At 43.1% G+C, this 60,657-nt stretch overlaps 3 protein-coding genes and 1 long non-coding RNA gene across 7 annotated transcripts; 3 read left to right on the forward strand and 1 right to left on the reverse strand.

Moving 5' to 3' along the window:
- Window positions 1-2,005: 2,005 nt before the first annotated feature.
- Window positions 2,006-8,724, forward strand: LOC118299257 (circadian-associated transcriptional repressor-like). The gene is given in 7 exon segments (XM_047336136.1): window positions 2,006-2,212; window positions 3,979-4,313; window positions 4,445-4,520; window positions 4,913-4,991; window positions 5,348-5,531; window positions 5,635-6,087; window positions 6,089-8,724. Coding segments are annotated over 6 exon segments (1,287 nt in total). The 5' UTR covers window positions 2,006-2,212; window positions 3,979-3,980; the 3' UTR covers window positions 6,251-8,724.
- Window positions 8,725-10,431: 1,707 nt separating this feature from the next.
- LOC118299844 lies at window positions 10,432-14,971 on the reverse strand. Its single transcript, XR_004789972.2, has 4 exons — window positions 14,838-14,971; window positions 13,099-13,208; window positions 12,894-12,954; window positions 10,432-11,785 (listed from the first exon to the last, which is right to left on the reverse strand). It is a non-coding gene; the product is annotated as an uncharacterized LOC118299844 (long non-coding RNA).
- Window positions 14,961-21,793, forward strand: prpf3 (PRP3 pre-mRNA processing factor 3 homolog (yeast)). The gene is made up of 17 exons (XM_035622366.2): window positions 14,961-15,118; window positions 15,477-15,630; window positions 16,255-16,385; window positions 17,076-17,240; window positions 17,349-17,435; window positions 17,524-17,807; window positions 17,926-18,044; window positions 18,125-18,312; window positions 18,423-18,589; window positions 18,782-18,864; window positions 19,003-19,146; window positions 19,235-19,334; window positions 19,457-19,570; window positions 19,680-19,798; window positions 20,703-20,780; window positions 20,864-20,919; window positions 21,009-21,793. Exons 2-17 carry the CDS (start codon window positions 15,486-15,488, stop codon window positions 21,156-21,158), a joined length of 2,130 nt encoding a protein of 709 aa, XP_035478259.1. The 5' UTR covers window positions 14,961-15,118; window positions 15,477-15,485; the 3' UTR covers window positions 21,159-21,793.
- A 214-nt stretch (window positions 21,794-22,007) lies between these two features.
- Window positions 22,008-50,633, forward strand: LOC118299062 (threonine--tRNA ligase 1, cytoplasmic). Of its 4 annotated transcripts, none has more exons than XM_047330636.1 (18): window positions 35,051-35,246; window positions 41,517-41,698; window positions 41,801-41,915; window positions 42,201-42,322; window positions 42,988-43,096; window positions 43,492-43,556; window positions 43,671-43,749; window positions 44,239-44,385; window positions 44,516-44,614; window positions 46,200-46,369; window positions 46,464-46,626; window positions 47,144-47,281; window positions 47,898-47,975; window positions 48,989-49,089; window positions 49,666-49,767; window positions 49,868-49,940; window positions 50,083-50,197; window positions 50,355-50,633. In XM_047330636.1, exons 1-18 carry the CDS (start codon window positions 35,190-35,192, stop codon window positions 50,495-50,497), a joined length of 2,058 nt encoding a protein of 685 aa, XP_047186592.1. In that variant the 5' UTR covers window positions 35,051-35,189; the 3' UTR covers window positions 50,498-50,633. The 4 variants fall into 4 exon arrangements, 3 of the variants coding, with proteins under 3 accessions (XP_047186591.1, XP_047186592.1, XP_035478382.2); XM_035622489.2 differs by lacking the exon at window positions 35,051-35,246 and adding an exon at window positions 39,891-40,084; XR_007030427.1 differs by lacking the exons at window positions 41,801-41,915; window positions 42,201-42,322; window positions 42,988-43,096; ... (11 more) ...; window positions 50,083-50,197; window positions 50,355-50,633 and adding exons at window positions 22,008-22,243; window positions 28,992-29,121; window positions 29,258-29,493; ... (4 more) ...; window positions 31,448-31,702; window positions 32,863-33,030 and having other exon boundaries at window positions 33,164-35,246; window positions 41,517-41,654.
- Window positions 50,634-60,657: the final 10,024 nt, after the last annotated feature.

Here is a 60,657-nt window from a genome sequence, read left to right on the forward strand (position 1 = left end):
ACTCACCCATTGGCTTAAGCTCAACATGGCCATTCCTATTGAATTCTCAAGCATGTCAATACAAGGGATGGTGTCGAGAGGAGGATGGACAGAAAACAACACAGAGACCAGGTGGGGGATGGTGCTCAGAGGGGAAGGGAGATGGAAATGATGGGGGTGGTCTTCAGCTCTCATGAACTCAGAGGAGGTTCACTGGGTTCATGTGGTGCAATGGAATGCTGTTGGGGCTGAAGAGCTTTTCTTTTTTTCCCCTGTTGACCTGGTCCCTGTTACACATATATATACACACACCAACATGAACCTTGGTTTATTATTACCAAAGTTAACCTTTATACTGTTTGGACAATGAGAGGGGAGGGTTCGCTCACCTGGTGTTGAGGTTACCAGGTGATTGTACACAATACAATGCTAAAAGGCCAGTATTTTGTGTGTGTGTGTGTGTGTGTGTGTGTGTGTGTGTGTGTGTGTGTGTGTGTGTGTGTGTGTGTGTGTGTGTGTGTGTGTGTGTGTGTGTGTGTGTGTGTGTGTGTGTGTGTGTGTGTGTGTGTGTGTGTGTGTGTGTTGAGGAGAAGGGTTCAGTGGGTTCATGTATATGTTGTATGTATAGAGGGGGATGGGCAGCCCCTTCCTCCGTGACATGCAAGGCGCTTACGGGCATCCCCCCACTCTCCTCATGCTTAAACCTGACATTTCACATCTAAAAATACCAGTAAAGCAAGCATTATGACCGACCTGCAATTAAAGTCTTACGAGGAGAGAAAATACCAATACATGTGATGAAGAGTATTGCACAGATGATGAGTGTGTGTGTATGGTCGATACATGTTGGTGAACTGCACTACATCTTTCAAGTGACGGTCATTGGGTTCACTTGTAGTAAACGTAAAGCAGAGGGGAGGGGGTTGGTGCTGCTGTGTTGCCGTGAATCAAGGACCTGAGAACTGACTTGCTGCATTAGGGTTCAAATCCCTTTCTCATATGATGTATTACTGAAGGTAATTTAACAACAGAGCCACAAAAACGTTACTTTTTTAAATATAAAAATGAAAGATACTTAGATTTTTCATCTTTGAACTCCAACTCGTTTTCCAGTTGTCAAGTCAAGTTTATTTATGGCCCATTTCATATGCATAGAAGCAAAGACTCAATGTACAATGTGCACAACAACAATAACAACATGTTTCATTGGATGTTTATGACACAAAATATTTGAGTGGCAAAGCCGGATGACAGATTTTGTGACTCAAATATGTAGTGACTTGAGATACCTGAAGAAAATACAGAAAAAGGCACGTCTCCTCGGACAAGAACGGATAGAAACTTACAAAGCTTTGACAATGTGACGATAATACAATGCTTCATAACTTCAGATTCAAATGTGATATGTCTGCTCGGGTTGCTGAGTGTTGTTTGCTCCTCCTTTGGTGAGGGGAGCAGGGAGCAGGGAGCCATGAAAGTGTATACAAGTAGTTTATTATATGATTTTACATTCTGGCAATCCAGACAAATCCGTCTTTTACTTCTCCCCCTTGAACTACAGGCCTCTCCTGCTCACCTCAGAGGTCAACCATCCTTGTCTCTGAGAGGGAAACGTTGTCGGTTGGTTTCCTTTGCGCGTTAGTTCTGAATCTGTTGAATTAAACCCGACCACTGATCGCAGATGGGTTGCGTCAGGCTCCGTCTCCATCTGGCGCGTTCACGATTTTCGGTTGTTATGAGAGTGGGGGGCGGTGTCATCATCTCCACTGTGGACGTTGGATGCACAGGGAAGTCTCGTGCATATCCCGTGCCGACTCCGTAGCGCGTGTACGAGTCCACACACACACACACACACACACACACACACACACACACACACACACACACACACACACACACACACACACACACACACACACCGTCCAATCGCCGCCCAGTATAGCGATCACTGGCTGGATGGGTCAGCCAATGGCGCGTGCCGCCCTCCGGGCCGGGAGCCAATGGGATGCGCGCAAAACGTGTGCACGTGCATCCGCGCACATGTTGACGCTCGTAAAGTGCCGAGAGAAAGACCGAGCGGAGACAAACCGATGAACTGCCGGGCGGAGGCTGGGCGCCCCGATGCTGCTCCAGCGACCGACTGTGCTCTGACGGATCTGCCTTTTTTAAGGTCCGGGTGGCGCCGCTTGCGCTCGTTTCTGGCATCTGCTGGTTTATTCTCACATTACTGAGGGTGAGTGTTCGCGTGAGTGTGTGTATATGTGTATGTGTGGCTAACGATCTTCCCGAAGTTGGCTGGGCAGCCCAAAGGAACTCCCTGTCCCGATATGTCCTGATCCCGCTCCCGGGACAATTTACTAATACAACCACGAGCGGTGTCCTCGTCGAGCACCTCGCGTGCCAACCGGGCTTTTATCCACCAACCATCACCTCATGATCATGTGCGACTGCCTGCTGGACTTTGTTCTGTTTCCAGAACAATCCGGTCGTAAATCACATTTCCAGCTCATGTTTGCTGTTGGCGCTGTTGGCGTGTCACCCGGATCGATTTCTGACTCTGTGCGTGATCGCCGCTCGGCTCCACGTGTACAGAACATTCTGTCTGATCTTGCGCGGTGCGTCGGTTCCTGCATTGGGGTGCGCAGAAACACAGACAGTCAGCCAACACCTGAGACGCAGCCTCATGGTCCACTCCTACCTGTGCAGACTATACCGTCATGCACCACCCCACCCCGTCTCCATCTTCACCCCCATCCCAGTTACCAAGGGCTCTGAACCAAGTCAGAAAGGCCGTAGGGGATAAAAAGGATGAGGACCAAATTTAATTAAGTCTTCTACTTTTTGGGGGGTTTACTTGAATGATGCAAATGTTAACAACGCAACATTTGGTTTCGAAGAGGAAACAACCACCCTGAAGGGAACATCAGCCACCGGACACATGTGAATGGGAAGGGATGTTGTCTGTCCTGGGTTGGTGAAATATTTCAACGTGTGCACTCTCAAGACGTTCTTGCTCCTCTTTCTCATCTGTGTGGGCACACTTCAACCAAAAAAAAAGATCTGCACCACTCGTCTTTGTCTGCGATTGTTTCCAGACTATATATCATATTGATATAAGCTATGTTGGTGTGTGTGTGTGTGTGTGTGTAGCAGCTGAGTGACCCCTCTGACAGTGACCCCTCTGACCCCCCCCCCCCCCCCCCCTGAGTTGGTGGTATCAGGGACCAGCAGGCGCTCAGAGATTACAGAGAGAGAAGGTGGGAAAGGGAAAGAGAGGTGAGAGAAAGGCACATGGCCTGAGATACAGTATGTAAAATGTGAAACAGGGAGGAGGAGGAGGAGGAGGAGGAGAAGGGTGGTTGGTCTGTGGAAGAGGCAAGGAAGAGGAGCACCAGGCCTGTGTGTGTGAGCGTGCACATAAAGAACGGGATGAGCTGAAGGGAGAGCGGAGAGAGATGAGAGGCATACAGAAATGTAGCCGGAGAGGAAAGAGAGAGGTTTGTGTGTGGAACCAAGGGGGGATGGAGAGCGAGCCCAAGACAGAGAGGAGGGGCTAGAGAGAGAGAGAGAGAGAGAGAGAGAGGCGGCCTATTCTGATTTCACTACTCTACAATCTCCCATCCCCCTCACATTTTACTCTCTTCTCCAATCTCCTCAATGGGAGCCAGACATGCACTACCATTGTGTGCCTACTGCCTAGCCCCAGTCCCACTCTGCACCATGTTTAACTAGGGCACTGGTATACCCACCATTTTGAGTAATTGGGGTTATTATTTTAGGGAGAGGGAGATGGGTAAAAAAAGAGTTTTGCCAATAGGAAAAGAGTTCTCATGCAATGATTTTGTTTTGCAGCCATCCATATCTCCTCTGTCTCCATGTGCCCTGCCTCTCGCAATTTAAAAACATGCTTGTTTTAAAATTTTATTAGTCAATCAAATTTTTTTTGTTCCTTTCTAAACTGTCATAATAACCCTTGGCCCTGTTCTGCCGCCCCAACAGCAATGCAGTCCCAGGGCAGCACTTCCTCTCAGCCCTCCTTCGATTCCCTGAGCTCCAGCGACAGCCTCCTGCTCAGCGACTCGGATCAGGTGGAGGATGACACCGATGTCTTCCTGACTGACGGTTCATCCTCGCGCGTGGCTGCGGCCAATGGGGACAGGGGATCAGAGAGCCCCGGGTCCCAGTGGACGTGCGACGGCTTCACCGATAAGGAGGAAGAGGAGGGGTCATACAGGTCGGAGGGCGCCGGCAGAGCGGCCGATGTCGGCCTGAGTCAGGTGGCTCCTTCGAGCCAGACCCCGAAATCACACGGAGATCTGCTGTTCGCTCAAAAGGTGAGGGACTGGTCCGGGTGGAGGAAAAAAGAGGGATGACAGAGCAGTGTGTGTCTGCAGAGATGATTAAGACAGCATGTCCCAACCCAAACTGGGTAGTAATCTGTCTTCTCTCACTCTTCCTCGGTCAGTGTGCTGAGCTCCAGGGTTTCGTCAGGCCCCTGCTGGAGCTGCTAAATGGACTGAAGAGGGGTCGGTTCGACCGGGGTAAGCATGTGTGGAGACTAAACCTGTAGATGCTGAGTGGCCTCCATCCATTGCAGTCGAGTGTGCTCGTCTGTCTATTGATGCAGCCTATTGATGAAGTCCAAAGTGCAGCGTGTGTGTGAAGCGACAGTCCTTGTGGCTGACTCATCAGCTCACGCGAGGTTACTGATATCACAAGTGTGTGTGTGTGTGTGTGTGTGTGTGTGTGTGTGTGTGTGTGTGTGTGTGTGTGTGTGTGTGTGTGTGTGTGTGTGTGTGTGTGTGTGTGTGTGTGTGTGTGTGTGTGTGTGTGTGTGTGTGTGTGTGTGTGTGTACACACACGGATTCTCCATGACTAGAGCGTCTCAGAGGTGTAAATGGCTGACTGGAGGAATTTTTCCTTTGATTGACAGGTCTGAGTAGCTTCCAGCAGAGCGTTGCCATGGATCGAATCCAGAGGATCGTGGGGGTTTTACAGAAACCCAACAGCGGGTGAGCTGTCATCCACATCGTCCCACCATCACACCTTCAGTGTTTCTAGCCACAGTTACTCATTCCCCTCTTCAGACACAACATCTTAGTTGGATTTTAAGATTAGCTCAGTTATGTAGTTATAACTAAAAGGGACCAGTGTGGCAGTCTTCTCTTTCAAGCCTCATCTCCTGTTCCATGTTTTATTGAACAGTCCTCGTGGTAGCTAGAGTTACAGCATTCACTGGCACTGCAGAGAAACACCACACTTCAGAGGACATTCAATCTAGATCTATATACAGGATCATAAACATCCAGATGTTTTCAGCCCCCTCTGTTCCTCAATTAACATTAAATCTCTCTTCTTCTTTTTTTAGGGAGAAGTACCTGAACACTCTGATCAAGGTGGAGATGATGCTAAAGCTTTGGTTTCCTCAGATCCCCACCCTGCCCGTCTCCGCAGCCCCCAGCATCGCCACGTCGCCGGCCCGCTCCCTCCAAGAAACTTCCAGCTCCACCCCGCCACACAAGCACAGGGATCAGCTACATATTCCCGTCAAGGTGAGAATACACGCATTCCTTTGTGCACAACTTGACTCATGCCACCACCACAACTTCTATATTCACTTTCAAATGACTCTCCTTTCTCCTGCTCATTTTCCAGAAGCGCAGACTAAGCTGGACAGGTACGGACACACCCACGCCTTCCCCGGTGCTTCTCAGGTGCCCTCATATCAGAGGAGAAGAGAAGAGGGTGAAACAAGATCAAGATGAAAGGGATGAACCTCCTCCTCCTCCTCCAACACTGGGATCTGATGCAAATCAAAATTCACCAGATGTGGCCCTCGACAGCCAACTACCTGAGGACACAAAGGGAAAGGACAGTGACGGTGAGGAACTCGGCAAGCTGTCAAACTACAAAGCAGGTCAAAGCTCTGAGCCGAGCCTGACGTGGGTTCACGTTGCCCCCATCCTGTCCCCGCGGAAGGCCTGCCCCTTGCACGAGGGCACAGCAGCGGCAGGTAACCATGAAAACCAGCCTGTCGGTGCCGTCCTCCCACCCGGCAGGAGGGGCAACCCTGCTACCCAGGACTGCGTGGTCTCCTCCACCACAAATCGCCAAGCACCCCAAAAATCTGATGAAGGAAGCCCGCTGCCAAATCCAGCCGCAGAGTGAGGGCGAGAGCGAGACCATCGCCGCCTGTCAGGGTCAAAGCCAATCTGCTCACGTCACACACAAGCCTTTGCCCAGGGTGTGCCCCAGCCCATTAGAGACCTGATGCATTGAACACGAGCTGGCAGCCTGGTTCTGTTACACCATCGAGCTAAACGCTGCTGCGAGAGGAAGAATGGAAGAGGCTGAAGTCCTGTCATTATAGATACATTAGAGAAAGGAAGGGGAGGAAAGAATTCTAGGTGCTTGGATGTTGGAGACGAATGATGGATGAAATGCAGCCCCTCATCAAAACAACAACTAGAACGGGACGTAATGTATTTCAATAAATCCAGTTGATAATCGCAATCCCGTAATCATAAACACGTGCACTATGGTGGTTGAGATTGAGGGGCATAGAAAAGATAACCTATTCCTTAATGGCTATTTACAGGTTATTGAGTCATGGCCAATAGGAGTGATTTTTGAAGAATTTCGATGAGCAGAATGCGAGTTCCTCTTCAGAATGAAAACGATAAATAATAATTTTATATTCAGAAATGACTGTCTGAGCAGACATCCAACGTGAGGAGCACGCTCGGTGACAGTGTTCAGGACGACAGCTTGTTCAGTTTGATGAGGTAACTTTAGTTAGGATTCAATTGAGAGTGGGTGACACAAGGTGAGCTGAGTCTTACGGCAGGAGACACAAGGACTTTACATTCACTTTGTAGATAGAATTGAGGCGTCTTGTGTTGCAGAAGAGAAATGACATCGCTAGTGATGTGAAATACAGTGTACAGAACGCAGCATTAAACTGTACGTGCGGCGCATTGGGAGTAATTGGAGACAGTGTGTGTGTGTGGGGGGGGATGATGTCATCAACTCACGAATGTAATCCAAGAACAGTTTGGGCGTTTGGCTGGCATATTCGGCAGCGAGGCATTCAGAGGAGCGACATCACAGTGAGCAGAGGTCACGCAACTTTTCTTGTCGCGCTGTGCCCGACTGCAAACTGAGCGATAATCAGGGTCGTTCAAATCCACGCAAAAGACTTTTTCGGAAAAATGAGGACCACTCAAGGACATATGACTCTGAAGTCCCACAGTTAATTTATTCATGTGTTGATCTGATACTGTTTTTTATTTATTGTTTGTATTTATTTATTGGGCAGCTGAATATCGCCTCCTGTGCACTTGCGCAGCTTGGTATACGATTTTTTTGAGGTGATCGGGAAGATCCTGTTTGTTTGTTTGTTTGTGGTTTTTATTGCTATCATGACGTGAAAAGGAAAACAAACCCTGAAGAAAGTGAAATCTCTCGACTGGACTATTGGGACTACTGTGCCTTTTTACCAAATAGGATGTGTTCAGTAAAAAAAAAAAAAGCATCTGGTGCTTTTTGTGAACTCATGCTGTGTTTTGACTGTTTGCATTTCACAAAACCAGTACATATTCAATCATGAACGCCTACTGTACATGTAGTCATGTTCATCTGGCTTCGCCAGTTACACACACTGGCATCAAAACCAACAGTATCATCAACTATTTACAGCTTAATAACCGGTGTCCAGCTCCAATACAATAACAACTACAGTCAATCCAAACTGCCGACATCCTCGGCTTCGAAACACACTCGCAGCAGCAGCTACTGCGGGTCAGGTGGTAATGAGCCTTCCTTTGTTGGGATTTTCTTTTGGTTCGGATCAACAGAGGAACTGACTGACCTGCACTTATAGCTGGTGCTCTTGAAAAACTGTTCTACTCTACTGCTGCTATTGTTATTCTAATTCCCTACTTCTAATTTCGAAATTTCACGGGAGGCCTCTCTCCGTATTTGGAAATCTGCTCATAATAAACTTGTAAATGTATGAGGGGGGATTGACCTATAATGGAAAATATGAATAAATATTTAGACTAATGTATTTTTAAATAAAAAGTATGACTTATATTCTATTAAAAAAACTAGAGAGAGGTGGGTACCCCATGTACCAGGCCTCCTCCAAAAAAGTCAACACAGAGCTCCTGGCAGCCTCCATGTTTGCCGTTTGTACGTGGAGTTCAGGAGAGAACAAACCCTCGGTCACAGACACCGAGTCGGACCGTCCCGCCCCGTTCTGTCTCCAGAAGTGAGACGGCGCGATGCATCAGACACCGACTCTCGATTAAAGGCTGCGGGTGTCTTCCACCCAACTCCTGCATTTTTTTTATACGGTCATGGTGTGACAGACAAACCAATTGCACTTATTTTATCATTGTTTGTTTCCTTTATTTTTTTTCATGTAATGTTTTCAACTGCTGCGGGCCACTGCTGACTGGTCAGAGATAATGTCTTGTTTATTTTAGCTGCCTTCTTCTTCTTCTTCTTCTTCTTACAAACGCTGACTGTAGTTTCCCCCCTCGCCTCCCCACCCCCACCCTGCTGCAATCGTCTGCTCTTGCCCTCTCTCCTTCATCCCCCCTCAATCTTTTCTTTCTGGATCTAAACTGTCTTCCTCTCACCCCATCTTTACTCGATATTATTCTTCTGGCTACTTTTTCAACAATGATACAAAAGGACAAAAAAAAAATCTTTTAATAAATTTCACATTTTTTGAACGCCGAACTGTCTCGACTGTATTTTGTTCCAAGTGTTTCCATACAGTACATATTTGTGCTCACATTTTCCAGTTTGAGTTAAAGAAAGATTTTTGCTATAAAATGATGATGATTGCGAGTGAGACTTGTTTTGGAAAGCAGCTCTCACTAAGCAGATGTGTGACTCAATGGGGTGCAGATTTAGAGACTGTACGTTTTGAAGTGTGCGTGTGTGGGTGATGAAGGGAGGAAGGCGAGGGTTTGGAGAAGGAGGGGCGGCGGGGTGTTGTTAATCTGACTGGCACTAGTAGGGGGGCTGGCTGATCCTCTAACCAGCTGCCACTACAGAACCCAAACATTACGGTAGCTTTTATGTGTCCGCGTGGGTTGGGTGTTGATTTTGAGAGATCACAACAAGTAAATGAGTAAATGTCTGTAGTAGAGAATGTGTCTGTGTTGAGTTCAGTTCAGTCAGACATGAGCTGCTTCAGCCTGATCCCTGCATCCAGGCAGGCTCATCTATCAGTCCCTCCGGGGAGAAAATGAAAAGGTAAGAGTCAAAAGTTGATCAGGCTACATAATTATGTTACCAGCGTTGTATCTGAATCAGAATCACAATGATCTTTATTGTCATTATACTCGGGCACAATGAGAAATACCGCACGGCGTCTCTCATACGTGAATAATAAATAAATAAAAGTGACAACAAACAAATGGAAGCAGTAGCGGACAAATAAAGCAAAGTGACGCTTTGTATAGCCTATAGTATAAAGGCATTGATTGAATTAAATTTACATTTACACATTCACAGAGGAATGTATTTACAGAGGTAGAATTTTGTTTTGTATTAATAGTCAATACAAAATACAAGGGGTAGTTTTACTGTGCAATTTATTCTTGTAACATCACCAAAGAAGAAGCCAAACTTGGGTTCAACAAACACTATATATGAATTATTACATTCTATTGGATTATTATATTATTATGAATGTATGAATGTAAATTAACAGGCAATTTTGTTAATTGTTTGAACCGTTTATCCAACGAAATACCAGATTTCTAAATGTGAGGATCTCTCTTCTTTTTTACATGATTGAACATTTAATTGGATTCTGATTTAAAGAGAAAACTCATTCTGTTACTGTTGTTGATGTCACTGTGTCTTGATTTGTGTGTGTGTGTTTGTGTGTGTGTGTGTGTGTGTGTGTGTGTGTGTGTGTGTGTTTGTGTGACACCAACAGTTCAAACCCCCCAAATATTTGATTTACAAATATGTAAAGAAGAGAAACTGTTGGCTGTTCACTGTTAAATTAATTTAATGGATTCAATCATCATTTCTCATATTCCTGAATATTGATTAAAATACTTCTACTATTCGCCATTTTCTCTCCCACTCCATTATCACAGCTATGGTTACAGCGTGCACATGGGCACATGGGTGGCATATTTTAATAGGGAGTGGTTCGATTTCCCCCCGCTCAGACGGGATGAAGTCAGCCATGCTACATGTACACACACACACACACACACACACACACATTGGGAATTATAAACACAGACGCACACACGTGGGCCACTCCCCGCCGCACACTCTGACACACTGACTGGCTGATTTTGTGATGGGCCTGTCTCTGACACACTGACTCTGCTGTGGAACAACAACAGAGACCGCCCTCCCTCCTCCCCTCTGCCTCCCTCCCTCTCAGCCCCCCCTTGTATCCATGCAGTTTTTAGGAGAGAAGCTAAACCCCCCCTCTCTCTTTCTCCTCTGGAGGATGGAAACGAGGGGCAAAAGGAAAAGGACGGGAAGAGGATGTGTGGAGGGCACAGGGAGGAGACTTCACCTCAGTTTTGTGAAGCATGAAGGACATATGTTGATTTCCGCACTTATTTTGTTAAAAATTATTTAAATCAGCTCCACCCATGTCTTGTTTATGTGTTTCTCTCTTTGCCCTCTATGTTTTTGGGGTTTTTTAAGTTTAATTTCCTCACTATTACAAAACAACCTTTGTTGTAAATGCATCAGTACAACACTCGCTTGTTTTCACTGAGTATCCAACAGGCATGTGCTGGATTAAATGAGCATGTGTGTCCGTGCATCAGTGGGATTGCACATAATGAACTTAGTGCCCCTCTTATCCCTTGTTGTGTAGGTTTTAATTGTGTGTCCACATCCCGTTATTGGTTTCAACAAGTCAATGATTAAAGGGGTGTATGTCTGGTAACCTGCTGTATATGTGCTGTGTGCGTAATGAAGTGAATGAAACAATGACGCTCTTATTCACTTATTCTAAAATCCCCTCCCCCATAGATCCCCCAGTGCACTCCAGTACAACTCACGCGAGGTGAAGCCACACTGTGACTTTACAACTACACACATACAGACACGCACACACGCTCTTACTCACCCAAAGTCCTCAGGGGGTTTTAGTGCCGACCAGTCCCAAAACAGCCTCGATGCTCATTAAAATTGCACAGTGGGCAGCCCAGCAATGGAAATCAGAGCTGGTTTGAAGTCATCTCTCCCTTGCTGGAGCTCACAGCGACGACGGGCCTTAGTGTGTGTGTGGGGTTGAAGACGCTGCGCTGCCCACCATCTGTGGTCCCCGTCACCGTGATGTGACCAACAGGGGACACGGTAAAAGACAGAGATACCAGGACTACATTTTCAAGGACGCACATGTATGCCATGACATTGTGTGTGTGATATTTGGGGCACACCCGAGCTACAGGCATACAACATCCTCATCAGTTTCTTTGGCCTGAATGTGTTCTTGGGAGCCTGCTCGCAAAGACGCCATCTCACACGACTGCTCAATTATTAAATGCAGTGAGTGAAAGGGAATCACCAGACAGAATAAACTGATGGTGGGGGAAATGTAAAGGTGCCAAAAGGAGGAAGAGTTGGCAAACGAGTGAGGGCTACGAATGAGAAAAAAGGGAGAGTCAAACGATTAACCCATACTAGACTAATTGGGATTCAGAACATGCACGTGCACTCACACTGATACGTACACTGAAGTCATGTGTGAAGTAAAGACAGCGGAGTCCCCTGAGATTGTTTCATCCAACATGATTTACTGCCCCTGTCAGATTCAATGAAATAAAACTGGGTCAGCATGATGAAATATACCATAACCACATACTTGATGACTCAAAACTCTTTGTGTAGGAACGTGGGGAAAATCTTAAATTATGTTCTTGTGCAATATTTATGGCGTAGCAGTAATGCAATTGTCCGGCAAATGAAAGAAAACAACAACAATTGGTTCTTTTCAGATTTCGGACGAGGATTTGTTGCAGACGAAATGCTCGGCATTCCAGTAATATGACAGATTGATTCATATAATTATCAACACGCATTGTTTTAGCTGCACCGGGGAAAGGAGAAGACACTATGTTTGCCAGAGTGGGTATCAGAGAGTGTGTGTGTTTTTGCTTTCTGTGTGTAGTTGTGTAGAAATATCTGTGGTATTGTCATATTATGTGCTGAGGTTTCATTACATAATAGAGTTGGCCAGAGGTGGGTGGGGGCGGGGGCGGGGAGCAGACAGCACATGTGAGGTGGCAATGAGGAATTCAGGGTGATCACGGGGGGTGGTGGTGGTAGAATCGTGGTGGAGGTAGCTGGGTGTGTGTGTGTGTATGTGTGTGTGTGTGTGTGTGTGTGTGTGTATGATGTTTGTTGGTTTGCTGATTACAAACAGATTAAAGCCCGATCCTCATAAATGTCATGCAAATATTTAATCATGTTGTTCTGCCTCAAGTATAAGTCTTGCAAATAACTGTCTGGTATGAGGCTGAAGCAATCAATCAATCAATTTGTTGATCAGCAGAAACAAAACCCACAACTATTTTGATAATTGTTTATTTACCTTTGAAAAAATACTTTTTAAATGTGAGGATTTGCAAGATTTCTGTATTCTATATTGTAAATGCTGGTCAGCTGGTAGAACATACAAATCCATCTGAAGTTGTCACTAGGGCTGCAACTAATTAATGTAGTCTGTATTGATTAATCTGCATGTTTTATTGACTAATCAATTAATTATTTGGTCTACAGAATATCAGTAATTGCAAAAAATGCACATCAAAAAGTCCTGGATCCAATGGTCTTTTAAAATGTCTTATTTTCCTGACAAATGTTTTGATTACTATCATAAAAAAAATGAAGAAAATTAGAAAAATATTTACCTTTAGGAAGCTGTTTTTTCCCCCTCAGTTTTGCTAGGGATCAGTTAGACATCACCTCAGGCTGTTGGGAAATGAGATGAACATTTTTTTTACAATCTTCTCATGTTTTTTTTTATAAATCAAAAGAATAACTGAATAAATATGACAGACTAATACAAAACAACTGTTGTAGCCACAAAAAGTAAATGTTGGTCTTGTTTCTTACAGTGTTTTGATTCTGCAAAGGCAATGGAGAGGTCACCGAGTAAACTGGATCCAAAGCTGTGATTCTTTACACAAAGACGCTTGTGGTTGTGGAAGAGGCTCACGTTTCAGCTTTGAAAAAGATAAATACACAATGAAAGTTTCTCAAATGTCATTCTATTATTCTGTGGTGTTAACAAGAGCCTTCCTATTAGCTACCAGATACACCTTCAGATAGTGCAAACAGTGTAAGAGCACAGTATTGTTACGCACATGAATCGGGCCGCGGGGTGCATGTAAACGTGGATGTAAACAGTCTGAGTCAGTGGGTGAGTGAGTGAAAGCCAGAAGGTAAATTGTGAATGATGTATCCTTGATGAATCAGCATGTGGGGGGTTGATGATGGGGGTGTGTGGTTCTCGAGGGGGTAATTGAATGTAGCTGTGATGAATGGCTGACACAATGATGATTGTTATAATGCTATAGAAAGAGCAGAGTCTGACAAACTATAATGTGCTGTTGATGTTCTCTTTATCCTGATGGTTACACGAAACATTAGCAATGTGAGTGAAAGCGTGGCCGTGTGGACTGTTGCAGAGGGAGGGGTGCGGTGATGTGACAGACTGGCGCAGCCTCGGGCTCACTTCTGCATTCAGGCTCACACTACTACTACAACTGCACTCAGTTGACCCACATCATGCAAAGACAGGGGGGGTGGGGGGTGGTTTGGGGCGGGCCCACAGAAGAAGGAAAAGGAGATCACCTGATTATCCCATGTCTGTAGCAGGGCACTGGGTTCATGACTAGTTTCTGGGTAGTTAGGCAAGAGTTGGACAATGTTTCACTCTAGTCATGAAAGGGGATTATAGATAGCTTGTTATTTTATGATGTGAACCAAGTCTTAAGCCATGACCTTTAGGAGGCCATTGGAAATGTGTCAAACCAATACTGTGAGCAATGCGCTGCAGTTCATTTAACTGATTTAGAATGGAAAGGATTTTAACACATCAACATTGTGATAGAGGTAAAGAAAGAAATATGATTGACAACTAGAAGATGACAGAGGATTGGTTCATGTTAGCTCTTTATCCATAGAGGCATGACCATGACAAAATTCAACAGTCAGAGTGGACCAAACAATAACCTTGACCAACAAGAGTTGGTCATGTGGTGCTTGGAATCTTGTTTTCATGCTGCAGATCCACCGAGAGTCTACACACTTTACAACTTCAGCAAAACATTTGGACCAAAACTCCCTTGTAATATAAATGCATTAACAATTTTTCGCAGTATGATCCGCTTTACTTTAAATATAGATATTTAAACTTGAACTTAATTTATGCTGTTTTACGCTATTAAACTTGACTACTTTAGTTAACTCTTATCCTTGAGCAAAATTTAAAAAGTATATTGGCTACTACAATGTTGCCGTACATTGTTGTACATTTACTCAAGTATTGTTGGCACTACACGTTTCAATTTTATGAAAGTACTATGGGTAATGGATCTGAATGCATTTCTAAACCACTCCTGAGATCAAAACTTGATAGAAACTTTTTTAATGATGGTGTGTACGTTTTCCTCGGCATTGAAAATACAGTTTGTAAACGGAAAACCACTTTAACGCTAGATTTAAAAGCTCTATTTAACTTTGGTTAAAAGAAAAAGACAGGTCTACGTCTCATTTTATACCTTAACATTGCTTTGGTCAAATACAAACGTTCAAATCCAGAATTCCCATCATGATTTTTCAAGTATTACCTTGCGACACACTCGGGGTCGTTCCGGCGGGCGCAGCTGGGTGGAAACAACGAACATCCGAACGAAACAGCGACACTGACATTCTCACGAAGAAGAAGAAGACGCGTCTGTTTCCGGTTCCGGGTCTTGGGTCTGAAACGTTGTGTGAACGGCGCGATTAAACAGAAAGTTTCACAGTAAACTTGATGGTTTTGAGCCGTCTTCGCTTCCCGGACTCGATTGTTTATTCTTGACCTTCACAGCTTAAGTAGTCTGACAGAGGATAGAGGCACAACAGCGAGGTTCGTATCTTCAATGAAGCAGCTCTTCGCTGGCGTTGGTAGCTGGCAAACAGCAGCATGCTAACGTCGGTTAGCGGGCTACCGGGGAGTTTTGGCGGATGTACTTGATTTTAGCCTGCATGTTGCTACTTGTTAGCACATTCGTCAGCCCAGTCCAACACAACGTTGTGGCCACAGTGCTACTGACAAACAGTGGCAAGTTTTGTACTAAGCGTGCATGTGTTTTCGTAAGAGGACATACCTGGTGGGCGTTCATGTTTAGACAACGGCAGCCAAGTGCGCATAAGGCTCTGGGAGACCGTTTGGCATCAACCCCGTTAGTCAGAGTTAACGTTGTGAATGCTGTGTTGTCTTGCAGGATCGGAGGATGTCTCTTCCAAAGCGAGAGGTGGAGGAGTTGAGACCCTGGGTGGAGCGCACAGTGAAGAAAGTGCTTGGTTTCTCCGAGCCCACCGTGGTCACGGCAGCTTTGCACTGTGTTGGAAAGGGACTGGACAAAAGAAAGACAATAGGTAACTGTTCCGACTCTTAAGAGACCTGCTGTTCTTCTTAATCTATGTGCAGATTTGAATCAAGAACTACTGAAGACCACATGCACGAAAGACGACGAGAGACAGCAAATCTTGAATAATTGAGACCATACTGGAGAATTTTTGGTAGTTTGTATGAAACATGACATAAATGATTAATTGATTATCTAAATAGTTGTAGATGCTTTTGTGGTGATGGACTAACCGATCAGTGGATTAAGTCAGCGAGCCACCGGTGATGGTCAGATCATCATGTGTGGTTATGTCCCAGACCACCGTAAATGTTATTTTAACTATTCAGCTGTCATTTTTTCCCCATACGCAGAAAGTGATCATTGTGTTACATTTAACACTAAGTATTAGAGCTAGCTGTCATATCCTCTTCAAATAAATCAAAGTGAAAAATTATAAGTGTCAACAAATGCCCTGCATTTGTGTCCTGCACGTGCTCGTTGATCCAACTATCAGGCACAAAACATCTTAAGTCACAGTGATTGTGTAATTTTTTTTATCTGTGCATGTAAATTCACCCATGTTATTTAACTCTGACAATTATTAAATGGTACTAGATTTGTGTGAATTAGTCAAAATTTGTTTCCCTCCCAGACCAGCTGCGTCCTTTCCTCGATGACTCTGCTGGAGGTTTTGTGGAGCGTCTCTTTGAAGCGCTGGAGGAGAGCCGCAGTGCCCGGGGCAACAAAGGAGCAGGAGACAAGAATCGCAAGAGAGAACTGAAGGTACAGAAATGCCACAGGAGACATCATCATACTGTAAAGCGAGGGATCTCTGTCTGTATGTGGCTCGCATTTCTGTTTCTTCAGAACTGTTCGTCTTATCGACTTCACGCGGCTCCGTGCATTATCAGGCAGTCTGTGGACCGAGTTGAACATTTCTTCTGCTACATCCGCAGTGTGTTTTTAGCAACAGTTCACTACAATGTTACAAACGATAGAGAACACCATCAAACCCTTTTTCTCTGCCAAATGCTTGAGTCTGTAATTGTGCTGTGATATTTCAGATTGAGAAAGCACAGTGTGAAGTTGTATGAACTCTTCTTGAAAAAGCTGCTAGCAGCAATACCATCAGACAAGAAATTGTCAGGACAATTCTTTTGTCTGCACTAGCGTCTTAAAATTGTCCTTGTTTTTACCTAAAGTTTATCAATTTATCGACCAGAAGTTACACTGACTGCTTTAACATCCTCACATACTGTACAAAAGTGACCATTTATAGTCTGGAAATTTGACAATGCCTGTAATGCATACACTGTATTAGTCTGACTACTTCAAACCTTTGTTTGACTTTGAACATAAAGTGGTATGTACCCAAAGTTTAACCACTCTTGTGTTTGGCTTAATGGTACAATGTCATGTTTTCAAAGCAAATCTAATATTAGTGGTGTTGCTCTTTTGGCTGGTGGTTCTCAGGATGTGTTTGGTGATGATGACCCAGGTGCAAAGCGAGAACCTCCCGAGGCAGGAGATGGGACCGTGGTAAAACGGAAACGGACCCCTCGCTTCCAGGAGGTGGAAGAGCCTGAGGTCATACCTGGACCTCCATCTGAGAGCCCTGGCATGCTTACAAAAATGCAGGTATGACAGTCTTTTCTCAGTGACAATTGGGGTTTTAGCCAAATAAGTTTATTTTGGATTATTATGAGAAACCCTTTACAGTTACAAAAACTTTTTTAATGTCCATAGATCAAACAGATGATGGAGGCAGCCACGAAACAGATCGAAGAGAGAAAGAAACAACTGAGTTTTTCATCTCCAGTTCCTGCTGGTCCGGTAAGAATTTTCACAGTGAGGGAGGAGTATCAGCAATTACAGACAATACATCAAGTATAACATTGTTCTTATTTCTCCACAACCTTAGCGGCTGCCCCTTTCTACACCACAGTCACAAATGGAAGCCTCTCCAGTGTCGCGGCTTCTTGGCAATTCCACCACTGCTGCTGCTGGTGCGTCATCTATAGCTCCCTCCCAGGCTGCCAGCTTCATGAACGATGCTATCGAGAAGGCTCGCAAGGCTGCTGAGCTACAAGCGCGCATCCAGTCCCAGTTAGCCATGAAACCTGGTATCCTCGGAGCCCTGGGGAACACTGGGCCAAACAACATAGTGGCACTAGCTAATCTACATGCCATGGGAATTGCTCCACCGTGAGTAATGTCAGAGATTTGAGACTCTAAAGAGGCAAAAAAACATTGTACTCATTTATATTGGTGCGTGTAGCAGTGTGGAAACAGACTGATTTCCCTGTGTGTCCCTTTTTTATAGGAAAGTCGAAGTCAAGGAGGTGAACAAGCCTACACCTCTTATTCTGGATGATAAGGGAAGAACTGTGGATGCAAGTGGCAAAGAGGTTGAACTCACACATCGCATGCCCACACTTAAAGGTAACATAGCAGCCCAATAAACATATACACAATCTTTTCTTGTTTGGGCATTCTCAGTTAACATCCCTCTCAATATTCAGCTAACATCCGAGCGGTGAAGAGGGAGCAGTTTCGTCAACAGCTGAAGGAGAAGCCTGGGGACGACTTGGAGTCCACGTCCTACTTTGACCAGCGTGTGTCTATAACACCGGCTCAACGCGCTCGCCGGGGCTTCAAATTCCATGACCAGGGGCGCTTTGAGAAGATAGCTCAGAGAATTAGAACTAAGGTTGGATTATTGCTCCACTATCTTCATTGTCAGCAGTAGTCAGCCTGTTTATTTGGATTATAATGCTTTTGTAATGATGGTTCATACAACTTGACTTTTACCTCAATCAGGCCCAGTTGGAGAGGTTGCAGTGTGAGATTGCTCAAGCAGCAAAGAAGACGGGCATCCAGGCCTCCACCAAGCTTGCCCTGATTGCGCCTAGGAAGGAGGTTCGAGAAGGGGAGGTGCCTAATTTGGAGTGGTGGGACACTTACATCCTGCCCTTCAACGTAGAATTGTAAGAAGCCACAGCTAATCTGTGAATTTAAACATTTCAGCTTGAATATTAAACCTGTCTGTTGTCTTATTCTCACTGTCCTGATGAAACTGCAAAATGTGAAGCTCAATCTTTATGGCACAAATTATAGTGCAGTTTGTCCTTTCTAAACTTACTTTAGTTTACTAAGTGTTTCCTCTTAATATTTTGTAGAACCCCAGAAACAAAATTTGAACAGCTGGAGTTATTTGGTGTGACCAACCTTGTAGAACATCCCGCCCAAATTAGCCCTCCAGGTAAGTGTTTAGGCTTTCAACTGCACATCTTCTTTTTTTTTTTGCTTCAATTTCAATTCAAATTTCTGGTATCAATTGAAATACTAGCATTATAATTTGCTGGCGTTATGACAACATTTGTGTGTGTGGGGTTCTCAGTTGACACAGATAAAGCAGTCACGCTGGGCGTGTACCTGACAAAGAAAGAACAGAAGAAACTGAGAAGACAGACACGAAGGGAGGCCCAAAAAGAAGTGCAAGAACGGGTTCGTCTGGGACTCATGCCTCCACCAGAACCCAAAGGTAACCCACCCAAAAGGACTACAATTACAAAGTGCTGCGATGCTAGATTAAAGAGAAGGCTGCTAATGATTGCTTTTCATTTCCTCAGTACGCATCTCCAACCTGATGAGAGTCCTCGGGACGGAGGCTGTTCAGGACCCAACAAAAGTAGAGGCCCACGTCAGAGCACAGATGGCCAAGAGACAGAAGTAAGTCACACAATCAACCTCGACACTAAGTCCACACTCATTCCTTATAGTAATAGAGAATCACACATTAAGTAAAGAAAGCCATTGAGGTGGTTTTTCTAACTGTGTCTCCCTCCCTGCAGGGCTCATGAAGAGGCCAACGCTGCTCGCAAACTCACATCAGAGCAGAGGAAAGAGAAGAAGGTTAAGAAGTTAAAGGAAGACATTACTGATGGCGTTCACATTGCAGTGTATAGGTTTGTATTCATAGGGAGAGAGCGAACACTGTAGTGCATATCACAGCGCTTTTTCTTTCGCAACTTGTTAGTGTTTCTAATTTAAGCACCTGTCCTTCCCCCTGTACAGGATCCGTAACCTGCAAAATCCTGCAAAGAAGTTTAAAGTGGAGGCGAATGCCAACCAGCTGTACCTGACAGGCACAGTAGTGCTGCACAGAGATGTCAACCTTGTTGTAGTTGAGGGAGGTAAGGGAAACATGTCCACAACAGCGTACAGGAAAAGGATGCTCAGGCTCACAGAAGCATTTGTGCCAGTTCCAGTTCGTTGCAGTTAAATTTTTTTCTCATATTCGTAACATATATTTACTGTTGTTAAAGGGAAAATGTTTGGTGTTGACAATCATTTGATTATATTAATGATTTCTTGAAGAAGTGATAATAAAAGTTAGTCAGCGTTCTCTAAGTCCAGAACTTGACCAGAACCTTTTCAGCATTAATTTCTTCACCATGGACTAAAAATAAACACTCCTTCACCATTTTAGAAAAAACTTTGTTTATTTTTATTCACAACTTCCCCAAATGTCAATGTTGTCTGGTGTGTTGTTTATCCCCAAAAGATCCTGTCTCAACCTTGTACAACCTGTTCTTATCCAATTATTTTGATGAACTTGAATTGGTCAAACTCATCAGTCTTGAAACCTGAAGACAACTGTCACTGTGGGGTTGTGAAATACGATGAAGGTCCAGATAACTTCAAGGGAGTGCATTGCCAGTAAACACAACATATAAGGGAAATGAGAACATTAACTCAAAATTAGAGTTTAAATGGCTGACATCACTGACAAGGACTTGACTCTGGTTATTGAGCATGCATTTGCAGGAAACAAAGCATTTTGTGCTCAATAAGCTCTTCTGGTCGTGACCTCACAATATCACAGTGGGTGTAAAGGGGCAGAGAAGAGCGAGACGAGGAACAGTCGTCTAACCATTGTTTAAAGCAGCGTCACACTGGTTTTTATGATGACAGTAATAATGCTGACATTTAGAGATGAAATGAGGTTAACAATAATGATAATGAACTGAATGCTGATGATTAATAATAATTAATGAATGATATTTTGTATCTGAATTATTTTAATTCTGTTTTTAGGCCCCAAATCCCAGAAGAAGTTCAAGAGGCTGATGATGCACAGAATCAAATGGGTGGAACACAACAGTAAAAGAGATGGTAAGAGTAGCTTGAGTGTTTTATCCCAGTTATCGTGTGTTTGTGCTTATTTCGAGGATACTAAACTCTTTATTCCTAATCAGATCCTGATGGTGACGACGATACAAAGAGAAACAACAAGTGTTGGTTGATATGGGAGGTGAGTTTCACACATTCTGTTTTCTGAAATATTTAAGAAATAATTTTGTGATGCCATTAAAGTCCAATAACTCTTTATTGGTTCTTCAGGGAACGGCTAAAGAGCGTAGTTTTGGAGACATGAAGTTCAAGCAGTGCCCCACAGAGAACATGGCTAGAGAGCACTTCAAGAAGCACGGCACAGAACACTATTGGGACCTAGCTCTCAGCCAGAGTGTGTTGGAAACCACGGATGACTGAAACCTGCCTGGAGAGCCCATAGTTTCCGTCAGCACGCCCCCAGACCCAACCGCCGCACAGCCAGCCGACCCTCTCTGCTGACTGGCTTAATCAAGTTTAATCATGAGACTTGAACATAGAAAAGGAGGAACAAAAATCCTGTGTGGGTGTCTGTCCGACAAATGAGGTTGTGTCTGTGTGTGTATGCCTGCATCAGTGTTCATCTCTTTGGTGGTTGGCTCCTCAATCAGATCTTCTTATCTATTATAGATCGAACAGTATGTAAATTACTTACCCAAGGCTTTGTATGAGGATGAGAAACAGTGTCAGATTACGTTGTGATTTAATTTTTGTGATGAAATCTACATGTCCACTGATGTTAATCCCTGTGTGAGTGAAGCGGTTAATAGAAACCAACCCATCAGTGAAAGACTGTATAACACACATAGAGTAAACCTGGAAGGATTGGAAGCAAAACCTCTCTGCATTGTTTCCAGACTGACTAGTTATCACAGATGCATTTCAAAGAAATGTAAAGTTCGAAAAAAAATAATTATTTTCTCTTTGACAAAGGAGCAAATCTTTGACTGACCTCTAGCTATATTTCTCTGTACCATTACAGTCAAAGCCTTAAATAAACCACACAATTCCACAAACGTGTTTTTGTTTTTCTTCTGTTACCTGGATTGGATTCCGCAGATAATAAACTTATAAATATGTTAATAAACATTCACAACGACGGTAGACATGAACTGTAACGCAGGACAGCCCCGTGTTGTTCAGTACCGCGGCACGCTGTTGTAAATATAGCCGTGTTGACGGCGAGGTGAAGCGTGGGGGCGTGTCCTGTCGTTACATTAGCTCCTTCGTCCCCGTCAGCAGCCAGCGACCAGCAGACAGAGCTGGAAAGATGGCGGCCGGTTCTGGGGCTGCAAGCGGCCACGGACCTCGCGGCTCCACCGCCGCCCTGGAAGCGTCTTTGGACCGGAGGTTTCAGGGAGTATCCAACACCATGGAGTCGATACAGGGACTTTCGACGTGGTGCATTGAAAACAAGAGGAGCCACGGCCTCATCGTGCGCTACTGGATGAAGTGGCTCAAGAAATGTGAGTAGCGAGCCGCCGCTGAAGCTAACGCGCTAGCATGCTAACTTTAGCTAATTCAAATCCCCCAATGTCTGATCACTGTGCGAAACTGTTGGAGCTGCGAGCGGTTGGTTTGTTTTGGTGTCGTGTGAGACGGGTCGTAGCGAAAAAATAATGTTGACTTATTCCTTGGCGGGAATTTTAATATTTAATCAACTGCGCATTTGAAAGGCGCCACTGACGTTGTTATCAGTGCGTACAAATCAGCCGCTAATGTAGCTAAGCTAACGCTAACATGTCCACGCTAGTCGTGTTTACAGCGGGGCCTCCCCGGGTCCACGGGCTGGTAACGCCGGACTCTGCGCCGTGACGAAGACTTGTCATTCACTGCACTGCTCGTTCTCAATAAACACAAGTCTGTGTCTGAGGTAAATGTGGTTTAGATGTAGTTTCAGCTTCGCTCGGTGATCCGCAGATTGATCTGTCTGCGAGGGATGTTGTTGTCTGCATGGGAGCGTGCCGATGTTCCCACATTTCTAGGGGACATTTCTTTCACTGAACATTAGGCCCTATGTTCCCACATTTCCCTTTTCATGAATTTGTATCAGATTGTATCCCCCTTTCTCCCAATTTGGTAGCCAATTACACCCAACCTATTATCCAGTAGCCCTAACCCTAATTTCGAAAATGTCCTAGAAATGTGGGAACATAGGGCTGACCCCGTCTGCATGGTTGACTAAAGGGAAAGTTCACCCAAAGAAGAATCCAAGATCTAAACCATTATTTTAATATATAATCATACGTTAAACATACGTTGTTAGATGGCGAGGAGACCTAAAAAAGGACATAAATCGAGCCAAAGTTCACGTCCAATTTTTATTTGGCTGATGCACTGATTATAATATGTATATACAACTTTTATATATATACTTTGTTGATGAAATTGTATAGACAAGTACGTGCAAATATAAGTAAGATTCAAAACTGTGGAAATAATGAACTGCCTTTACTTAAGCACTGTACTTATACTCAACTGTAAATTGCGTTTGAATCGTTCTACCCCACTGCTGTTTGTAGGCAAATGTTGTACTTTTTACTCCGCTACCTTTATTTGATTATCTGGGTCACTTTTTAGTTTCAGATTGATAATACAAAACATCATCAAAAAAGAAATCCTAATACATTATTATTTGTTCAAATTTTCTTGGTCCTTGGGGAAAATGTGATTTTAAATATAATTTATAATACTATTACATTTCATTTATAGAGCACTTTTCATTCAATTTGATGCTAATACTTTTGTACTTTCACTAAAGTAACATTTTGAATACAGGGCTTCCACTTGAGTATTTTCTACTCTGTGGGAATGCTTCTTTCTGTAAAATGAAAATCTGGGTATTTCTTCCAATTCAGATAACAATGTACAGTTTGGATATACTTCCATTGTTGGTGAAGCATTATAAGTACAGAGTGACACCTGATAGTCTTTGCAGACCAGTGTCACTGGAGTCTGACAAATGTTTGACCTCATTTCTAAATCTGGGGTCTTGTTAATCTGTTCATTTATTATTTTGCCGAATGTTGGAATTCCAATTGAGCAGTTGAGTTACACTGATCAACCACTTATTACCAATAGTGCTTGATACCTGCTTTAAAAATCCGTGTTGAGATGACTTGTGTGACTTACTGGCCAAAACCCTAAGATATTTAGTTTATTATTGTATGTGACAAAAAAAGCAAATAGTGACAGTTGGGTAGCTGGAAAATGAGAAAAATGCCGTTTTTTGCTTAATGTAATTGCTATAAATTATAATTATTTAATGTGTTGCCAATTGATTTCCTGTTTATTGACTAAGTAACTAGATCTACTGATTGTTGCTGCAATATCACAGCACTTTGGGGCACGTTCAACACGTTTTCTACATAAAGCTCTGTCGTATGAGTCCTGCATGCAGTGTTTTTAATACTGCAATTTGTGATAAGAGCTGCCGTGCATCTTCACAAATTCAATTAGCTGTAATCAGTGGTTTGAGCAATTTAGCAGCAACAGTGTTAACAGGATTTTGACGAAAATATTTTTAAAGAACAAAAGTCATCCATCGGAGACTGTGAGATGTGGTTGAAAGCTCCTGGGGGAAAATAAGTTTATTTTTATTAGTCCAACTACAGTTTCAGATGGTCAAGAAGGAACTTTGACGCTTGCTTGTTTGTTATATTTCCAAAAGTCAAACTTTACTGAAGATCACAGCAGGTTTTTAGTTACTCTGGTGGAAGTTGTAGTCATGTATGACCGTGATCGTCTTCATTTGAACGAGTGAATTCAAGGTACAAGGTGGGAGTGAAGGACACTCACGTCTGTTCTGATATACCATGTGCTTATTGTTTGTGGCTTCACTGTTATTATGCGAAATCACAAGTACGCTTCTCTGTTACTTTGGACAAACCTTCTTTTATCATGTTTCTACTCTATAGCACTTTGAGATTGCTTTTAGCAATGAAAAGTGCTCTATAAATGAAATTTATTATTATTATAACAGTATACAGTATTTCTGATGTTGGTATTTTGTACTACTGTTGATATCATCTTATTACTTACTTACTTATCTATATTCTTGTTGCATAGTTTTACAGTAATGTGCATGGTCTCTGATGTTAAATCAGTTATGAGGAAACCAAGAAGAATAATAAACATTTGTAGGAAAATTATTGTGTTTATAAGCTGATTGCTTTTTAAAACCTGCAGTGATGAATGTGTCAGGAGATTTACATAGTCCCTCCGGTTCTTATCTGTTAGCAGAACGTAGAAGGCAGAGAAGTATCCCCCATAGTTTTCTTGATAAAGTTTGGTCTTTAGTCATTGATATTGATGAACAGAGGATGGAATATAGTGTTGTTGATTTTTTTTCTTCAATGTTGGTAGCATACAAAACATTTTTAAGATTATGTCTACTGCTGCTGTATTAATCCCCCGAAGCCACGAATTGGGCCATAATTTTTCATGAGTAAATGTATTTTTCTATTTATTTATTATCGTAGTGGCTGTTAGAAAAGTTGAGTTTCCCATCTTTGTTTGAAAAATATTCACGTTGTTAAAAATTGTGTGGTATGATGAAGAAGCTGCTAAATACCAAGACAGTTAAAGTTTATGAACCAGGATAATTCATCAGAAGCACTAGACTGCATATGAAAAATGTCAATGATCATAGTAGCCATAGCTACTTGGTTGTTTACAAAAGTCGCTCCATGGTATAAACCCTGCCCATTTTCAGATAATCAGTTGTGATTGGGCCGGCAAGTTTTTTTGCCAGAGGAAATCACTTTACAATGGAGGGGATCCAGATTCCAAACTGAGTCTGGCAGAGCATATTTAAACAAGCTCCCAGAGTTCTGTTGGGTCCCAGGCTACATGTGGCTATGGGCATTTTATAAAAAAAAAATCCCCACCCTCCATTAGTGACGACAGAACAACTCACGACAAAGGCTTATGCTGACAACTCACGATGAACCGCTATGTGCTGGCTGGGCCATTGTTTTCTGATGGGGAGCAGCGGCAATTTACTGATCATCATTTATTGAGTCTTGGCTGTATCAGAAAAGAAACGATTCATTTTGTAAATCCATGTGACTCAGGGGTTTTGCTTTTCTCACCTTCTCTACCTTGCTGGCAGATTAGCTCATACCATTTTTATTTTATTTAGAAGTCGGGCTTAAATATTTGTGATTTGTAATGCAGTTGAGAAAAGAGATGGAAAAGCAGCTTGTCAGTTGTCATGTGTGGGCGAGAGTCAGAAATTCTCTAAATATCTGCAGGTTGTGTTTGCTCACACGAGAGGTGCAGGAGGTGCTAAGAGATTTATTTTTTTTACATTCAGAGATGGGTTAGGGTTAGGTGGTCAAACAAATCCATTTTTAATAACGTAATGCAGTTTCATGTATATTGTATGTTTTCAGACAGATTGAATGGAATTAATTAACGCATATACCCACAACTGCAAATATGATTCGTTTGATTATAACTCAAATTGATGCCACACATCAGACAATCTGTGAACTACATTACACTGAATTAAATCAAGTGTAAATTGAATTAGGGAACAAGAAATATCTCATCTCATCTTCAACCGCTTATCTGTGATCGGGTCGCGGGGGCAGCAGCTTCAGTAGGGGGCCCCAAACTTCCCTTTCCCTATATTAATATTCTAGCAGTAAAAACATTATCTTTTTTAATTTTATTGCTGCCATGTTTTATTTTTGAAGTCATGACATATATTCCAAATTTAACCTTGACTCTAGTTATTGAATGGATTTATTATATCTGAAGTTAGTAAGCACTTTTGTCAGTTAATTGATAATATTAAGATTATTTTACAGTTTTGAAGGGAAGCAAACTGTGCATCAGACTTAGTTTTAGAGTCTTAATGATATGTCTGCTCTTTGTTATGATTACATTTAGTTGAATAAAAGGCTGCAGCTTTGCAATGACATTTCAGATTTATGAAATACAAATCAAATTTTAGACTTTCCAACTTGTATTGTACCAGGGGGAAGATGAGCAACAATTGGAGTTTTTGTCATGTTTTAAAAGCACAATGATCATGTACAAATGACACAAAAGTTTGTTGTATGAACTGGATGTCAGCAAATGATTAATACTTTGCTGCTGCTGCTTCTGAGTTTGTGAATCATTTTTCTGTTTTAAGTCTCATATTGAAGTTTGTGTGGCTCCTTGATGTTCAATTACCTGTTTCAGATTAGGATGCTGTTATGATCTTTTAGTTTCAGATCCATCTTGTCTTTGGAGATTGGAGTTTCCTGAGTTTTTAGCTTTGGTGTTTTAATGATATTCGTAACTCTTGTTTGTTTGGCTGCGCATCTGTATTTTGATTTTTACTTACAGCTCCTTTAGTTTTCGTTTCATCTGAGGTACTCTGGTGAATCTGTTTAGTAAAACGAGTGGACCCTGCTTATGGTCAAACAGCCAATCAGGATTGACCTTCTGCGATGGGTTGATTTTGTGGCACAATTATCGACATGATGAGCGAGCGTGAAGGCAAACGTGCGCGAGCACAGGTTGAGAGGGAGGGAGAGAGAGACACTGTGGTCTCACAGTGCGCAGAGCAGGGTTTGTGTGGGTGAACGTGCGTGAAACTGGGTGAGAGGGGTGATTATTGCCCGCTAATATGGATAATGGGAAACATGCAAACACAGAACACATTTTTATTCACTCAACAAAATACATGTTTTGCTTGCATATCATTTCTCTAACAAAATATAATGTTGTGCTTGCAAATTATATTTTCTGTGCTCCGTTTCTCAAGTTGTTACAGACTGTTACAGGACTATGCATCCTAAACATTTGTGTAGGAACTAACCACATTTTTTTAATAATTTTATAGGACCTGAGGTTTATGTATTTTTATTTTTTTGACAGTATCAATACCACAACAACCCTAGTTATCATTCTTACTGATATTTAGGAGGAAAAAAACTCACTAACTTAAAATGATAGATGAATAATAAACCAGATTCTCACTGTAAATATTTTTTGTGTTAATATTAAATATATCTTATCTCTGACTGTTCTGTGGCTCCAATTTCTTGTAGACCTATATAATTATATGTATAAAATATAGTATGAGGAAACTGTGTTGGGTATTGGGGTATTAATCTTGTGTCTCTGTCTATCAGAAATGCTGACATCTGCTAAAATGTGACATGGTAGAGCCTAGAGAGGCTGTATTTTTCTTCCCGTAAGTCGGGAAACATCAGCCAAAACTTGTGCCTACTGGGTGTAATTGAAGTAAGCTTGTTGATATATCGAAGGATCTTTTTTAGGAAGCAGTAAAAATTGACATTTCCTTTGCCATTACTGCATTTCTTTTGGAAATGGAAATGCCTGACTAACACTAAAGTAAGGTGATCATGGAAACAGATTTCCAGATCTTTGACCAAAAAAAACCCTACAAGTAAAAGCGCAGTCGTCAGCCTTATGTTTTATATTTTTGTATTCGTAATTTAATGGAACAGAATGCCTGAAAGGCATTTTGGATGAAACCCAGTGGACAGAAAGACATTTATGATTGCCTGGTACTAAAGTTTGCATTACCATTACAAGAATTGCTTTGGTGCATTTGTGTAATTATAGAAGTTTTACAATAAAGAAAACAGCTGATAAACTACCAGCAGCAGTTCCAAAAACACTTTCATTTCCAGCCAGATACTTTTCAGAATATGTGGTCGGTGCTTGTTCTGGAAAACACATGGCATTTTTGTTATTTGCTAACTTCTCGCAACAGATCAAACATTCTGGAGAAGCAGCAGTCGTGGTGGTGAAAGCAAACAAATCTGTTTCACACACTATAATGTTTTCCTTCCTATCTTTATCTTTAATCCATATCCCGCTTAGGAAACACCCACTCGAGCCCCCACTATGTAAATGTGAAAACTTTTTTTTTTAAAGCCAGGGAGCCCCTAAAGATATATACACTAATATGATGAGTCAATATCAGTAAATTTTCCTTTGTCAGTCAAGTTGTAGTCCTAAATCTATCGTAGTACTGTTTACATTTTTATTCACTTTTATATACAGTATTCTTTTGTAGCAGACATGAGAGAGGGAAAGGTTGACTTAGGACACCCAAAAAACTTCTCTGGCTGACGTTACATTGCACTTATGTTCTATGTGCCTCAACCATTCCAGTTTCAGGACGTCCCCCAAATAATGTATACGCTTAATTTAACACTGTCTTTTATGTCTGCTTTTTTTCAGCTGATAACAATCATCGCTTGAATCTCTTCTACCTTGCCAATGATGTGATACAAAACTGCAAAAGAAAGAACGCCATTGTCTTTCGTCCAGCCTTCGCGGAGGCCCTTCCTAATGCAGTTCTGCTCATTAAGTGAGTACTCAGTGTACACCTCTTTGGTGTTGGTACTGTTAAAAAAAAAAAAGTTTGGTTTCCAAATATATGCTAAGTCTGACCTCCCTCTCTGCTTGCATTGATGTGCAATCTTGTCATAATTTTTTCTTGTCAGAGATGTAAAGGTACGGAGGTCAGTGGAAAGGATCCTTACAATTTGGGAGGAGAGGAGTGTGTATCCCGAGGAGGTCATCGCCCAGTTGAAAGCCAACTTGAACAAAAGGGAAAAGGAGCGAGAGAAGCAAAAGGAGAAGGAAAAAGAGAGGGAAAAGGCAAAGGAAAAAGCAAAAGAAAAGGAGAAAGAAAAGGAGAAAGAAAAGGCAAAAGAAAAGGAGACTTCACCTGCAAATGGTCAGTTTTTAACTTATCATCTGAATCAAATCTAAACGTGCTGTTTTTTTTAAGTGAGTCAACAAATGATGGATTATAAATTATAACCAGATGAAATTGTTAGTGTATGTAAAGTATAAAGTTTATATTTGACTCTTATTCTCCAGCCCCAGCTAACACCAAAGCTGCCCTCAAGTCCAAGATTGTGGCCGAGTTCACAGTAAGTCTTATTTGTGTAAAATAGCTTTGTCTTGCTTGACTTGTACAGTAAAATATGTCTGAAACGGCGCCATCAGTGATGTAACATCTTGTCAACTTTGTTCATATTGTACGGTCTCTGTCTTTAGTCTGTAAAGTAGCTTGAAGATAATGAATGTTGTGATTTGGCATTTAAGAACAAAACTGAATTTTCTCTCCTTCTAGCCTCACTCCCTCGTAGAACAGTTGTCGAGACATAAGAGAGAAGTCGCAGAAGAGGAGTTCAGGGAGAAACAGCTGGCAGCTCTCAGGGTGGATGTCTGCAGCACAGAGGCCCTCAAGAGACTTAAAGGTCAGATGTCACGGATCTCATTTCTGCATTATCACACACTCATTGTCCCGTGCACTTTCTTTTATGCCCCAAACACACTTGACTCTGAATGTGTCCCCTCTATATGCCCTGACAAAAGACAAGAGGTTACACATTAATGTTGGAGGTGTAGATGTAGAGAAGTCCATATAGTATTTCTGTTTTAGGAGAGAGTACAGTAAAGTCACAGTAAAGTCTGGGTTTATCGTGAATTATATGAGTGTCTTTTATCTGGTGCTGTTGATTCAGTATATACTGTATGAACATTGAGTTGTCTTTAAATATCTCATAAATACATATTCAGGGTTTTTCAGGGTTTGTTTCAATGCATTTCCTTTTAACATTATTACTCTAAATTGTATGCACCAACAATGAGCACTTTTAATTTTGTTGTATTTTGTACAAGACAATAAAAATAAATACTTTCTTTTCTATTCCATTCCCATACTAGATGGGAGGCAAAAATATCCCTACAAGAGACATTAACGATTTATTTTATACAATTATCAGTAGAAAGTGAAGGGGATGGTCAATATGATATTCCAGAGGTAAAAGGGGAACTTTAATATCAATAGAATAATTGTTTGACGACTCAACAATTTCCTTTTGTATTTAACTTTTTGCTTGTTTGTCCATCGTCTCCTTGTCCAGATAAGGCAGGAGGGAACAAGTTTGCAAAGGACGTTGAGGATGGCAGTTTGAAGCTGCAGGAGTTTGTCAGCTTCCTGGAGAGCGAGTTGCAAACGGGGCCTCCTCTGCTGGAAGCTTTGGGAAATGCAGACATTTTCTATGAGATGCAGTACAAGGAGGTTAAGATCGTGGCCAATGTGAGTGAGGGGTTGAGATCATTGCATTGCCACTCTCCCTGCTAATGCTTATTCTGACTGCCTCTGGCAATGAGTTAAGACAAAAATATCCATTGAGAGTAATTGAGCAGACGGTTATTTGGTACTTGTTAATTTATGCCATTGCTTCTCTATATCTCTCCTCTTGCTCAGGCGTACAATGCCTTTGCCAACCGTGTGGCCAGTCTTAAACGAAAATTGGATTCTCTGAAGTCGACTCTACCTGGACCTGAGGACTCGCCCATCCCCTCACCCTCTGAAGATGCCCCCTCCCCGACTGGCTCTGACTCACCCTGGGGGCCTGGGGCTAGCAGAGCCCAGGTGGATCCAGAGCTGGATGGCAAGGCCATGGATGACGGAGAAATACACACTGACAACAGGGACATGGAGGACATGGATATGTCTGATGAAGAGGCTGCAGCAGCAGGAGGTAAGTGGCTGCAGAGTGTAATAGATCGAAGGTTACACTGTTTTGAAAATGTTCTTCCTCATGCAGATTCATATCAGGCTGCTCCGTTGTAGGGAAAGTGTATCAGCTCTTTTGAATTATCTTCACTCGCAGATGAGAAGAAGGACAAGGCGTCCGCAGCTGTTTCCAAGGCTGCAAAGTCAGATTCGGCGCCGAAACTGCCGTCTACACCGACAAAAGCTTCTAAGACAAATTCAACCGCTGCTGTTACAGCCACCCCAGTGACTCCGACCTCGGCCGCTGCTCAAAGTGCCCCAGCGACCCCGCTTGGGGTCAACCTGGCGAAGGTGGACTTAGGAAAGATCAGCTCCATTCTCAGCTCCCTCACGTCAGTCATGAAGAATACAGGTGTGTGGGTGTTGGGAGAAAACAGTACGATAATGATCAATGAGCAATTCCCCTGGGATCACAAAGTCATGGTGAGACGCAATTAAATATATGGCCACATTGTGACAAATACATACTGAGACAATTTAAGTACAAGGTTATTGTTTCTTACCATTGGTCAAGAATAGTCACAATATTTTTGTACTCTTTATGAACAGTTTTATGTTGAAAATTGCAGGTAATTTTTCTCCTCAGTAGCATCAAGGGGTTTGTAACGTCTCCATACACACCTTGATTTATTGCCGACTATGATATATGAAAAATAAATATGAAGCAGCTACTAATGTGATAAGATGAGATTTGCCCCTTTTGCCATGCAGTGAGATTCAAAACTCTGTGTAATACAAAAAGAATATGATACTCTGCAATTCAGCATGGAAGTTTGATTAATTTATTTTTGTTTGCTTCTTTTCAAGCAAACAAATACACCATGAATTAATTAAAAAGTGACATCTAATCTTCACATATTGGAGAATTAGGCACCGACAGCAGTGGAGATCAGAGAGCGCACTTGAGAAACGGTTTGGAAAGACGGAATCAATCTCATCATAAAATTATTGGTCTCATTACTATATATTTTTAAGGTCCATGGTCTCCTCTAATAGTTAGAAATGAATACATTGGATTTTACAGATGCAAAGATTTTAGAAACATTGCATCCAGAGTTTTTTTTTTTTTTTTTTTACCCGGTGCAGCAGCATGAACCATCTGTGCCACTCACCATGTATGAATACTAATTGTATGTCCGGTGTAAAACACCTTTATGTCAAGAAATTACTGACCAATCTCTTGGCGAATCCTGAAGTATATCTTATTTATTAGCTTCAGATAGATAAATAAAAACTAACTGTGATTTCTCACTTTTGAGTACACAACTTAAAGTTTCAAATGCTTGTAATAATATATTGAACAGGCTTTCAATTTATTTGTAATAACATTAAATGATTTTGAATATGAGACAGAACTAGACAAACTTACTTTGATTTTTTTCATGAGAAGAAATTTTTCCTTGACCTGAAAAATTTCACAGTATGATGTAATACGTACAGGATTATATGTACAAGATTTTGGATTAGAGCTTTAGATCTATCTCTATCTCTCTGTCCTTGACCGCCTCTCAGCAGCTAGTCCGTCACCCCGGCCGTCTCCCGGGACTCCTACCACCCCCTCCGCCCAATCAGCAGCCTCCAAAGTGACCCCTCCGAGCCCGGCCCTGGCCAGCATCCTGTCACGTGTTGACATCACACCTGAGGGAATACTCAATGCTCTCTCTAAGACAAACACACCAGGTAAGATGCACAAATATTTTTTTAATAACGGATGGCATTGAATGTGTTTTATGTTCATGATATACAATTATCTTATTTGTCTCCTTTTATTATCTCTTTCTCTCTGTACCCCTGTGTTTCTGTCTTGGTGCAGGTTTGTCTTCTCTCCTGCAAAGTGTGACAAACTCTGCCTCTGCTACTCCCACCCGAACCTCCCCAGAATCATCAACAGTCAAAACCCCACTCACCCCCACCACCCCAAAAACCAAACCCAGTCTGGGGAACAGCCTGAAGCGAGATTCATCGGGGAGAACCAGAGACTGGGAGAAGGAGCGACAGCTGTCCCCTCCTCCTCCACCTCTTCCCCGCACCTCAGCTCCTTCTGTCTCTCCCCCCAGCTTAGAGTCAAAAATCAACAGTTTCTTGCAGGGTAATCCAGGTTTTAGTCTCGCTCTAGGTGACGCCAGTCCTGATGGTGTGGATGGGACTCCAGTGAGAGATGAGGCTGCTGGCACCCCGACCCAGGATGAGATCATGGACACACCTGGGAGTTTGCCAGAATCTCTAGGGTCCTCTGGAGGTCATAACCTCTCACCCACAGCCTACCGCAGTGAACCCTGGGATGCTGTGATCACCCCGTCAGGAAGCAACAGTGATGGAGTCCTCCTGGGCTCCTCTTCTTCCCGATATGGAGCTGGGAAAAAGAGCAGCACGAAAATAAAGGACGATGAAGCGATGAATGTAAGGAGGCAGGTCTCCTCTTCCCCCAGTAATGACATGAAGGGTAAGAAAGAAAGCCAGTTGAGGATGATGGGCATCAACAGAGCGATGGGAGAGCGGAGACTGTCTGCAGGCTCACGTAAGATGAGCACCGGCTCAGACGACGGAAGTCTGACCGGAAAAAGAGACGACAAGGGGAAAAGTCAAGAGTCTCCAGGCAGGGATGGGAAAGGGGGTCAGTACCATCGTATTGAGACATTAGTGTCGCCGTGCACTGAAGGGGCACCCATCCAAACTCTAGGCTACTCCAATCGGCCTCTCGCTGGAGAGCGCATCAAGACGGTAGAGAGCATACGCGTGATTGGTCACGGCTCTCGGCGAGGAGGGGGCGCCGGCGGTCGGCCAGGCGGCGCAATGTGGTATGAAGAGGAAGAATACATGGAAGCTCCACCCCACTCACCCCACGGGCCCCCCCCTCCCCTTAACATTGGCCAGGGAGGCTCCGAGAACATGACTCCTTCCATGCCACCGCCTCACCCACAACTCCTCCTCCCCCCTCATCTTCACCCTCCTCCGCCCCATCCTCATCCTCACCCACATCCCCTTTCCCAATCTCCGTTCCAAATGCCGTACCACACGGATCGCATCCACACCCCTCCACCGTCACTCCTCCACCAGCATCCTCCTCATCCATCCTTTTTCAGCAGTCCTCCACCGATCCCTCGGCCCCCTCCACCCCCCTTACAACAGCACCCCTCTGTGCCCTCTGCTGTCATGGTGGGAGGAGTGTTGGTCCCTGTGGACCGGCCTCTATCTCTTCCTCCCCCAATCAGACCTGAAGGTGCTGAGCGAGGCGGAGTGGGGACCAGAGGCAACAAAGTGGCTCCTCCACCCCTCATGACATCGTTGCTAGGTGAACCCCCGAAGCTGCCCCGTCCTGGCACAGTTAAAGAGCATTTTGTCCCACGCCATGCACCCCCTCTCCACCGCCCAGGCACCCCTGGTGTTCCTCCACCTTTACTGGGCAGAGTGAAGGAACCTCTGAATCTACCTCTTCCATCCCCCTCTCCCTCTCCCACATCCTCCACAACCTCTCCCTCCACGCCAAATTCCCCTGCAGTTGACGCTGGTCCCGGTCGCCTCTCATCTCAGTCCACTGGCCCTCCTCTCCAGAAACCCCCCACTAGTCCTCCAGCTCAGCCCCGCAACCAAACCTCTAACCCTGTTCCCCTCCTCAACTTACCCACTACCCGGCCGCCAATGCTTTCAGGCCCCATCTCACAGAGACCTCTGCTGCGAGGCCGAAATCCCTCTCACCATCACAACCAAGATCTCCCCATGAGGGGGTTTCATGGGGGCAAGCGGCCCGGTCCTCCTTTCACAGGTGGTCCTTTCCATCATGGCCAGAAGAGACCCTTCCTACCCCCACGCTACTGAAGTGGTCATCTACAACAAGCTGAATGAGAAGTGCAAGCCACACATCTAGCAGCAGCGCAGTGTGTGTGTTAGCCCCACTGGTATGAGCCCAGATATCTTTACTCTGTTAATTAGCTTGAATTAAAACTCCCGTGAGTCGTGTGTAAATAGCAGATTAAATCGTTGTGCTTCAACTCGGTAGCCAGCCAGTCAACTTAAACTGTACAGCTACGAGGTCAACAGTTACATAGTGCAGAGTGTTGTGTAAGAAGCCTCAATATGTCCCCTCTCCCCCATTTCTCCATAAACAGTAGAAAAACATTTCAGTAGGTCTGGTTCATGACTGACATTAGCACAGGAATAAAACAGATAGTTGAAGCAGAAAGGAAACTATATAGAGTTAGTCTACCTGTGTGATTGTTGAGTTACTCTACTTGAGAGAAAGAGAAGGAAAAATAAAAGGCTCGTCCTCTTGTAGGATAGAGAGGAAAAGAAACTAGAGGAAATAGTTTGATGAAATAAGCTTATTTGTTTTCTTGTTGAGAGTCGGACGAGAAGATCGGTCTATCTGTCCGCTAAAAATGAAGCTACAACCAAAAGCCAATTAACTTTAGATAATAAGCAGCTGAGTTAAGCATAAAACCAGGGAATGGGGAAAGGGTTATCCTGGCTCTGTTCAAAGGTGAATCTAATTTACCTGCACCTCCTAAAAGGTTATTTCTCATTTTTGTTCAATCTGTACAAAAAACTGAAGTGTGAAAACAAGTTGTGGGTTTTTGGGGGGATAATTTCGTTGCTGGGCGCGATGACCTCACTGAGCCTCAGCTGACGAACCCCAGGGCAACGGCAGGACTCCAGGAAGTCCCTGCTCACCAGAATGTTGTCACCTTCAGAAAGAACCAGGCCAGTTATTTCCCCATTTATAGTCTTAATGCTAACCTAAGGTAACTGTCTTTTATCACCAGCTTCATATTTAAAAGGCAGATACATCCTACAAACAATAACAGAATTCTCAAACATGTCAAACTATCGCTGTAAAAATCTGATTGAAATTATGGAAGAGGGGCTGAGAGTCGTCATCCCTTCTTCCTCGTGTGTGTGTGTGTGTGTGTGTGTGTGTGTGTGTGTGTGTGTGTGTGTGTGTGTGTGTGTGTGTGTGTGTGTGTGTGTGTGTGTGTGTGTGTGTGTGTGTGTGTGTGTGTGTGTGTGTGTGTGTGTGTGTGTGTGTGTGTGTGTGTGTGTGTGTGTGTGAGAAAGAAAGGTATTTCTCATTTAAAGTAATGAGATTTGTGTTGCAGCTGACGTTTAAACTTGATCATATTTCTGGAGAACCTGCTGTAAATAATAATCTTCACCTGCTCAACCTTTTTCACCTTTCTATTCCTACCACTGTATATTTCTAAGCTTGTAAATATAAAAAATGAGATGATGCAGCTTTGTCTCTTCAAGCTCTTGTTTCTGGTCATGAGGACAATGATCATCTCTCACGCAGCCCCTCTTTACTGTGATTGAGGCCTTGGATACGCTTTCTCGCATCTTTCTGTCCTCCCTTTGAAACCACCATGCATAAGAGGAGGGTGGAGATGATTATGTATTTTAATTCTAACATAAATGTGTGTTTGTGCGCGCTTCAAGTTAGACTTGAGTCAAGAAGATACTCGGTAGAGGATGGAGGGTGGGGGGAGGCATTTCAGTCTGAACCACACTTACTAGGCTTCAACATGTACTGACTTGAATAAAATCCAGAGTTTCAATTCAACTGGGGGGGAGGTATTTTATTTGGTCACTATTTATCCCTTGAATTTCGTTGTTTTAATTTATTTGCGCTTTCTGGCTGTATTTACTGCCTGTTCTCCGTAGAAATAATTATTTTCATTTACCCACACAGCTGCTGCCATTTTCTTATTGAATTAACGTTTAAGGCCTTCTTTCTTTTTTTGCGCTTCTTGTGTATTTTTCTACTCGCAGCACCCACAGATGGTATCAGGGAGGTGAAGAGATTTGAGCCCATAAGAATTGTTTTGATAATGGTTTATTTTAATGCTCCATTTGTTTTGGCCCCTTTACTCTGTTTTATTTCTTTTTCTAATGTCTAGCTTTCACCCCCAAATCCTCTTGTGCTCACATGGCTTCATCCCAAAACACTTCTGCAGCTCTTATCACATCTGGGGATAAACGAGGGTCAGCACAACGGCATCAGCCCTCTTATTCAGTCATTGTTGCCACGACGCTGCCCTCTGTCCAACACTCATGTAGGCGATCCGTACAGTGAGAGGTGCAGGCCCAGTGTTTCTGTCAAAGCCTCATTTCTCCTGTGTTTATCATTGAGTGTTTGTTGATTCCTGTGTCAGTTCACAACTTGACTTGCAAATACAGTTCATCAAGACACATTGAGCATCTGCAGACGTTCCCATGTAAAGTTGGGGAATGATACATTATAAGAAAATGTAATAACAAAAGAGCATATTTGTCACTAGCGTTAGCACATCCTCAGAGTTGTTTCACTGAATGATACACATCTGTTACCACTTTCTGTAAACTGAATGTCTGACTTCTCTGCACTCACAATCAAACAGCTAAACATCAGCCCAAGTCAGTTTGGTGTGTTCATAGAAAGCTAGATAAACTGTTCAAAGTCACCTTTAAAGTTCAACACTTAAATTGTCCTTGTAAATAACCTCTTGGTTTCCTCTTGACCTTCAAGACAAGTTTGTTTGAAAATGACTGAAGATGTGTGTCTGTGTGTATTTGATAAGTTGAATTGCTATTACTGCTGTTCTCATCAATGATGCTATATCACCGGTCTTTGAGTGTCCAGTCCTTTCTGGTGTGATGCACACACTCTGCAGCAGTTATTTGACACAGTAAATATGTGCATACATCTTTATCCTTTTTTTTACAGTGCATATCACATTATTACAAGGAAGACTTTTGTTTGTTTGTTTTTATTTTATTAGTGCTTTCATGAAGTGATTTAAGTCCATTTTCCTCACATCTTTAATATCTGTCATTTTGCTTGTGGTTGCACCACTGACTGTAAGCAGTCGGTGCTCTTTTCATTTGTCTCAATCTGCAAAGACCTTGACTCACTAGTCTCTCATTTCCTCATTGAGAAGACTGATGTTTTTTTTCCCCACTAAATATTTGCACACTACAATGCGCACTGTTGTTGGAAAACCATACTTTTTGTTTTATTTAATTCAAAACCGTTGCAACACCATCCAGTTGGTTTTACACCTCGTTATTCACCATTGTTACACCGTTACCACATTTTAGCAGAATTTAGCAGCCATAACCTCAATCACAATTTTACAGAATAACACTAAGCAATGGTTATACAGTCAACAGTAAATGTATTATTGAGTATATATAACATACAGATGAATTGATGCATTCATGTTTCATCACTGGATATTGAAATGTAAATATTTTATTGTGGCCTTTATGCCATTGTCTATGCCAACAGTAGTGTTGTTAATTGGTAGTTATCTGATCGGTTCAGGCAAACGAGACCTTTTCCTTTAAGACATGTAGCTCCTTTATAATCCAAGCTTCAACGTACATGCCTTTTCCTTTTACCATACAATGTCGAAGTGATTGAGTAAAAACCCATATTTTAAAAATATTTATGAATAGTTGAGTCCAACCACAGTCTAAGGTTGGTGAGATGAAAACTGATATAAAGCTGTCTGATTGCAGAGTATTTGTAGTTGGATGCTTAAATGTATTGCAATATTGATAATGGGCCGTTATTCCTTCACCATGAAGAGGGAGCATGCTCTCTCTGGAGATGTTGTAGCGCCCCCAAGCGGCTGTTCAGTGGCAACTCCAGCTCTGGAGTGGAGGGTGAACGATCTAGTCTCCACTGTTTGCAGTGATACTGTCGCCGCTTCGCACCTATTGACGGTGAAAACCGAAACGCATCAAACCACTGCTCCTCAGAATGAACCGTTGTGTTCAGTAACTGAGTCTGAATGTGTTCCCGGGTCACAAAAGTCCACTTGGAAGTTATGACTTGTTTCAACTGAATTCATGGATCACTGAATTTAGATATTACATTTCACATTTCAGAACTTTTGTATTTTGCTTGTTGTAGTATCCACGAGGTGGGTTTTAAAGTGTGTAAATTATGGTTTTCGTAGAAGGGAACATTTCTAATGTAACCCTCTTATATTTTCTCTATTTAGTTGCTTATTCATGACATACTAACGCTGCGGCCAGTAAACCAGTAGATATGAGATGCAGCCACAAGCTGTTAAATCAAAGTGCGCAGCATTTCGAGCTCCTCGACTGCGCTGCAGCGTGTGTGTGTGAGAGTGTGAGAGAGAGAGAGAGAGAGAACTCTGTGGTTGCACACTGGAGGATCACTGAACTGCGTGTGTGTGAGAGTGAGAACTCTGTGGTTGCACACTGGAGGATCACTGAACTGCAGCCGCTGTTCTTCTCTCCGGTTCACACGGAGGACCGGTGTTGTGCACCACCTGTCGAGAACTTCTCCTTAAGTGTGTGTTTCTTTAGAGTCAGTATATATTATTGACTCCGGTCTGAGGTGCCTGCTGCTCTTGACTGTTTGTCTGTAGGTGTTCACATCTCATAACGTACGATCTTTTTAATGGCTGTACAGTAGATGTCCCTCTTTCTAGCGCCTCTGTAAGAAGCGCGCTCTGGCCTAGACGCCCGGGGGCGCGCACGCACGCACGCTGCTTCACGTAAGCGTCACGGCTTTCCGCCCACGACGTCATCGCTGCTGTCCGTCCTACTCCGCGCTTCCGGTGTAATGGCCGATCGCGGAGAAGGGGACAGTAATGTGGGCCATGCTGAATTGAACGCGTGTGTTTAGGCAGGTGTGTGTAGGATGGGGGTAACTCAGATGTTGCAGCTGCTTGTCTGTCGGCCGGCTGCTCGTGCGTCATTTCGCGCGCACAGGAGGTACAGCAAGGTGCGCATGCTAGTTGTGACATGTACAGTACAGAAGCTACAGCTAACGTTAGCCTCAGCTGTGAGTGGTTGTGTGTTTGTTGGTGTGCAGCTGCTGCTGTTGTTGTGAGTCCACTGTGGAGATGGAGCTGGGTTCGCTGTGACACACTGCCTGTCCAGTTGAAGCCTGTTTTCTAGATTATACTGACATTTGTTTACAGTTCAGCTGAAATGAATAGTCCAATAATTGATTAGTCAATTGACAGAAAACTTCAACTATTGAGACAAATAATGATGTCACTTATTTTTCAAGCATAAATCCCAACTCATAAAATTTTATTGTTGCTTGTTTTTGTTTTATAACAAAACTAGCTATCTCTAATATACCAAATACTTGATAAGAAATACTAAGAAATCCATATTTTGTAGACCAAAAAAGTAATTGATTGCGACGAGAACAGATGTAATGTCAACAAAAAGTCATGTAGACACAACGGCTATTTTTGAGGTCGATAAAAATGGTTGAGTTCATAACCATGTACCCTACGATAAGTTGATAACGTAATTATCGTGACAGGCCTATGTCCAAACTTTTTCAAACAAAACAAAAAAATGTTTTAATTGAGAAAGTAAAAGGTTGTCGATTAGACAATGAAAATAATTGTTGGTTTCATCCCTAATATACAAGAAGCTGCAGTGTTTGACTTGAGAGATCCACTTTCTCCCCTTGATTCCCCCAAAAGTAAAACATTTTCAGCTGAGTGCCTCTTTAGTTGATAAATTTGGGATATTTCTCTCAGCATTACATACACAATTTAATCCTAACTTGCGGCGTGTGATAGCATGTATTGAGAGGACAAATCAAGCAGATGTGTGGAGACGTCATTTCTTTATACTGTGATTTGTTTTTTCGTCAATTTAGAAATTAGGGTAATGAAGCCATTAAAATGGGGAAAAGACAAAATTGAATCTTAATTACCTCAATATGTTTTTACAGAGGAGTTCATTAACGTGTTGGAGGATTAACTTTAGAGGCTGTCTGAATTATATTGCGTCAAACTTAAAGGTGCTTCCAATATTCAGTCCACACCCTCTGTAGTCAATGAAGTTACAATGTTATGTGAGCTACTAGTGAGGCATGAAGTAACTGAGGGATTACGAGCCTAATGTACATGTTATGTTCACATTGTATCGTCCACTCTGCTTGAATAGTCAAAAAATTGTACAACTGTACCATTATGTTACGATAGTGCTGCGTCTAAACTGAAGCAAATGCTGTAGTTACACATTTGTTATTGTCAAATTTAGTATTCATTCACAGTATGTCTAACTATCCTATTGTGCCTCCCAGCTGCATTAGACACGTGTATATAAAAGCTTCTCCTCTCTGTTGTCTCTTTTTCACTTTATATATTCACGTCTCTTTTACGCTTATCTCGATCTTTCCTTTCCAGCTGCGGGCAACCCCGATTTTATCTGAGCGGCTTCATGTCTTTGAGTCGCTTAGGGAGAAACGAGGCAGTGAGACGAGAGTAGACGCTTCGGAGAAGCCCCTCAGCATCCGTCTGGCTGATGGCCGGACGGTGAAAGGAAAGGCTGGCGTCACCACGCCTCTCTTTGTGGCCCAGAGTGTCCGGTAAATACATTCATGCAGTTTGTGCAGAAGTTGTTTTATTATGTTTTTTGTTTGTTTTTTACTTTAGTGCTGTAACAGTGTTAATTCCGTGTGTTGTTGCAGGGTGAAGGGAGCCTTGGTGAGTAAGGTGAATGGGGAGCTGTGGGAGCTTGGACAGCCCCTAGAGGCAGACTGTGAACTACAACTTCTAGGGTTCGACACAGTAGAAGGAAAACAGGTAATCACATCCTTCTGCTTAAGGCACATTTTAAAGTGTAATTGCATCCTCTCTATTAATTTGCATTTTATTTTTACAAACCTTGATGGGAATTGTCCAGTTAAACTTAAAATATAGCATCAGAAAATGACAGTCATGTCAATAAGAGATTTAAATGAACTAACACTGTGGTCATTATACTCTAAGTTTCTTTCATGGCCAAAGGATTTGGTAAAGACATTTGTACAGTTTCAACCTCCTTACTTCCTACTCCTAACCTACACTGTGACACTTTTCCTCTCTCAGGCAGCATGGAGGACAGCAGCGTGTGTCCTCGGTGGGGTGTTGGAGGGGGTGTTTGGTGCCAAGGTTTGCAGAGAAGGAGCGTCAGAGCTCGGGTTTTACTCTGACCATCTGCTAGATAACGGGTAAGATATTCCTGTAGCTGTTTCTGAGGAATACGAATCGAAAAGAAAGACGTTATTTTCATCAAGCAAGAGAAAACACTACAGCAAAATTAGAGGTGCTACTTCTGAAAACACTTCGAATTTATGTTAAAAAAAAACAAGTTCAAAATACGACAAACCAAGAGACAACCATTAGTACAGACAAATAAATACTTTAAAACGGTATATAGGTTATTTATAGGTTATTGCACAGAATGTATATTGCTTATAAGAATGATTTGAATATATATGTGTGTCAGTATATTATATTAATGAATTGGTCGAGTTTTGAGTTCTTATGGTCCAGGGAAAGAAACTGTTCTTGAGTGTATTTGTGATTTTCCGATGCTCCAGTAAAGTGAGCAGGATGTGAATGATCTTCTAAGATAATAAAGGATTGCGAGTGGAATCTGTGTAGACTAGTTGCTCTTGAGAATAACAGACCAACACGAGATATTCTTATTTTTTTCAATCATATTTGGAGCTGGTTGCTAGGTTTTCTGTTCCGTGAAGAGGATGTTTTGATGAGTGGTGTTCTTCGACATTCTTAACCATACATTATCCTGTGCTGCTGTAATGACTCGTCACACTCCCTGAGGCTGGGTCTTATTGCTGCATGTTCCACCTGAATCTATCTTCACCCACAGAGCCTTGTCTCTAAGCGATGTAGAGGACAGATGTAAGGATGCTGCAGCCCTCAGACTTCCTCTGTCCACACTGGAGCTGAATGTAGAAGAGGTGCGAGAGCTCTTCCAGGTCAGTGTTACCAACGTCTGTGCTACACCAACACACCCTTTTCACAGCAGACGCAACTGACAGTGTTTGTCGTTCGCTTGCCCCAATGATGTGCTCCAATGTTGCTTCTCTGGTGTTTATGTCACTTAGCATTTACTTTAATGTCCGTCTTGGGCTGGTGACACAAGCACAACACTCACATTAAATCACAGTGACACTTGGAATAGAATGATATGTGATTTGCACTGTAACTGTGTTATGTTGTTGATATGTTGCCCTTGTTAACGTGAGAAGCAGTGATATTTCTCACTGTGTATGAGTGATAGTGCTGTTTATGGTATTTCTACTGTCCCAGTGTTTACTTATTTCTGCTTCTGATATTGAAATGTTGTAATGAAGGAATTTTCTTGTTTTAGAGCTGTAAGTTGAGACTGCAGCTTGTTGATGAGGAGATGAATGGCTCCCCTGTCACAGTATACAGGCATGTATCAATACACACACACACACACACACACACACACACACACTCATATTGACTTACTTACCAGTGTTTTCTAAACTCTCATGGAAAGTTTAAACCTTTTTCGTCCCTCAGGTGTGGAGACAGCGTAGGGGTCTGCGCGGGCCCCCTCCTCCCACACACCGGCCTCCTCAAGTTCTTCAAGTTGCTCCAGGTGAGTGTTTCTCTAATCAGCTCTTCATTGTTTTACTTGTTTTCTTGCCTCTTGTTGCCCTTTGCATCAATTTGATCCATTTCTAGCTTGGTGGCTATGAACTCTTATTTGGCATTTTTTATAATAATTTTTTATTGTATCGTTATCCACACGATAACCAAAAGTTGATGGGCTCTCCTCCTCTCCTCCTCTAATCTCTAAAAATCTGTTTTATTTGGACCCATTTGGCAGCGTCCATCCTGTTGGACACATGCTGGGTAAATGGAATTTTCCCCGTCTTTATTGATCCAGGGAGAGAGAGGAGGTTCCATACTGGGCTTTGACTGGGTAGACTGGAATTTCATGGCAGCCAGGCTGGAAATATCAGCAGCAGGATGTTGTGTTTGTCAGAGGCCAGTTTCCTGTTCTGGACTCTTACAAACACCACAGTCAAAATCACTCTCTCTTTCTTTCACTCATTTTTCTCTCTCCCGCTCTGTAACATTGCAGCTGTCGCCTGTGACATTGGCCAATCAGACGGAGTCTTCAGGTTTGATGCGTCTGTCGGGTGTCGCCTTTCCGGGAGAGAAGGACAAAGATGAATGGGAGAGGGAGCAGGAGGAGGCGAGGAGGAGGGACCACAGGCGCATCGGGACAGTAAGACATCATCTAAATTCAGGAGGAGTGCATAAATCGAGATCAAATAATAAGAAGTGAGAGGAGAAATTCTAATTCTAAGAGATGTGTTTTATAGTCACAAATGCCACGTGAACCCGTTTTTGCACAGGACCAGGAGCTGTTCTTCTTCAATGACGTCAGTCCAGGCAGTTGCTTCTTCCTGCCTAAAGGAGCCCACATCTACAACAGACTCACTGACTTCATTAAGGTGAACACACTGTACTCACTGGGCACCTCACTCTGTAGTGTTTAGTGTTTGTCAACAACCTTGTTTCCAAGACTAATAAGAGACGAATGTATTGACAGTGGTGCAACATTATCTTTGAGCATCTTTTAGAGATTTAGTCTCACAGTGAGATTTAGTCTCACAGTCAGCAGCCCAGTCGGCTACGTTGGCGTTTTACTTACGACAAGTTTGTCTGTCGTAGTGCATTAAAGAAGCATTATTATTATGTGAAAACACATATAACCTGCCATTCTTGCTTGAGGGTCTGTGAGAGGTCAAATGTAGCGGCATCTACTGGTCAATAAAGTGAACAGCACATGTATAAGGTGTGCATAAAACAAAAAAAATGTACTCACATATATTGAATGGTAGTTTAGAACCTATTATAAACACGAGCACAATACAGAACAACACTTCCACTGAGGCTTTCAGAATTCTAAAGTCAAAACAATACCTTTCTGGCACAGTCCTGACTAAAGTGAACATCATAAGGCCGGGAGTTATTGCAGGGATGTTGTGCAGGATTCTTTTTGATTGTGAAAGTGTTTTTTTTTATTCTGGGTACTCTCTGAGTGACTCTGAGTTTGGATTGCATCAGATTTGCTAATGTCGATTGATCTTTCTGGACTTAATAGTGAAAATAATTTGGGTGAATATTTATTTGTTTGCAGAAGTTTAACTAACATGCTCATTCTGACTGAAAGGTTTGTTTTTCTTTGACTGAGTTTTAGTTTTAGTCGATTTTTAGTCGACTAAAACTAAAGTGTGAGGTTGAATAATATGACTAAATCTATCATGTACTGTTCTCTCGTTGACTGTGTACTGTAAATGGCGTGAAGTAATCTGACAGCAGACTTTTACCTAGAATAAAAAACAAACATCTTATGCAATAATTTCAGTTACAAATAGGAAAAATCTGATGACCACATGGACTCACGTTTTTTTTTGTACTCTAGCACCGATAGAGAGGGATAGCAAATTATGATATATTTTATAATATATAAATTTACATGAACCTGCATATACTGTCAGTGTTAATGGATCAACATGTGTGATGTGACCATCGTCTGCTCCTAATTTTGTCATTGTCTTTCGAGTAAAAGGATGAACACGTAGAATAAAAATGGCATTACACAACAGGCCATGTTTTTATTGACAAAACCCCTTTTGTTTTCAAAGACTATGACAAGCTGTCTTTTTCATAAAAGTCACAACATTTCATCTGCAGCCTCTGCTAAAAACCTTAAACCACCCAGAAACTTAACCCTTTTAATGGACTGACACTTGATCACTCGGTTTATCGCTGCTTTCGCAACTTAAACATCTTACTCAGAGGATTTCCTTCATTAGGTTTATAGTGTAATAACATCCATGGGAACATAATCAGTCTCTCATACTGTACATACACACATATACACTAACATGTGCTGTGTTGATCCTGTGTCCTGACGATGTACATGTTCATGTGAGTCCACAGGATATTGCTCTTGTTAGCTTGCGATTATTACACTGTCTGACCCCGTCCTGCGCTCATGGTCAACTCATTGTCCTTCCTGACTTCTCATAGAGTGAATACCAAAGGCGAGGCTTCACCGAGGTCGTGACCCCAACTCTGTACAGCACTGCATTATGGGAGCGCTCAGGCCATTGGGAGCATTACAGCGAGAACATGTTCACTGTGACGTCGGAGGGATCTCAAACCTACGCTCTCAAACCCATGAACTGCCCTGCACACTGGTACACACACACACACACACACACACACACACACACACACACGCTTTCCTGTACTGAGGTGTTTTTACAGACTCTCCTTTTGTTTTGTTTTCAGTCTTATGTTTGAGCAACGAGTTCGCTCGTGGAGGGAGCTTCCTCTGCGCTGGGCTGATTTCGGGGCCCTGCATCGTAATGAGCTCTCCGGCACTCTGGGAGGTCTCACACGTGTTCGCCGGTTCTGCCAGGACGATGCTCACATCTTCTGCACACCTGAGCAGGTACACATAACACATACAAACACGCACCAATGGGTTTGTTGCAGATTCATCCTCTCTTCAAGACGGCAAATACTTGTGTAGGTGCAGTGACCGGGATATAAACTAGAAAATGGGACACACGTGGAACCATATCACAGTGATTAGATGGGCTGTACAAATAACTCCAGACATTCCTGGAGGCCTTAACCCAGATGAATGAAGGTCTCTGTGCCGTTCAAACATCACACCTCCATATGTGCATCTCTACGGTCTGTGTAACCCTGATCCCCTACAGAGAAACCAGGATACGTTCCCATGATACTGGTTGTGCTCCTCCAGCCCAAGATAACGGTCACATGATAGTCATCGCCTCACTAATTCAATGGAGCGTTCAGGGCTTTACAGTAAATATAGTTACTGCAATTACTGTAAATGAACACTATCCACACTCTCAACTCCTGAGCCCCAGTCCATTATTTCTATTATTAATTCCTCTTTTGTTTTTTGTTCACTTTTTGTTTTTATTCTGTCTCTCCAGCTGGAAGAAGAGATTGTGTCTTGTTTGGACTTTGTGAGGAGTGTGTATCGAGTGTTTGGGTTTTCTTTCCACTGCCTCCTGTCTACACGTCCTACACCGTGCCTCGGGGAGCCTGAGCAGTGGGACAGTGCTGAGCAGGTAAACACACAACATTCACACACACCTAATCATCGTGTGGTGCACTAGGGCCAGTTGTTCAAGCGTATATATTCTGTAAGATGGACTGAGTTAATCACCGCTACAGGGAAAAATAGTAAATAAAACAACATGGTATAATAACATTTACTTAACCAATCAGTAATGCGAGTGGTACTTTGCAGTAGAGCGCTCCTCCATGCTGCTGGGTGGATGCATATCTTTAAATCTCTACAGATGCCTTTTAAATTGGCACAGAGGCAAATAAAGTGGATTCAATTGAGCGTAATTTATCATTATGGTTCCAAGCCCTTTTTCTCTCTCACACACATACACACACACACACACACACACACACACACACACACACACACACACACGAAGGACCAACACAACAGTCATAATGTATATTAATGTACTCAACATTCTCTACACGGCCTACTTACTGTGTGTGTGTGTGTGTGTGTGTGTGTGTGTGTGTGTGTGTGTGTGTGTGTGTGTGTGTGTGTGTGTGTGTGTGTGTGTGTGTGTGTGTGTGTGTGTGTGTGTGTGTGTGTGTGTGTGTGTGTGTGTGTGTGTGTGTGTGTGTGTGTGTGTGTGTGTGTGTGTGTGTGTGTAGCAGTTGGAGAGGAGCCTACAGCACTTTGGTGAACGTTGGGAATTGAACGCAGGAGATGGAGCGTTCTACGGACCAAAGGTCAGTGAGAAGAGACACGTGCAGGGAAGGAAACTGATTTCCACACGAGTAAATATTGTTTATCACAATATCTGCAGCCGAAAACACTTTTGGTCTTCAAATCACTTTGACATTTGTCCTTTATGCTAAAGGTTACTTTAAAGTAGGGATGCACCAATATGGATTTTGGGGGGGGCAATACTGCTATTGGGACTGACAAATTTACAATATCAATAAATAGGTATCAATACCAAAGATGTCGTTATCAAACACTTAGGACAAAGAGATGTAACTAAGGCTTGATATTTGACAGTTTAACCATAAACTTTCTTATAAATACTATACTATAAATAAAGAGAAAACAGAAATGTTTTTTTGCATTGTCTATTATGTTAAAAACAAGTTCTCATATTAAACATGAAGACTGATTTGATTGATATGTGCCTGAAAGGCTGAAATCGGCCGATATTTATCGGCCAACTGATAAATCGGTCGGGCTCCACTTCAAAGCATAGTTCAGTATTAGGAGAATACTCTTTGCTGTCTTGCCGAGAATTAAATGAGATGACTGACACTGCTCCCATACCCGAGTGTTTATTACAGTATGGTGCATGTGTAAAAAGCATGTGTAAAAAAAGGGTGTTTAGATACCTTGAGTCTCATTTTCCTTTTTCTTCTAGGAACCTGAACTTGGTTTTCTTTGAAACGTCTCCTTTTTCGCATTAAGTCACACTAAAAAAATCCATAAGCATGAAGAGGAAGTCAGCTTCAGACAGATGTAACGTGATTAGAGCTCACGTGGAGTCAGACGCAGAAGAACACGCTCCATGAGACAAACAAACCTCCCTCAAAGTCGTGTCGATGGGCGTCTTGGCCAGAATTAGCTATAAGCAGTTTGTCTTGGCAGCTCCTCTGTAACCACGTCTGCCCAAAGAAAATGCGGTTTGTCACCAGCAGCGTCTCCGAGCTGAGATTTATAGATCTTGGCTGGAAAGAGAAGCAGAGCCTGAAACTGAAAAACTGTTTGTTCACAGATTGACATTCAGATCAGAGACGCCATTGGCAGACAACACCAGTGTGCCACAGTCCAGTTGGACTTCCAGCTGCCAATCAGATTTGACCTTCAGTACGTCGGGTGAGTCGAATTTCTGCATTTGGCTCTTGAGTCTTTTGAACATTACTACATCTGCAGTGTTTTAAACCTGCGCTTCACTGTGTTTGATAAAACATCCTGCTCGTTCCTCAAGTTGCACAAGTACAACTTCTTAGGGACTGTAATTTGATCACGAAAGGTTTGTCTTTTGTTGAATTGAATGGTTTAGTAGATCGCGCGCGCGCACACACCTCTTTGAGCCTCTTACTTGTTTGCCCTACATCCCTCATTAGTCTGCTTCAAGCCCTCCTATCACAGTGTGATTTTATATTGCAACACCAGTAAATGTCGCTATATAGTAAATATTCTGAAGAATTAATTGAGAAATCTAGGTCATTAAGGTTAATCCAGCAAAATACTGTACAGATGAAGGTACATGCAACAATCATTATAAATATATGAGAGCCTGGCTTGTTGAGTTGATATGTTACACACAATGACCTGATAATCACAGAGATACCGAAGAAAAATGACCACAGTGTAGCAGAAGTCAAATTCATATCGTCTTATCACCCGAATGTCATTGTATTGATAAATCTTTTCTCACTTCTCTCCCAGGCAAGATGGACAGCTGCACCGGCCCGTGATGATCCACAGAGCGGTGCTGGGGTCGCTGGAGAGGATGATTGCTATACTGGCTGAAAACTTTGGCGGGAAATGGTGCGAAAGACGACAATAATCTTATGAAGTCTGGTGCATTTTACTCAACGATGTCGCTGTTCCATAACTCATCACCTCTCCTCGTCTTTACCTCCTCTAGGCCCCTGTGGTTGTCTCCGGCACAGGTCATGGTTGTTCCTGTGGGGGGCAACAGTGAGTCATACGCCAAGCAGGTCAGTCTGTGGTGAAGATTTGCAAAGTGGCACATCAGCAGACCAAGTGTTCTCTCTCTCTGTCGTCATCAATCTGTTCGTTAAAAGCGAGAATCACGTTGCCGAGATACAATCTTAAAAGAGGTGCCTCTCTCCTGTTAAGGTGGTCCGGCAGTTCCGTGACGCCGGCTTCATGGCTGATTTGAGTGACGATCAGGGAGCGACCTTGAATAAGAAGATTCGCTCTGCACAGCTGGCTCAGTACAACTACATATTAGGTAACAATGAGTAACTGAGGATGACAACTGAGGCTACGTAACATACCAAAGCCTGTGTTTACTACAAAAACTCTAATCCCTCATTCATTCATTTTAACTTTACAATACTTAATTATGACTTTTGGGCATTTTCTTTTGTGTTTGTTTTTCCACCCAGTGGTCGGAGATAAGGAGCGTGAAAGTGGAACAGTGAATGTGAGGAGCAGACAGGGCAAACAGCTTGGGAGGAGGCCGACAGACGATGTGCTGACATCCCTCACACTGCTGCGAGACACCAGGAGCAACCTTGACGAGTTCTGAGGCAAAAGTCCAGGAAGTAATGAGCCACTGATGTAATTAATGTTTGCTTTTTGTGTGTTCAAGCTGTTTTACTTCAGGTTTGTCTGAAGGCGTGACCGCTAGAATTTATAATAAAATAATATAACTCTCCACCTCACCTCATTGTTGGTTTGTCCATTAATAACATTTCCTGATAACTCTGGGTTTTTACAAAGAACAGAGAGGAGATTATTATTTTAAGATCAGTATCAGACTAACATATGCAGTACTCAGCTACAGATGCAATTTGTTCCCTAAAAACCATTATATATGCGAACGCCCCACTTATGTAAGTCTACGTCATGACATGAGAATAGAAAAGCAGGGCTACCTTTAAAAGACTGGAAGAAAGGGAGGATGCCGAGGGGGGATTTGACTAAAATAGGAAGAGGGAGCAGCCATGTCAGGGCTGTGTGTTTTCATGTGTGTTTAGTGGAAACAGCCAAGTCAAGGTAAAGGTCAAAAGGATTGGAAGTTTTTTCCTTTTTAATTGAGAGAGGGCAGCAGGATGGAAAAGACATCAGTCACAACAGTGACACAGAGGGCGAGGGAGGTGTCGGCTCCGAGAGAATAAACCCGAGTCCACTGGACAAAAGGAACTGTTTCAACAAAGCCGGTTGTGAAACAGGTGGAGTAGATTGTGTGTTTAGTTGTTCCGGAGAGGAAAAGGTGAGGCGGGTTCACGATGACACATCTGACTCGGGTCACATCAGATCGACAGGTTTAAATCGAGCCCACGTTTGAAGCGAGGTCGGTGGCATCAGTGCCTCAAACGTGGATCTGTAGAAGCTGAGCAAATTAGAAGTTGCCAAAAGAATTGAGTTTGTGTCGAAGTGAAAGAAGTAATCCCTCAGAATTTAAGCAGACCTAAGGTGTGTAAATGGTTTCATTTAAAAGGGTAAGTTCACCCAAAATACAAAAAAACCTTTTCTTATGAAGCAGTTCAGATATTCTCGGTTCCATGTTAGTGTTGAGAAATCCACCTGAGATTTCCTTTGTTTTACTGTGTATTTGGAGCCTTTCTTTTTTGAGTATCTGTAAACTGTATGTCTTTTGGTTTTGGACCGTTGCTCCTACAGAAGAAGATATTTTGAAGAAAAAAAACTTTCTCACTTTTTTTCTGACTTTAAATTATTATTACATTTTCAGAAACTATCAAACCGATTAATGAAGAGAGTAAGTATATTGCATGTTGTTTATATTGCATATTGTTTACAGTTCTCCCCCTAAGTAAACGCTGGACTAAGACTTCTGTCAACGTTGTACAAAACGTGGAGATGATAATAATTCCTCTGGCGGCGCGGCCGACATGGCGCAGTAGTGAAATAGTGATGACGTCATGGACCATTAGCTCCAGTAAACACTCATGAAATCTTTAGTTAGTAGATAAAAAATATCAGGCTCCCTTCACCTTCCTTACTAACTGCTCCCACCCACCTTCTACCCGACTATCTCTTCTCTGCTACACACACACACACACACACACACACACACACAAAGCAATCCTTCATCTAACTGGTGGAGTCACTCAGAGTTCATAGGAAATTATTTTTAGCCAAAGGGGTTTACCAAAGAACAGGGCTGCTGTCGGGGCAACAAAACACTTTGAGAGAGTTCGTTCATAGACTGATAACTAACTATGGCAGATTATTAGAAGAATAAAGGCCCTGAAAAACACATCTTCACTATCAGCTTCTTGCTCCGAGTTATGGCGCTCTACTCCAACACGATATTGTCCGCTAAATTCTCTGCTTTTTTTTCACATTAGTCATTACTGTATTTCTAAATCCTCTGTTTCCCCACTGGTTTTAAATGGGTGGGGCACAGCTGGATGGAAATATGTTTAGGCTTTTCAGAGTTTAATCAGAATCTGATATGATTTGGTGGGTTCGGTGTCGAATACGCTTGCAACAACCCATTATTTGCAATATTGATTATTTTCTAAGATTTCCTCAATAGTTTTGCCCGGAAAATGTCCAAATATAGCGGAAAATGTGGTTTGATGTCCCACAGCCCAAAGTGACATTTTAAAAGGTTTTTTCTTTCAATCTGACCAACAGTCCAAACCCAACGTTATTAGATTCCCGACTGTATATGATAAGGAAAATTATGAACTCCTCACATCTGAAAAGCTGAAACTCATAAATGTTTGTCATTTTTGCTTTCAAATAAAAGACTCAAATGATTATTTAACATTAACTATAGTTGCTGATTGACTAATTGCTTAAGCTCTGCTATTACCCACAGTCCTCATGTGGGAGATCAGTTGAGTCTTTGACTGTTATTCTCTGTTAGAATAAAATCTAAAGATCTTCTAAAGTTCTTTTTACTTTTCATTTTTACATATTGAAATCATCAGCTGTATTGAGAAATACTAAGTATTACTAAGTAGTATTCGCTACAGAATCTTCATAAACAGTCCATAAATGACAGCAGCAGCAGGAACTTGGCTCGAGAAAAGCATTTCCTAGTGGAGAAGCATTTCTGGGAGGCCAACAGTGATTGTTAAGTGACAGACTTTGAGATCGCTGTTGTCCTGGAAGTCAAGTTTTCCTGGAGGGAGGCAATAGGTGACGGTGACCCAGGCCGGGAGGCAGCGACTCCCCGGCTGGCCGGAGGAAGATAAACAGGTATTGTTCTCCTGGTATCACTGAAGAGCCGTCAGCCCGAGTGATGGAAGGCTGAACCTCCCAAAATAGGACCTGCGAGGCCGAGCTGCCTTTCCCTTCCACCCTGTTATAAATAACCCCTGTGTGTGTGTGTGTGTGTGTGTGTGTGTGTGTGTGTGTGTGTGTGTGTGTGTGTGTGTGTGTGTGTGTGTGTGTGTGTGTGTGTGTGTGTGTGTGTGTGTGTGTGTGTGTGTGTGTGTGTGTGTGTGTGTGTTAGAGTCTAGGGGCTAAGAGAAAGTGTGTGGGCAGAGAGAGAGAGAGAAATGTGAGGCGGCCTTAGAAAGTGAAGCCACTGAAAACAATACCAGCCGGTCTGAGAGGGTTAAAACCAAACAGTGACAGGGACCCAGCGGTCGAGACCCTCCGCTGACCTCTGCTCAACACACACACACACACACACACACACACACTGATTTTGACTCTTACACACGCCTGAAGTAAGAGTGACTCTCCCGCCAGTAACTCATGTAACATGATTCCATTGCATCTGAGCGGGTGCGTGCCTTGTGTGTGCGCGTGCGTGTGTGTGTGTGTGTGTGTGTGTGTGTGTGTGTGTGTTTAAATCAGTGATGTTTGAGTAGGGGGCTTGTAAATTCCCACCTGAGGGAATATCAGTTGATCATTTGGACTGTGTGTTCTGATCAGCAGGTGTGTCGGGGGGTTAATGTTTGTCGTACAGTAATCTATATGACAGCACTGCAGCACTCGCGTACACATGAACAGACCCTAACAGAGTGGGTGGGGGCTCATTTGCTCGTATACCATGTCAGGCAACAATCAGATGAAAAAAAAAGCTTCCTTTTGAATATAAGACAGCAGATTAAAGTCATCAGAGATATTTCTGCTTTGACTTCAAAACCTCAGCCCACCCACACTGCCAGGCCCGACAGCCTCGGCTCCTGCTCCTTCACGCCAACTCCCTCTCTGTCTCTTTTCCTCTCTCTCACTCATCTGGGTCCAGTAACTAAGCCCAGTCCCAACTCTTTAAGAGAGAAAAAAGTTTTCTGGGTATGTTGCTGCTTATTTTGTCTGGCTGCGCTCTTTGCCCGTCAGACAGTCTCTGCTCTAATCCTCCGGTGTACAGTTCGCGCCTTTCATTTTCGAGATGTGCTCGCACTTGGCTTTGGATTAATTTAAAAGTAATGGATGCTCCGGCATGCGCACGCTCACTGGCGACTGTGCCAGGCCGGGGGAAGTCACACTAACAAAGACGCACACAGATAACTCACAACGCAGCACAGTAGTGTACAGTCTCTCAGCTTGGCCCTCAACCTGCTCGCAAGTATGTCTGCAATGCTCAACACACGGCTGACCTGATTTTCTGTCCGGCGCTCATCAGAGCAGGATACCTCCAGAAAAGAGGGAGCAGGCAGAGGCCAGAGAAATGAGCTTTTCTCCAATCCAAAGCCTGCAGTGAAAGAGGCATTTGGTTTATTGTTCGAGCCAACCTGTTGAATCGCTCACAGAAGGGAGGAGTTTATGGGTTCAGCGGAAGGTCAGAGGTCATGTTGGCTCTCAGTCCAGTTTAGTAAGCGAGGACAATAAACCGGCCCCTTGCTAAATTCACAAATGTTTACATATGCCACTCTCCTCCTGCAGCAAATGGCTGTAAATTCTGAAATGTTTCACGAGGAGGAGTGGAGAAAGGAAAAAGGCTCGGGAGGCAAGCATCAGTTTTGAATTTGCTTGCATGAGTTTGTGCCAACTCATGTGGACGACGCCCGTGCTCTGATATCCCGAACTGTACCACGGTGAATGTTCTTTCAAATTTTACAGGACGCAGAGGCACCAAGGCAGATTAAGAAATGAAGGAGCAGTGAGGAAAACCTGATGGTGGGACATAAATCTGAAGTACAAACCACTTCCAAACTGCAAGGTAACCATGCAAGGCTGACAACTGATAGCTTCTTATGTAACAAACACTACAACACTCTCAGTGCCAGAGAAGTCAAAATGATGTGATGTTTACTGGAAAGTCGCAGGCATGGTTATCCATCACTGCATAATCATGAAATAAATATCATCAAATTGCATTCTCACTATCCCACTATGCTGAAGCTGGAATGGAAGCCACAGTACAAGCCTTTTTGTTTTGGGTTTTTTTCCCCCACAAGGAGTTCGTTTATAAACTCGGCCCTACAGTACATGATCTACTGTGCATGTAACATGTCCAGTGCAGGTTGTACAAACATTCACTCCCTTTCCTCGTCCCAGTGCGGCGCCGCAGAAACGGGTGAAGCCCGAGGGAGTAAGGGGAGATGGAGCTGACCTTACACTTTGACCTCAGGATGTTTTCAAGATTCCTGCTTTCGGAGGGTAACTGAAGCCTGGCGTAGGGAAGGAGAGATGGACCGGTCACTTCATGAAAGGCTAAAAAGAGAGAGGTGGTGGTGCTGCTGCACAGTGTCGATGTGGCTCAAAAATGAAATGACAATTTGTGGCTTCACATTGAGTTTTTGTGGGTCTTGACAGACTAGTGCCAACACGTGAAGTGAATTCATTTTTTAAAATTTCAATTCCAAATTCATCCAGAATGTCTGATAAAGAGCAAGTTTCCCTTTTTGTTTTGACCTCAGATAACGTTTTGGGAGATTTGGCAATTCAAGCCTGGTTGTCCAGTATTGTGAATTGAGGCCTGGACGCCCCTTGGCATTTTGTGGCTTCTTGTTTCGGTCTCCATTCTTCTTGTTTCATTTGTCATTTGACCATGTGATCAAATGTTAATGTATGCCAGAGTGTTCACTATTCAGACATTGTATGATCTGACCTGACATAGGCCTCTCTCTCTCTCTCTCTCTCTCTCTCTCTCCCTCCCTCTCTGTCTCTCTCTCACTCTCTCACTCTCTCAGTTGGGGCTCATGGTACATTTGCATCATGGGCCTGCCTCTGAACTTAACCATGTGGTCAGGATTCATGTAGGTAAATAGATAGAAGCTGATCTTTTTCAGTCACTTTTGGATATAGATAGAATAAATAGTCATAGAAGGATGAAGAATAAACTCGGCCAAGCCTTCTAGCTTTCAACTATGTCAAATCAAATTGGATTATGTTGATGACTATTATGGGTGATATCAGTTGTCTTGTTCTTTGGGGCATAGGTTTTTACAGAACAGCAGTAAAAAGTTCACAGTACCTGTCAGGTGAAATGGATTATTTGTGATGGATAAAATCCATTCTGCCATTTTTATCCATTGTGGCAATGTCTGGTTGGTAGGTTCACTACCTTGGTCCAGACTGAAATATCCCCCACAACGACTGGGTTGGTATTGATTACCATGCAATTGTGCACAGACGTGAATGGTTCTGAGAAGATGACGCCTATTGACTTTGGTGACTTGAGCTTGAGTGCTACCAACAAGTGAAAGTGAAATATATTGAAATCTACTAGATGGATTGATGCAATTTGGCACAAATGCCCCAGAGGTGGTCAAATTCAAATTAGTTCATCAATTCTTTTTTTTTTAAAGCTTTTATAGCAAAGCATTGTTGGCCTCAGAGCCACTCGCTCGGCTGCAGACTTGAAGTCTTTTCTGCAGAACAGAAACAGAACTTATATGCATCATGATCTAAAAGGAATGACGACACATTCCTGACGGTCGTCAGATCTGTCGTCGGTGGCCGAGATCCCTGTGAACTGACGGGGCAGGAATTCACCATGAGAAGCCGTCAGTTGAATTATAGGCTGTGATACAAAAAACGCTGGTCTATAACCAACGCGCCATAAAGAGACCGAAGCACTTTTTTTACCCAGCGGCATCATTCCGCTCTATCTCCTGTGGTCCAGTGTCTCCTGTGCCAGGCCATACCATACATGCCTGTTCACACAGACATAAATCCTGTTGTTTGTTGTTGTTGTTGTGTACATACGTGGCCCAGTGGCTCCTCTCAATGGGCAACAATTGCTCTTTGTTGGAATAATTGGAACAAGGTTATTTCAGCGGTTTCTTCAGCCAATTAGGGCCCATCGGAGGTGACCTGTCTCTCTCCCTCTCAGGTCCTCGTCTCACCGGTGACGACTGTAGCTCCTCATTAGAGAGTCGCACTCGTCGATCATCTTATCTCCCTCTTTGGTTTCTCTTTTTCCCCTCTTTATTCTCTTTCGCAGTGATTTTCCATTTGAGGCTCATTGCAGGCTCCTGTTTCGACCCCCTTGGCTCGTGAATTCTCAGAGGTTGAATTCAAGCTAACATGGCGTTAGTGGAAAAGCATCTCTCTCGGTGCTCTCGGCCGCATCCAGACCAGACTGTAAAGATGTCAGCCGTTTTCTTCTCTGGCTCTTGGCACCCTTTTTCTGAGCACACACGCCCTGCTTTGATCCGGACCCTGGCACAGGATTGGTGGAATGGAGCAAATATTGACTCCATCTGAGCCAGACAAATCATTCCCCCTTCCCCGGTTCTTTTTCTTTCACTCTCCTTTACACTTGCTCAGTTCCCATCTAATCTGCCATTACCTCTTTCTCTCAAATTCCCTTTCATCCCTATTCTGCTGCTGCCTTTCTTTTCATTGCCATTGTGTCCCCGTCTGTCACTCTCTCTCTCTCTCTCTCTCTCTCTCTCTGTGTGTGATAGATCAGGCCTCTCCTCCTCCTCCTCCTCCTTCACAGAGGGATCGACTCAGCTCAGCGAGTTTAGAATCTTAATGTAAATCTAGTTTGGATTTCACACCTGCATGCAGGACTACATGCCACTGCCTTGAGCCTGGATCATACTTTTGCAGCTGTGAGTCTGCAAGCATGCACAGGCGAAGTGTGCAGACTTCCATGAAGGCATGTGCTAACCTACATTCATGTGATGTTCATATGTGCTTTTCTCTCTTTTCCTTTCTTTTTTTGCACATTAATCTTATGGTTTTGCTTCCATGTTGAGTCAGCCCCAGTGGTGAATGATAAACAACTAGTCCAATAATGCAATTCTGTCCACCTATTTTATCTGTCTATTTATTCATAAAAACAGGATAAACCGACACAAATTTAGAGAAAGTTCAATATTACACAAGTTTTAATCATAAGTCAGTTTATAAATAGTTAGGAGACTTGGTTAATGTGTGTTGTATGCACCGGACTACACATGTGGAATTTTTTCTAATTGACTTTTTCTGGTCTGGACCAACCAAAATTCTTTGAATTTGCTCCAAGCATTGGGAACATTTGTAAATATTGACCGGATGATCAACAAAGTCATTGAGATCCATCCTCTAAGCACCAGGAAAGTCCGCACAGAATCTCATGGCGACCCATTCTTCTCTGGTGCCTGCTTCAGCCATTTCTCCCTGTGTATAAGGTCATAAACTCATTATGGGAGCCTGGTCCGTGGTCTGAAAACGCTTAATGATAACCCTCAGACAGACAGGTCTTTATCCTAGTCCCCTCTCTTTGACCTATTTCAGCAACTGCGTCTCGCCGCCGCCTTCACAGGCGGCAGCCTGCGGCGGTCCAACCCCGAAGCACCGTCCCTCTGTTGGTCTGAAGAAGCCAGGAGGCCTCATTAACTTTGACGGTAAAAAGGGTCGCGAGCCTACTGTGTCTGGGCCTGAAGCTGGGGTGTGTGTGTTTTCTGGAGGCAGGGTGTGTGTACATGCAAGAAGTTTTTCGAGTGATTTATCACCCCCACAGGGCCCCACTACTCTGATCTGCAGTGCTGTTACTCTGATCAGCCATCCAAGACAAATAGCAGATCTAGTGCTTACACACGGGCCTCCTCGGACAAACACACACACACACACACGCACGCACACACACACACACACACGCACACGACATCTGTGTGTTGTTGTCACAAGTTGATTCAGACATTTTGCTAATCAGGCCTCTGTGGTTGGTGGCGCATGTCCACAGGCCAACATGTCAGTTATTGCCTCTCAGGGATCCAGGGAAAGAGAGAGATGGGGAAAGGAGGAGAAGAAAGGGGCAGATAGGGGGGGGCAGGGGGCTATAAGTGGTCACGAACCTCTGGTGGCCATGGCAATGACCCCTGTCTAATTGTAGTTACTGATAGACATGCTGCGTACAGAGATATCCATTTCACTAATCACACATGAAACACACCCTGAGCTACCGCGTGTGTGTCTATGCATGTGCATTACCCCTGGAATCTACCCTGTGGATTCACGGTGCGACTTTAACATTAGCTCTTTTTTTTATTTTGACAGATCAAATCTTAAGCCTGTTCTGTAATGTGGTTAAGTGTTCCGTTGTTGGCTCTGGCAGTGGACTTTGAAGTCGCTAATCTCCGTCACCATCACTGAGCCCATGTTGTAGGATGCCTGTCCAAGAAAAGCAGCAGCACATTGGCATGGGGACATCTCAGGCCCTGGGTGTGTTAATGCTGTATGTGTTAGACCATAACTCACTATGAAACCCGCCCTCCCTTCCACTCATCGTTTTTCTCCCACATTTCCACCGTCTCGCCCTCTCCTCTCAGTGGCAGCAGGGCGGGAAAAGAGGTTTCGGGCACGGGATCAGAAACGTCTTTGAACGAGACATCTCTGGAGGTGCTGTAAATTCAGTGAGCTGGGCTCTTATCTCCCAGAGGATCAGCAGTAAAACTTTTTTAGTGTCACATTAATATCTTTGCCCTCCCATCTCCCTCATTTTCACTTTTACCCTCTCCCCTTTCGGTTTTTTTTATGATGAAGATGTGGTGTTTTTTATTACTGTGTCATGCCTTTTGCCGAACCCTCAAGGGTCTGGAAAGACACCGCAAAGTAATAAAAAACAGATCAACAATACAACACATCGCCTCGTAAACAACTCTACAAAGAGTTCTGAAAAAAATGAAGAATAACCAAATCAAATAATTCTCATAACTGACATTCCGTATCTTCACATCACAATAAATTAAATTAAGGAGTATATAGTCCAATTTGTTGGGACTCCCTTTCTCTCCCACAATCCATTTGCCTCAGTAATATTACTGAATAGAGGATGAATAACAGTTCTGTGCGTGTAACGATGATCTTGTGCGATAAGCTCGACAGGGAAGCCCTGCATCCTGCACACGACCTTCAGTTTGGTTGTGACCAGATTCCTTTTTTCCTTCAAGCTTGAATGACAACTCACTGTTACTGGTTTCAAATATAATGCCAGAGATCATGGCTGTGTACCAGCCCCCTCAGGAATTGAGCAACTTAATTCCATGGAGAACTTTTTCATTCTTTCCTCTCCACCCATGTGCACCCCGCCCTACACACTGCCCCCTGTGAGCCGGCACTAGAAAACTGTACTGATGGACTCGGAATGTTGGTGCATGTACAAACAAACAAACATTCTTTCCTCCAAGGCCAATGTAAGTTGACATCAAGCAGTCTTCGCTTCTGCCTTTGACCACACACACACACACACACACACACACACACACACACACACACACACACACACACACACACACACACACACACACACACACACACACACAGACACACACACACACACAGACACACACACAGACACACACATCATTCCTGCTCAGGAGT

Source organism: Scophthalmus maximus, chromosome 1 (assembly GCF_022379125.1).
Source record: "Scophthalmus maximus strain ysfricsl-2021 chromosome 1, ASM2237912v1, whole genome shotgun sequence".
NCBI classification, from domain to species: Eukaryota; Metazoa; Chordata; class Actinopteri; order Pleuronectiformes; family Scophthalmidae; genus Scophthalmus; species Scophthalmus maximus.

Bases quoted from the DNA above. Each gene is read 5' to 3' on its own strand.
- LOC118299062 (XM_047330635.1), top strand. From the start codon at position 22,048: ATGGCGGCCGGTTCTGGGGCTGCAAGCGGCCACGGACCTCGCGGCTCC. The intron at 31,316-31,447 runs GTAAGTGGCTGC...CTTCACTCGCAG, and splicing joins AGAGGCTGCAGCAGCAGGAG to ATGAGAAGAAGGACAAGGCG. The intron at 33,031-33,163 runs GTAAGATGCACA...GTCTTGGTGCAG, and splicing joins CTCTAAGACAAACACACCAG to GTTTGTCTTCTCTCCTGCAA.
- prpf3 (XM_035622366.2), top strand. From the start codon at position 15,486: ATGTCTCTTCCAAAGCGAGAGGTGGAGGAGTTGAGACCCTGGGTGGAG. The intron at 17,436-17,523 runs GTAAGAATTTTC...CCACAACCTTAG, and splicing joins CTCCAGTTCCTGCTGGTCCG to CGGCTGCCCCTTTCTACACC. The intron at 18,045-18,124 runs GTAACATAGCAG...CTCAATATTCAG, and splicing joins TCGCATGCCCACACTTAAAG to CTAACATCCGAGCGGTGAAG.